This window comes from Sceloporus occidentalis, unplaced genomic scaffold (genome assembly GCF_023333645.1).
Source record: "Sceloporus occidentalis isolate IW3139 unplaced genomic scaffold, rSceOcc1.0.p SCAF_3, whole genome shotgun sequence".
In the NCBI taxonomy this organism is placed as follows: Eukaryota; Metazoa; Chordata; class Lepidosauria; order Squamata; family Phrynosomatidae; genus Sceloporus; species Sceloporus occidentalis.
In genome coordinates, this window is record NW_028316983.1 from 66,952,427 (window position 1) to 67,024,267 (window position 71,841).

Below are 71,841 nucleotides of genomic sequence, written 5' to 3' on the forward strand. Positions count from 1 at the left end.
CTTCGCATGTTGTACTCAAAAGCAATGGTTGTAAGGACTATAAAAGGAGGACATGTCTATACAAATGCATAGGAACTGGCTGGCTGAGCCTAAGGGGTTGGTGGGAATATATTGTGCATGTTGTGTGCTACAGACCGTGTGCATGTCCATTTGTGGACATGAGTGTGTGAAATTAGGCTTCACTTATGCATGTATGGCATTGCTGGCATGGTTCATGATAACGTAGCCACTGGCGGTGTTTCCAGAGTTGTGGGAGGAAGTGACAGTCAAGTTTGGATTTGCCACTAGCATGTTTTTTCTTCCTTCTCCCAAGCATATATGGGATACATACACTGATGTTCCACCAGCTTAGTGGTGACTTATATCTCCCCTGCCCTACTGCAGCATAATGTAAATATATGATGACTCTTATTTCTCTGCTACTCAGTCCATTACAAAGAGAATCATATACTGTAGTCTGTTTATAATCACATTTTATTTTCTTACCTGTAGCTCTTTGTCTGTTAGCCATGGTGATGGTTTATTATTCATAACATTATCCCTCACATTCTCACTGGTATTGGTCCATTCAATATGTCTATATGTTTGATCCCAGAAAAATATAAATAGAGTTGTTGAGGATGTTTCATTTCTATACTCAAGAGTGAGTATCTCATTAAAATAAGCTTCTTATTTTTGCTGTGTGTGAAGTCTGGTTCGTAAGTGACTAATTCATCAATTGAGAAAAATACTCAAGACAGTCTCTTCATTCAGTGCCTACCAATTTGTTGATTCTCTGTTTTAAATATCTTATTATACTTTATTTTATTTTGAAAATGCACATTTCCCAGCAGTGGCAGTCAAGGTGACTTACAATAAAAATATAGATACAATTAATTAGAAATACATAATAACAATTCATAAAATTAGTAACTAGGAGAAATAGGGAGAGGGGTGGACACAACAGGAGAGATCTCTGTAGATCTGAGCATAACCTTTCAAAAACAATGACTAACACAAATCCATGCATGCCAGTTAGGGTAAAGCAGTCCCTTTGAGTTCATTTGGTTTGTTCTCAAATCTCATGAAATTGAGATTTTAAAAAAGAAGCCAAAAGGATTGTTCTAGATGCCAGAACAATCCTGTTTGCTTGCATTAAAGTGCTTTGAAATGATTCAAATAGGAAAGTGAAGGCAGGTTAAAGAAGGAATTAGAGGACCAAGAAATGTGCACTCAAACTAATGCTAGACAACCTTATAATGTTAATTTTATTTAAAACTGTTTACAGACAGGTGGATATGGATGCTTTGGGTTCTGCTGAACCTTTTAATAACAAGAAACTGTGTAAAAATGAAACCTACTGAGAAATCACAGCAATTCACAAGGAACTTGAATGGTCCGCCAGTGCTAGTTTTGTGTAGTTAAGTATGCTTCACTTTCCTTTCTCCATTTTTGTCTTTTTAATCCCTTTCATCTAAAGATGCTAAAGTTCATAGTTACACTTCAGGAGTGGGTCAAACATGCATCTGGGTTTTCTGGCAGAAGTGAATGATTTGCTGTAGATCAACAATAGATGCCAACTGCCAATAGTTTAATAATAGCGAGCAACCAAACAATAAAAGGACTGCACTCCTTGCCCCTAAATTATAATACTGAAATGATGAATGCTTTTGGTAACAAGAAAGGGTTTGTTGTATGAACTATATCCAGTTATCCTGGGTTTAGAATTCTTTAATAAGTGTACATCTTTTGCATTAGGATGAGGTTGGTGGACCTTGGGTTTCTAGTAAAAAATAAACATCTTCAAACTAGAAATCTACTAGCTCCTGCTGATAGTGGGTAAAGTTTAGCTCAGGCCCAGGCTATCTGAGAGACCAGATCTTCCCATATGAGCCTGCCCAACTTCTTAGATCTTCGGGGGCGGCTCTTCTCTTTATCCAACCACATTCACAGGTATGTTTGGTGCCAATGTGAGAGAGGGCCTTCTCTGGGGCTGTTTCCAGATTCTGGAACTTCCTTTCTAGAGAAGTTAGGATACCTCTATCTTTGCTGTCTTTTTGACATCAGGTAAAGATCTTTTTAGTCTAGCAAGCCTCTAGGAATATCAACAAGAGAAAAGATTTCTATGGTGCTGTAATGTTCTGTCTTTCTTTTAAAATAATATTTTAAATTATGTTAATTCTGCTGTTATTTAATACTTGTTTAATTTCAACTTTTGTATGTTTTTAGCTATATGTGTTTTTATTGTAATTTTCTGTTTTTGTATGTTTTCTGGAATCCCAGACTGGAAAAAAGTTGAGATATAAATAAAGTGAGAACCAGAGAGGTGTAGTGGTTTGAGTGTTGGACCAGGCTTTGAATCCCTGCTGTCATGGAAATCCACTGGGTGACTTTGGGCAAGTCACATTCTCTGAGCCTCAGAAGAAGGCAAAGGCAAACTCTCTCTGAACAAATCTTGCCAAGAAAACCTCCTGGTTTTAGGGTCACCATAAATTGATAATAACTGGAAGGCACACAATAACAATAAATAAAGTGGCAGATAGATGGCAATACCTGTTCAGGTATTCATGTCTTGTCATCATTGTTGGGGAAAAGGTAGGCTATTAAAATAAATCCTGAATATGTAAATGAAATCTAAACAGATTGTCCCGGTAGCTAGCATACACCTCTCCACCATAATCCATGAACTTCCATGACATTGCCTTAAGTGTAAGCTGACCATATGTACCTTTTAAATCAGACAGTGTCATTTCATTCCCCCCCCCCCTGTTTCCAGACCATCTTGTCATTTTAATATAAATGTCCATTTTGTCCTGTTTTCAATAAAAGTGCTCTTATGCTGCAAAAATGGTGTGAAGATCTCTATTTGAAATTGTAGTTGTCAAAAAACAAACAAAAGACTCTAACAAAATTGTGTCATGGAGTGTGAGAAGTTTTGTGATAAGGTATTGAAAGACCAAAATTTGCTGCACAAGATTACTTCATCAGAGAAACAGTCATTGTACGATTGTGATGAAATACAGTTCCCCTCTAACTCTACCTACATTTTGTGTATGAGTTTTGTCAATGAAGAATAATTGTTAGCTCAATATGTTCATGTAATAAAACTTCTGTTGTCCTCTTACTTTTTCATTAATACAGAATATTACATAACCCTGTCCCATTTTTTTCTCAAGGAAATATGGTCAGCCTACTTAAGTGCCCCTCATTTCAGATGCTGCAAGTGTTAACAGCAGGAAAATTACCAGCAGTTTTTCTTTTTTCAAAGTGACCCAGCTATAGTTGATAGGGTCCTCATACTAAGTGTGGAAATGCACTCAACAGTTTCAATATTTTCTTCATAAAAATGCAATGTTGAACGTGGGCGTGTGGAGAAAGCCATGCCACAGTCATAGCTTGCAGAACAAGTTCCAGTCTGGCCATCCATTCCCAAATGACCATCACTTTAAGGATCACAGCCAAAGGGCAGCTAAACTCCATCTGTACTCCATTTATCAAATGGATGGTCCTTCTGATTCTGTCCTGCTGCCCTGGGGTTAGCCTGGGTGCAGATTCTACAGGCCACAGAGAGGAAACTGACTGAAGTGATCACCACTGAAAATGCTCTTGGCTCATTTTTTAAAAATTCCTTCATATGTACTTCTGTTAAGGAGTCATTCTGACAGAAACAGCACTTGAAGATGACCTCTCATGTCTGTCTTATATCTGTTTCTGTGGAAAGCTTAATTTTCTTCAGGCTCTCTTTGACAAGGATGAATTCAGGCCTGCCGTCTTGCTCCCCCTTCAGGACCATCTCTCGCTCATACTGCAAACAAAAGGAGAAAGAAGGAAATAACTTAGAGCTTTAACATTCATTGTAGCAAGAAGAGAAATTCCACGCCAATATCAGGCCACAACTTATCTCTAAAATGTGTTCCCATAACACACCTGATTGCATATAGTATATATGTATTGCATACACACACACACACACACGTGTGTATGTGTGTATGCATGTGTGTGTGTGTGTAGTATATATATAGTACATATAGTTTCCTAAAAGAAATACTTCCTAGAGGTATGAATGAATGTTTATACCATGGGTATGGTTCCAAATAGAATAGACCTGCTGAATTGAAATTCTAAGTTATTAGACACAAATAACATAAGTACCATTGATTTCAGTGAGTTTAATCTGTTTAGGACTAGTATTGTATTATCTCTCCATTTTTATTTTATTTTAAAAACAGGATTTTTATGCCAAAAAAAACCCATGTGTGTTTTTATACACAGAATAATTTCTCCACAGCAGTTTGGGATGTTTGAAAACTTGGAGAAAGTTGACTAGACTCTTCCCCATGGAGTTTCTGGACCATCAGGAAACGTTGTTGTTGTTGTTTCTTTTTGGCCCACACTACAAAACTTAGTTTATTAAAAAGGCCCAACTGACCAAAAGAGTCTACATCTCACAACAGTCTTTCTCCACAAAAATGGTGCCATGTGAACCTTTTAGTCATAGCTGTTCCATGACTGGATGCCACTAGTGGAATAGCCCTCTCTCCCTGCTATCCATCTACCTCCTTTTATTTGACCTCTAGAGAAGATCTTAAGGTTCAGGTGGGTACCTATGGGAGAAGATGGTGGTCTTTCAAGTAACTGTGTCCAAACAGTTTATGGCTTTAATAGCTTAAACCAGGGCAAAAATTGTATTGAGTCAAACTGCTCATACAGTGGAAAAGTAAGACATAAATGTTTAAAATAATTTTAAAGACCTGGTAAGAAATAGCACAGCAAGCAACTCCATGGCTATCTATGGATTCAGCCTTCACTTTCTGTAAAAAAGGAACTCAAGGAGAATTGGCACTGGAGTTAATTATGAGGTTGTTTTGCTAAGAAAGCAAATCATGGTAGAAACAACCTTCATATTTGGAAACTTGGACCTATGACACTGTGGACCTATGATGCTAGGATATGATACTGCTAAACTCTGAGATGGATGAGACAACTCGATGTTTCTGTGAGAGATCAAAAGATGGTGCAAAGGTAAGGAACAGACCTGGTCAAGTTTCTGCTGTCGTTTTCTGAGCTCTTCTTCCAGATCTGTCAAAGGTTTTTGGTTCTCTTCTTGCTGTTTCAGTTGCTTAATTCTCCGCGCTTCTAGTACTCTCTGAAGCTCAGGTTTGTGTTCTGGAAGCAATCCCCTACAGAAATAATACCACAACATATGCCAAAACACCCACAACACAACTCTTTTCTTTTTTCTTTCACCCCACAGGTCTTCTTATTTTTTCTCATCCTCCTTTTGGTTTCCTACCAGGTTGCATAAAAACCCAGGATTCTTCTAGCATAAGAATTTAAATACATTATATTTGGGCCCATCTTAGTGTTTCTCCAGATGAGGCAAAAGTGTCTGGAGTTTGCACTATTTGTTGCTGCAGTTCTTGGGTTGCTGTTTTTTTATATATATCCAAACAATGTTTCTCTTGTCCCAGATTATTTTCTAATGATTCCTGGCATCACCTGCAACATCTTCTTCCCATCCTCATGTGGGGTTATTTTTTTTTAATTTTGAGAAAAATGAAAATAACATGTTTCCTTGACCCTCCTCCTTTTATTTATATATTCTTTTGTTTATTTACAGTTATACTGATATGGTGCATCACAGAAATCCCTTTTGCACTATACCTCTTTGACAAAAAATTAAGGGGGAAAGCCAAGGGTTATTCACCACTCACAGCAACAGAGGAACACAGACACCTGGGCCTGTTGCAATTTCCATCATCTTGGAAGTTTACCTTAGCTAGCATGACATGGACCATGTCAAGACTTGGGGTTCAGCTCTGTAACTGCTTCTGTCAGCAGGGGAGTAAGTTGGTTGCAGCTGAGGAAGGTTGGCAGAAGGTGGGCCCACTGTCCTGGGAGGACCACTTTTCTTGGCAGAGGCATGAGTCTGAGGTCTGGGACATCGATCACCAGTGTCCATGTGGACATTGGTAACATATGGGAGTCCCCTCATGGGATTCAGGGGATGTGTATGGAACGGGGGTCACCCAGTTAAGGGTGGATGCCTTTCCAGCACTCCCTGGTGACAGGCGATTTTGCAGGGCTCTGCCCCTGTCTTATCATCCCAGCAGTCCAGCACCAGGCCAGAGCGGGTCTCATCAATAAACAGGCGGATTGGTCAATGCCCATGCATTTGGGGCAACCCTGTTTTCAGCTGTAATCAAAAAAGTTGTGGTCTGTCTTTTCTCCAGCCATGTTGTTGGTGTGGTTATTTGTGTACATTGCACATTACCCTTGGTGAAGCAATAATACATCACTGAAATATCCCTTTTACACCATACTTCTATGACTAAAAATAATTAAAAATCAGAGAGGAGAAAATTCACCCTGCTACCCTAGGATCACCTTGGCAAATCACTTCCCCAGATCCTTTTTTTAAAAAGAAAAACCTTGGAAGAGTGTGGCCTTGGTACAGCTTCTGGCCTCTTAGGACACATGCATCATTTAAACATCACACTTCCAAAGTGACCTGAAGCAGCTTTATTTTGGCCTGACTGTTTAGGCCCATCATCTCATTTTCATTCATTAGTGGGATCTTCTTGCATCATTGGCTTGTGGTTCCCTCTGGGAGGCTTATCATCTTTGATTTTGCATGTAGAAACTATGTGCCAGCTCCCCTAAACAATTGGTGCTCACCAAAGCACTCTCTGAATTACAGACCCACTCACCTCCTCTGAGTGAAGAGCAGCTCTCGGTGCAACTCCCGGTGGTGCCTAGACTCTCTCACTGGGTTTGGCAGCTTCTTGGGCTCAATGAGATTTCTGTGGCTCTCAGATGGCTGATAGGTGCCACGCTCAAAGCTTCTGTCTCCTTCTGTAACATAAGAATGGGCCTTCTGCAGCATAGCTCAGGAGCAGCAGCTAGAAAATTCCTTAGAATTCCTCATTCTGCTTTCTTAGGCTAAGTGCCTAGAAAGATCCTTTGCAGAGTTTCTCCATGATCTTAATTTATCCCAGTACCAAACTGTGAAGAGTTTTCTAAGTGTTTGTGGAGATGGAATGGCTTGGATAGAATTACTGCTGTGTCGATTGCTCAATGCCTGAGCTCTACTGAATGACTCAAATGAGAAAAAAGCAATTCCTAGGCAGGGAAACCCTGGATGGTTTTCTGTTTTTGAGATTTAAGACAGGATTTTCTGCGGAATTCGGCTGCCATAGTAGGTCAGTTACAGATAGCCCATCAAGAAACCTCTCTGGGTTTCTGTGTAGCACTTCCTCTGTTACTTTTATATAAATGTGCCCTCATGTGGTGAAACCAGAAATTCCATCCACTAAACATGATTAAAACCTAAATTCCCTGATAGTTACCAATGCCTCTATTTGAATTACAGAGGAGCATAAACGTTTATGAACTATGTAAATATTGTGAAACATTTTAGACTTCAATAAAAATAGAACACAAACTATTTATAGACATATTTATCTTTAGGACAACTATGTATTTATTTGTTTCATATTTTAAATTCTGCTCAGTAACTGAAGTTCTCTAGGCAGTGTGCAAATTATAATTTACTTTAATTAAGTTTCATTTATTTATTTAATTAATTTGTATGCCGCCTTTCTCCCAAAAAGTGACCCAAGGCGGTTCACAAATAAAACTCTTTTAAAACTTAGTACAATAAAACAATTAAAACATCACATAAAAACAATATAAAATTACAAACTTTAAAACCACAATAAAACCACAATACCTACTCCATACAGCAAACACCCCAGTATTTATAAACAGTAAATACAACAAAAACCCCAATAATTAAACAAGTAAATTTAAACCAAGGTAAAAACAGCAGCAGGGATAAAATTGCAGAGTTTTGAAAGTACAGTCATCCCTCCGGATTCGCTGACTTCCCATTCGCGGTTTTGAATTTCCGCAGATGGGAAGCGAGAAGACATAAAATGGTGTGCGTGCCTGTGGTGCACACGTGGCCATGCAACCATTAAAAACAATGGGGCTCCAATATTTATATATATATATCCCACTCTTTTCCCAGGACTGGGACTCAGTTTTGCTGATGGGGGGGGGGGTCCAAAACAGATCACCCGCAAATCAGAAGGGACGACTGTAGTAAAACGTCTAATACAGTGAGCCCTCTATATCCATGGGTTTTTTAAACCACGGATTCAAGCATCCACGGTTTGAAAATATTTTTAAAATATCTAAATTCCAAAAAGCAAACCTTGATTTTGCCGTTTTATACAAGGGATACCATCTTACTGTGCCACTGTATTTAATGAACTTGGATCTCCACAGATTTTGGTATCCATGGGGTCCTGGAACCAAAATCCAATGGATATCAAGGGCCCACTGTATGCCTTTTTGTTGTTGTTGTATCTTCAAGTCATTTCCAATTTATGATAGCCCTGTCATGGAATTTTCTTCACAAGATTTGTTCAGAGGAAGTTTGTCTTCTCCTTCCTCTGAGGCTGAGACTTGCCTAAGATCAGGAATTTGAGCCCTGATCTCCAAAGTCATAGTGCGACACTCAAACCACTATACCACACTGGATCTGGAGATTACCCTTAGGGTTGCCGTAAATGAGTAATGACTTTAAAATGCCGATATATATATATATATATATATATATATATATATATAACATTTAAAGTCCTGGTATAGAAAAGGTGATATGATAAAGAACCAGGCAAGTTTCTCTGGGGGCAGCATTCCACCCACAGTGTGCAACTTCATGCTTGTAGCCACTCATCTTCCCTTATTCAGTGAGGACACCTGCACAGCACAAAGGCCTCAGATGACGACTTTAGACCAGGAGTCAGACTAGTGTAAAAGCCAGATAAATGACCTGTCATAGTGAATAGACAAGAAAGAACTAGCTTCAAGTCCCTTCTCATCCAAGGGGTGACTTTCAACCATTATCCATCTCTTAGGTCCAAAACACACTGCAGAAACAATCCAGTTTGAGGCTCAGTGCTAGGGAATCCTAGGAATTGTAGTGTATTGTGGCCACCAGAGCTCTCTGATAGAGAAGGCTAAATGTCTCATAAAACTACAGTTCCCAGAATTTCCTAGCATTTTGAGCCAGGGCAGTTAAAGCGGTCTCAAACTGGATGATTTCTGCAGTGTATTTTAGAGCTTAGTCCAAAACCTGTTCAATGTAAATTAGCCTGCAGGAAAGCTGATGTAAATGTAATCAATACAATGTGTGGAAAGATAATACATTTTGCATGTATTTGTCACAGGAGACTGTCAATGTTCACTCAAGGTGAGGCAAATACCCCATGATAAATGTTTGGCATTTCTTCAGGACAGAAGATTCAGTAGTAATTAGACAGCCTTGACAGAATGGATTCAGTGCAGTATATAGATGTGCAATGCATTCTTACCTAGATTCCGGTTGCTCTTCTGAGTTCTGTATTCACCCTGAAACAAAAAGAGATGAAATTAAAGAAGAGAAGAACTTTTCAGGAAAGCAATTAATAAGTAGTACCCAAATTACATTAAGCCAGTGGCGTCCCTAGGGTTGGGTCACCCAGTGTCACCCTTCCATAGACCTCCTTCCATTTCACACCAAACAGAATCTTTAGTAATACGTTTTTGCTCTGGTGTTATTCGTAAATTGTAATTCCCATATACCACTGAATGTAATGCTAATAGTTGTGACATAAACAACTAGCAAAATTAAAATTATACTTTCAAATTACAATATCATACGCACAACCTAAATGTATTTACATATACATGGTAAAGATTTGGTTAAAAAGTGATATTTATAAAGAAAATTTAAAAAGAATAAAAAATTAAATTTCAGTTTTTAATTTTTTTAAAAAATAAAATTTTGAAATTTGAATTTTTAATTTTAAAAATTCTGGGACCTCTCCTTTCTTCTCCCACTGAGCTTCACCCCACTCCCGCCATCTCTTAAAGCATTTTAAAGGGAAGCAGATTAATGCCACAGGCCCTTTCTACCAAAGGTAGGTGTTTGAGGAGCAGTGATGCCATCCCCCCCTTAAGGTGTCACCTGGTGTGGTCCGTACTGCCTGCACTCCCCTAGTGATGCCATTGCATGAATCACCCACTTCTCCAAATGATGAAAGGTTCCAAGGTCCCTGAATGCTGGTTGGTGTTATTTTACTTGGAAGGAAGTCACAGAATGATAGTGTTGCAAAATCTGATTAAATTTACAAATACAGAGGCTGCGTGTGGGTGGAAACAGCTAAAGGCACTCTCCAGGAAGATAGGCAGTCCTCATCCCAGACATTTACTGGAACAGGTCTGCTCAAACAGGTCTTTCATATATACCGGTAATTATATTATATTAATCTACTTTAACAGCCATCACAACATCCTATGGAATCTTGAGGTTTATAGTTTAAAGAGAGGTGCTTAGAATTCTCTGCCAGAGAACTCTAGTGCCTCACCGAGTCACCAGGCTACTAGCCCCAGGTTTCTATACTAGGATGTAGCCATGGCTGTGTAGTGTAGTGTGTAGTGGGGAAAGGGCCCAAGGTTATTATATATCTATTATATCTATAGATGTTTCCCCCACTTTGTGCTCCCTTAGTCCCACTTCCATCCTCTAAGCTGCAGGAGAAAAATGAGGTTGAGTCACCCTATCCAACCATCTACTAAGCAATGGCAAGCAAGCATAAGACTGAATATTATTCTAATTTCTGTGCTTATTTGGGTCAACTGCAAGGTACCTTACTAACTGACACAGCATACCCTCTGCCCTGGTTTAGCAGGGGCAGTCCTGACTAATCCTCTGCCCTCTCACATTTGCAGCTTTTAAAATGTCCCAGTTTCTATCATCTCACTTCACCCTTTATTCTTGGCTTACTTCCATGTGTACAAGCTGAGTTCAAAGTGCAAAAGTAATTTCCTCAATTAACTTGGCAGACAGGAAGGAGGGGAGTCTCTCCTTTCCCAGTAGACTCACAAAAAAGCAAACTACTGAGGTCTTCCCTACTAACTTGTGCGTTCTTCCTCTTTAATAACTTTTGCCAGTTTGACCAAATTCTGCTCTTCCTTAGTCACATATGTTCCAGTTTTCATCTATGAAGTGTTAGAGGGTATGTAACAGACATAATGTTTGTATTGAATTTTGTCTGCTTCTTTTCATCTGCTGATTTCAAAGTAACAATAAAATAGGTAAATAGCTATATGTTTAACAGAAGCTGCACCATAAAGCCTTCACTCAACAGCTGCTGAAGGAATTGCAGAATCACAATTATACTCTTGAATGGTAACAATTAGGCCAGGAGTAGAGAACTTGTGGCCATTAAAATGTTGATGAAATACTCTTATCAGTGGTCATGCTGGTAGACGCGAATGGGAACTAATGTCCAACAGCATCTGGATGGTGTTTCTCTCACAGTCTTTTCAGTGTTGCATTAGACGTATCAAATAACAAGTCATGGAAGCTTCATGTGTCTTTAATGCATTAATTTTGCTCTCTTTTGTAAATCAGGTTTTTCCACCAGCCTGGCAGCTGATGGGAAAAGTCATAAACATTACACATAAGCTACTTCAGACGGACCCTATAACTTTCTCTTTACATTGCTTCTCCCATTTCTTCTATTTTGTCCTGATCATTTATAACAGTGGTTCCCAACCGGTGGGTCGGGACCCCTTTGGGGGTCGAATGACCCTTTCATGGGGGTCGCCTAAGACCATTTGAAAACACCTATTTAATTACAGTTATGAAGTAGAAACAAAAATAATTTCATGGGTTTGGGTCACCACAACATGAGGAACTGTATTAAAGGGTCGTGGCATTAGGAAGGTTGGGAACCACTGATTTATAAGATCATCTCAATAGTAGGAGGCTCTTCTGCATCGTTCTGGCTCTTCTGTGCAGCTTTGAAAGATTAGATTTTCCATCTCAGAGCAGATTTTCTTTTAATCCACTGCTGAGTAGCCCATCATCTGTCAAGTTGAAGTTGTGTCCCTTAACCAAAGAAAACAGTGGCAAATATTGTAATGCTACCAGTGTCAACAGGCCCACTCCGTAACCAAAGTTTTAATGGACACCAGGGCAAGACTACAGACATGTTGATGGCATTACACAGGAAGAATGGAGCTCTCACGAGGTATCCTTTTATTTTTTCTCTCTGGTCTTTCAGAAGTGCTCAACAAGGTAAGTAATTGAGTGCTCCTGTTAACCTGCCCTTCAGTGGTGTAGGCAAAACTACCATGATTGATAATAGTCATCATCATCGCAGCTCAAGGCAGTGTGCATAGCTTTCCTTATCCACATTTTATCTTCATAGCAACTCTGTGAAGAAGGGAAGGCCGAAAAAGAGTTGCCCAATGAGTTTCTCTCAGATGCCTGTCCAACACTTTAATCCTAACATCATTACACTACACTCAATCTCACAAAAGGTGGAGAACAACCTATAGCAGTAACTCCCTCCAGCGGGAGATGTGGTTGGCCTCGCTTTGCTCTCTTTCTGCCAGGAAGCAAATACCTCTTTATGTAGGCAGGCCTTTGGCTCTTAACGCATGTGGCAGAAGGGTCTTTTAATGTGGTGTGCTGTGTTTTCTCTTTTTTATTATGTTCTAAATGCATTTTAAACTATTTTAACTTTATGCTTTTAATATCATTGTTGATTTTTTCTTGTATAATACTTTCTGTGTAATAAGATTTCAGCTGTTCTTGGTTTTAATTTGTTATAGACCTCCTTGGGTCATGTGTTGGGAAAAAGCTGGATATAACGTAAATAAGATAGATAGATAGATAGATAGATAGATAGATAGATAGATAGATAGATAGTATAGCAGTAATAGATATCACCCACATGTGGTCAGCCACCCATCCAAATGCAAATCCAGACCTTTCCAACCAAGCCCCTATATTCTCTACATTGAAGCAGAGCAACTATCTTTATTTCTGCTGTATCTTTCCTTATCATGGGAGTAAACCAAGCATCGTTAACACACATCAACAACTGGCCTGGATACTTTCCTCTGTGGTCCTAAGATTTGTAGTTTGTTGTGGCATCAGAGCTGTCTGACAAAGATGACTAAATCTCTCACAAAACTACAAATACCAGAATTCCATAGCATTGAGCCATGGCAGTTCAAGCAATGTCAAAGGGCATTATTTCTGCAGTGCAGATTAGACCTTAGTTGGAGCAGATGGAAGCAGACAATGCCACCGCCTGCTCTTCAAGTGGGAGCCTGATGCACTCTGTCTAATACTAGGGCCAGCTGTGCTTATCTTGAGAAGCCTAAATTGCAGAGAACAAAAGCAAGAGACACATTCACTTATAGAGTGTATTGAGGCTGCACAATGAAGCTGCTATTCATGTGGCAACAAATGAACTTTGTAGAAACTTGATTAGACTCTCAGCCTTTCTTTGATGCCGAGTTTCAGCAATTCTCCCTGTGAAAGGCCTGAACTGCTTTCCCTTCCTCATATGATGTTGTCTTTCCCAATAAAATTGTTTCAATGTTGTACACTTATTAACACCACTTTCAGGGTCAGGAACACCACTGTGGCTGTGTCAGCATCTCTTCCACCTTTCACTCTGAGCTTTCCCCCTCCTCCTTGATTGGATTTGAAATGTTGATTAGTGTTGCTTTGCAACTAAGCAAATGAGATAGGAACTGGGGAAGGCAAAGCTTCATCCTGCTTCCTCTGCAGTGTCAACATACTCAGAGCTAAAAGTAGCCTTTTTGGCAGGCCTTCATAAACCCTTTGAGTTTTGGCTGTGCTTGGGCTGCTATTGTGAGGCTGTAGGGGAAAGGGGTTATGTTCACTAGATCAATGTAAGAGTGAAAATGTTGACCAGTCACAGAATCAGGATTACACATCATCTAAGAGTTTATCACAGCAGGGTGCTGTTTTGCGTGGGTGCAAGAACTATTTGTTTTATCCACCTGTAAAAGGGTCACTTTTGTACCATAATAGCACTGTGAGGTAGAGAGGTCACTGTTGCCAGAGGGTTAATACAGAGCTCTTAGCTGACATCATGTGGATCTGCACGGTGCATGATCAACTGTTCACCTCTTTGCACTCTTAAGAAATACTACACACATCATTTCCTAATGCGTAAGCGATGCTACAACATTTACACAGCCCAGCTATGGAGGGAGGGGAGTGAATTCCTGCTGTGGATAACCTGACATGACTGACATGTGTATCTAATCTATGCCTGCTTTCACAAAGAAGTAAGAAAGGTATGTGGTGCTAGAAAGGAGGAATTACATATCTCTTTTCACCCAGGGTCCTTCAAAATAGAGAGCTCCTACAAACAGCAACCAAAAGAATTGGTGAAGCTGTTCCTCCAGCTTTACCTTCTTGACTGATGGGAGCAGTGAGAAGAAAAGATGGAAGAATTGGCAGGTACAAAAGAAGTACAAAAGAATATTGTTTCTCCACCCTGTATTAAAAAAAATCCACAAATGAAGCAGAATGACCACATAATAAAAACCTTGTCTGAAAGAACTTGCAGACTCCATACACAGCCAACAAAGGCAGGGGACAGATTTGGCTGATCAAAGAGACCTCACATATTTCCAGAAAAGTAGCCTCTGAGATGTGAGGTGTTCCCTTAAGCTTCATCCTTTTTGACATACCATCAAGAGGAAAGCTACTCACCCGTTTTGACTGGGAGGCCCCCATGGCTCTGATCTGGAGAAAGCCTTCCTCTTCCCCTCTCTTTCTGTTTTTCTCTGCTTTCCTTTCCTTTCAAGCAGTAGAATGTTGTCTTTGAAGTATTTTACAGGGCATCCACTTTGTAAAGATAGTTTAACACTGGAGTTCTATTCCTTTTAGAGAGACACTTTTGCCACAAATGTATGTACCTCACCATGATGAATCAAGTTCCCCTATCTGTTTTTCTTTGCAGAAGAGACAGTAATGTGATTGTGGATGGACCCTGCTTCTTTTAGCAGGCTCTTCGCAAAACCTATTAAAGCACTTAGGCTAATCCCTGAGTGTGTGGTTAGATGGATGGGGGTGGGAGAAGCGAAAGACAGAGAAAGACAGGTGTCATGTGGCATGTTCCTTTAAGAACCTTGGTCTGATTAAGCAAAGGATGTCATTCCCTTAGTCTGATGCTCTGAAACATTTCTTAGCATGACACAGGGTTAGCTGACCTGTGGATTATTACACTTCAAGTAAGACTGATTTCAGATGCCATGCGAACAGGACAATCCTATACATCAATTATGTCAATGTATTGCTAGACTGGCCAAACAGCTGCTATAGTCAATATACATGCTTTCGGGAAGGGAGGAGGGAAGCACACAAAGGGGGAATGCACAAATAATGGGGAAAGAGCATCCATGGAAGTCAACCAATGGCCATAAAATCCAGCAGACTCCAGCAAAGGGAAATGAGATAGGAAGCAGGTTGATTCTACCAAACTGGCTGAAAGAATACACTATTTGCTTCCTTCCTTGTTATGTGGGCGCAGGCCCTCCCAGCCAGGTATTCTGTCAGTGAGCAGGTGAGGGAAAGTGGGCGGGGGGGGGGGGGGGGCGGAGTGGCTCTAGTTTATAAGAACAATCTGACTCTGGCCAGGATACCTGTTCAGAACACAGTCCACTTCGAGTGTATGTACCTCAACCTGAGGACCAGGGATAGTTTGGGGATTCTGATAGTCTACCGACCACCCCGTTGTCTAGCAGACTCCCTAACCGAGCTGACATAGCTGGTCTTGGAGTTGCTGTTGGAGTCCCCCAGACTTTTAGTTCTGGGAGACTTCAACATCCCCCTCGAGACCAGTTTAACAGGTGCGGCTCAGGAGTTCAAGGAAACCATGACTAACATGGGCCTATCCCAATTGGTCATTGGGCCTATGCAGGTCATACCCTCGATGCGGTCTTTAGTACCGAACAGGAATATCCGTGGGCGGAGGTTATTAAAACCACTGCCTTGTCATAGACGGATCATTTCCTGGTCAAGACGGAACTAAGAGCCTCTATCTGCCCCTCTGGGGGTGGTGGACCCATTAGAATGGTCCACCCTTGAAGGCTAATGGAACCAATTGGATTCCAAAAAGCCATGGAGGGTTTAATGGTTGGAAATGCCGGTGACCCTGTTGAAGCTCTGGTTAACACTTGGAACACCGACTTTACCAGGGCTATCGACACGACCGCTCCCAAGCGTCCTTGCCAACCCGCTCCTAACCATAAGCCGTGGTATACACCAGAGCTTCGGGAAATGAAATGGGTTGGACAGTCTGGCGAAAAACTCGACTCTTATCTGACAAGACTCGCCATAGGAACTTTCCTTGGTCCTATCGGGAGGCAATACGTGCAGCGAAGAGATGTTTCTCCTCTGCACGTATTGCGTCTGCAGAATCCTGTCCAGCAGAGCTGTTTAGGGTAGTAAGGGAACTGACGCAGGTACCCCCTGCGCAGAACCCTTTACTTAACCCAACAACGGCCTGCTGTGATGCATTTAACAACTTCTTTGCAGATAAAATCTCTGAGATAAGAGCCGACTTAGACGCCAGTATTGTAACAGAAACAACAGATGAGGTGTCCAGCGATTCCATTAATGAGATTGTACTGGATCAGCTTCAATCTGTGAGTACCGATGACGTGGACAAGCTCCTTGGTAATGTGAAGAAAACAACTTGCCCTCTCGACCCTTCCTCATCATGGCTGGCCGTCCGGGGGCGGGATGCATCGAGGAAGTTCCTTATGGATATCATCAATGCGTCCTTCAGGGAAGGACATATTCCATCTTGTTTGAAGGAAGCGGCTGTTAGGCCGCTTCTAAAAAAACCTTCCCTGGACCCCCTGGATGTGAACAACTATAGGCCAGTCTCTTTGCTACCATTCTTGAGCAAGGTAATCGAGAGGGCGGTTGCTCTTCAACTCCAAGCTGTCTTGGATGAAACCAATTATCTAGAGCCATTTCAAATTGGCTTCATGACAGGCTTTGGAATTGAGACTGCCATGGTTGCCTTGACCGATGATCTGCGTCTGAGCATCGACAGGGGCAGTGTGACCCTGTTGGTGCTTTTAGACCTCTCAGCGGCTTTTGATATGATAGATCATGGCATCCTCTTGGACCACCTGAGGGGGTTAGGTATCGGAAGCACTGCATTGCAGTGGTTCCGTTCCTTTCTCTTGGGCAGATCCCAGAGGGTGCTGCTCGGGGACAGTTGCTCCAGTTAAAGGGAGCTCACCTGTGGTGTCCCACAGGGTGGTATTCTGTCCCCGGTGTTATTTAACATCTATATGAAGCCGCTGGGCGAGATCATTCGGAGTTATGGAGCTGGGTGTTATCAGTACGCCGATGACACCCAAATCTATTTCTCCATGTCTTGTTCGTCGGCCTCGAATTCTGATGGGATCTCCTCTCTCAGTGAATGTCTTCGGGCAGTAATGGGCTGGATGAGGAAAAACAGATTGAGGCTGAATCCAGACAAAACGGAAGTGCTCACGGTAGTGGCCACAAAACCAAGAATCGGGTTGCAACCTCCAGTCCTGGACGGGGTCACACTCTCCATCAAGGACTGCGTTCGCAGTCTGGGGGTGCTCCTTGACTCGTCGCTCCTGATGTCGAACCAGGTAAATGCGACAGTCAGGAGCGCCTGTTATCAGCTTCGGCTGATATGCCAGCTGTGCCCTTTTCTGGAAGTAAGCGATCTTGAGACTGTTGTGCACGCGCTGGTAACCTCACGTCTAGACTTTTGTAATGCGCTCTACATGGGGCTACCCTCGTGCTTGGTCCGGAAATTGCAACTAGTACAGAATATGGCAGCCAGAGTAATTTCTGGAACATCCAGGAGGGACCATATTACCCCGGTTCTAAGGTCCCTCCACTGGCTGCTCATTAGCTTCCAGACCCAGTACAAGGTGTTGGTTATCACCTTTAAAGCCCTAAATGGCTTGGATCCAAACTGTCTTTGGGACTGCCTTCTCCCCTACAATCCTCCCCGCGCACTCCGCTCCTCTGGGAGAGGCCTACTTCAGCCACAAAAATCTAGGCTTTCGACTACCTCCCAGAGGGCATTTTCCATCGTCGCCCCCAGACTGTGGAACGGCCTGCCGGATGAGATCCGTCTACTTACATCCTTAGACAGCTTTAACAAGGCTGTTAAGATGGATCTCTTCCGGCAGGCCTTCCCAGAATAGAGAACCCGGCCTCCAAAAAAAAAAAAAAAAAAAAAGTCTGGGAATAAGATACTGCTGATCCCATTGACTGTTTATTGATGTGATGTTGTTGACCTTTTGGTCAGTTTTTAACTTGTATGGTTTTTGGTTTTTTTAATTCTGTATTGGATTTAATACTCTTTTAACGAGGGGAGGGTACCAAGGATTTTATATGTTCTGTATTTTAACTTTGTTAGCCGCCCCGATTGTTCTCAGAGGGGCAGGATACAAATAAATTTATTATTATTATTATTATTATTCCCTCTTCTCAGGGTGACCAGATGTCATAACCTCAGGAGGACAAGGTACTGCAAAATGGGCATTCAAAAAAAATATAGGGCATTACAAAATACTGTAAAAGCTAAAACCTCCAGTACAGCGCGCCCGCGCCATACCTGGGCGCGCCTTACGCGGCCTTGAGCATACGCGCTCAAGCCGCGGGGCGTGCGTGGGGCGGAAGGGGCGGCGCGTCCCATTCAATTGAATGGGCGCGTGCGCCCGCGCCGCCACACACGAGCCCCATTGTTTCTAATGGGGCTCGAGCATAGGCAGAATTCGCCTTACGCGGAGGGATCCGGAACGGATCCCCTGCGTATGGCGAGGACGGACTGTATAAATGTAAATCCATGCTTCTTAGTCATACTCAAAATGGAAAACATTTTGCAATTCCTCCTGGACAGAAAGTTGCAATGTAGGACATATCCTGGAAAAGGAGGATGTTTAGTCACCCTGACTCTTCTTCTTTCTCATCTTTCCTCCCTCTTTTTTTGTGCTGTAGCTTTTTAGAATGTAGGTTGCTGGATAGGGATTTTGATTATACATAAACCATTGTTGGAGCCTTTCCAAGGAGTGAAGCTAATGTCCTTCCATAAGAATCAAGGTCCATTATACTGCCACCCAAAATGAACTTCTCATGAAAAGACATTAGTTCCAACTACAATGTGTGTCTATGTGCACCTTCAGGTTGCCTGTCAATGTATTGTGACCTAATTAATTCCATAGGGTTTTCTTAGACAATGAATATGCAGAGATGGTTTGACATTATCTTCCTCTGATTGAAATATACCCTACTGTGCCTGGTAATCCTTGGTGGATCCCCCATCCAAGTACAAACCAGGCCTAACCCTGCTTAGGTTCTGAGAGTCAATTATTTAATCAATATAAGTTACATCGTGTTTAACTTGCCTAGTTCCCATTGGTTCAGGGGCAGGGTGACTAGACATCCTCCTTTTCCAGGACATGTTCTACATTTCAACCTTTTATCCTGGAATAATTCCAAAATGTCCTCCATTTTCAGCATGGCTAAGAAGCATGAACTTATATTTATATTAGTGTTTTTAGCTTGTATTTTGTAATGTCCTACATTTTTCTTGAATGACCTACATTATTATTATTATTATTATTATTATTATTATTATTTATAGCCCGCCTCTCCCCGGAGGATCGTGGCAGGTTACAATAAATATAAAACACAGTAAAATAATAACACATTTTACAGTGCCTTGGTCTCCTTTGCTGTTAAGACATCTGGTCACACTGTTGTGGGGTGGGGTGGGGTGGGGAGGTGTATTCTTTTTTGGGAAGCCAGCATGGTATAGTAGTTTCAGTATCAGGAGTGGGGAGCCCAGGGTTTGAATCCTGCTCACCCATGGAAACCCACTGGGATACCCTTATGCTCTCTCTCTCAGCCATAGAGGAAAGCAATGGCAAACCTCCTCTGATTAAGAATATAGCCAAGAAAACCCTATGATGGGATGGCCATAAGTCAGAGATGACTTGAAGGCATGTAACAACAAATCCTAGTTGAAATTAGCAATTAGATTTAGGTCTTTGTGATTCTGTAACATTATATAGTATTGAGATGCTTTTCAAAAACCCTCATATTAGAAATGTCAAAATCTAACATTTAATCTAAAATTATATTTCTAAATCTAGCACTGCTGCCTCTAGTATCCCTTCAACAAATGGAAAGCCTATGTAATTATAAATCCTTTCTCTCACTTTTTAATGCTGCAAAAACTACCCATTGCCAGTCACAGATTTTGAAGACATGTTTTGTTTAAATCCCTTGTTTTGTAAATACATAGAGATTTCTGTTTTATTTGTATACAATACTATCTTCCTTGCTATGTGATTCTTTATTGATTTTATTTTATGAGTAAGCTAGTCTGCATGCATGTAATTTCTATCCTAATTAAAGTTATGTCTCATTGTAATAGTATGCATGCATTTATTTATTTTAATTTCTCCCAGCGCAGGGCACAAAGCAGTTTACAACAAATTAAAACAAGTACAAATAATAAAAATCTAAATACACAAGTTTAAAATATTATTATTATTATTAACCTTTATTTATAAATAGTCTACGAACAGTTCTGTCAAAAGTCCCAAACAATATAAAACAGGCAACTCCCTGCCCTAATCATGAAAAGCCTCTACAGAAGGCCATTTCAGGTATTTCCTGGATTCTGTAACTATATATATATATATATATATATATATATATATATATGTATACACACCCCATATATATAAAATATGTAGTGCTATTTCTTGGAATAAAACCTTTTTAAAAAACAAACAAACATATCCTAGAGAATAAGGATTTTATTGGATGTTTCCATTCTTCTGCTTTTATATAAATCTATCCATAATACCATTTGGTGATGCAAAAATCAGATTCAGATTAGTTCCACTTGTCTGTAGCACAACATCCAGTACAAAAATTTAGTCACAAGTTCCAGTAAATTTCATCCAATTTACAAACTCCAGTTAGTATTCAAAGGATTCAGCCTTCTTTGCAAGAACCCCGTTTAAATAATGGTGTTCTGCCCAAGACAACATGTTTGGGATAAAGCTGTGAGTAAGGGGCTTTATCTTGTTTTGATTCCAGTGGTTTGCTATTTCACCCCACCTCTACCCTGGCTTTCTGCTGGAAACAGATGGCAGCTGTAGATCCCTTGCAGATTCACAAGGCTGAAGCTGGTGGCTTATTCCCAGTTCCTTATTACTGTGAAAATTTGGAACACGGCTAATTCCTTCAAATGAACCAAGACATCAGATGTCAATGTCCCTGAGCTCCTAAAATATATATTTATAGGTACTCTGTTCTTGAAAGTGACAGGTAAATGGGTGATTGCTAAAATGGCAATAACCAATAAAGAAAAAACATTCAGCACCTTAAAAGAAGTTGTGGGTCACAACAAATGATAGAGTGCCACATCCTTGGGATGCTCCTCTTTCAGCTGGAACTGACTCTGGAGACCAGGATTTGATTCCCAGGTCGGCCATGAAACCTACTGGGTGACCTTGGGCAAGTCACATTCTCTCAGCCTCAGAAGATAGCCATGGCAAAGCCCCCCTGAAGGAACTTGCCAAGGAAATCCCATGATAGGTTCACCTTATAGTTGCCTTATGTTGGAAACTACATTAAGTCCCAGTATTGGGGGAAAGTCCAGATATACAGTGGGCCCTTGGCATTTACTGGGGTTTGATTCCAGGACTACCCATGGATACCAAAATCTGTTAATGTTCAGGTACCATTAAATATGATGGCATAGTATAATGATGTGCCCTATATAAAATGACAAAATCAAAGTTTGCTTTTAGGAACGTGTGTGTGTGTGTGTATATTTTCAAGCCATAGATGGTAATGAATCTGTGGATATGGAGGACCAACTGTATAACCATTATTATTATTATTATTATTATTATTATTATTATTATTATTTAACTGGAATATATTTTAGGAAATAATAATGACTATTATTTTGGAAAATATTTTGGGAAATAAATATTTATTATTATTTCCCAAAATATTTTGCACAGTTTAAAATTTCTGCGCATGCTCCTGTTTCATGACATCATGCCAACTGTAACCTGGGCAAATTCCAAAGACATCAGTTCCAAATTGAAAACGTGAAATTAACCACAGCAGCAGCTTGTTCCATGTAGAGTACAGTGAGAAAACACTAGCAGCAGCAGCAGCAGCAGGAGGAGGAGGAGGAGGAGGAGGAGGAGGAGGGAACCTGGCCCCCCTCCCAGCACAAAACCATCCTTGTTTCGGCTTTCGGCTAGTGCTGCCTGAAAGAACTCTATGCGCTTTCCTCGGCCTAGAGAGGAGCCGCGTCTCCGTCGGCGCTCGCTTCCCGCCGCCTGGCGGTTCCGGTGCCGCGCTGGCCGTTCCAGTGGCAGGGGATGCGGTGACTGGTGAGCGGAGCTGGGCCTGGGGCGGCAGTCGTCATGGCTAACGGTGAGAGGGGCCTCTGCGGGGGCGAGCAGGAGGCAGCCTGGATGCTGCGGCCATGGGCCCTTCTCTCCCTCCTCCAACTGGGTGGGGCCCTGGGGCTAGACCTGGTCCTCCTTTTCCAGGACGCGTCCTACATTCCCCCCTCCTGTCCAGGAGGAATCCCCACATGTCCTCCATTATGAGCCTGACTAGGAAGCATGGGCTTATATTGATAGGAGTAATTGGTGGACTTATGTTGATAGGAGGATGCCTTTGCCTTTACCCAGGGTGGCCAGACCTGGTCCTCCTTTTCCAGGACCTGCCCTTACCTTTCATTGCCTTCTGTCCCAAATTGTCCTCCATTTTGAGCAGGACTCAGAAGCTTGCATTGATACGGATAGGAGTCCTTTGGGGCTTTTAGTTTGGGAGTGTCCTCTGTTTTCTTGAATGCCCTCCCATTTTGAGCATGGGTTTAACATTCCTATTAGTGGTTTGCTTTCATTTTCGTTTTTATTTGGTCGTGTCCTCCATTTTCTTGAATGCCCTACATTCTGCGGCACCTCATCCTGCTTTGAGGTTATGATAATCTGTTTGTTTTGAGCACGACTGAGAAGCATGAGTTTACATTTCTAGGGATGTGTTTTTAAGCTTTTTAATCTGGCCACACCCTCCATTTTACTTGAAGAGCCTACATTTTTTGGGGGGGTGCCTTGTCCTCCTTTGCGGTTAGGAGGACATGTGTCACTCCCCTGGCCTGTAAAATGTTTTCCAGGCAGAAGCAAAGTTGAGGGGGCCAGTGTCCCAGTCAAAGGGAGACCTTTTGAAACAGATTCGAATCCAGAACAGGATGACCAGAGGCCCTCCTTTTCCTGACCGGGAGGAATTCCAAAAGTCCATTTGGAGCATGAATAAGATGAATGAATTTACATTTCTGTTAAGTGTTTTGAGCTTTTATGTGGTCGTGTCCTACATGTTTTCTTGAATGTCTTTCATTCTTTGGTGCCTTGTCCTCCTTTCCAGTGAGGACATCTGGTCTCCCTGGTCAGGGCCTGGAGAGACCCTTCTCCCTCCCGTCCTTCTTCCCTTCCTTGCCATGAAAGATGCTCTTCAGGACCACCGTTGGAAGGTAACTCTTTCCCCGCTTCTTTCCCTGCAGTGTATTCCCTGGATGGGCTGTTGGTCTTCGGTTTGCTCTTCATTTGCACTTGCGCCTATTTCCGGAAGGTCCCACGGCTGAAAGTCTGGCTACTCTCAGAGAAGAGAGGGGTCTGGGGGGTTTTCTACAAAGGTAAGAGGCTCTCTGGGGGAAGCCTTGGCGAAGTTCCTGGGGTGGGGGAGAGAGATGGGAACGTGGTACCTTCTCAGAAAGCTATAGAAACATTTAAAGCAGCAGGCGATCAGGCTGAGAGTGCTTTCCTATGTTACAAATGGTTGAGGTAGATGAGGCACATCTGCCTCAACATAACAGTAGTATGACTGGGCTTAGAGGGCCACACCAAAAATTATCTCACGATTAAGAGCTCCTGATTCAGGAAAGATCAGTCCACCAACATTTTCTGAAATAACTATTCATGTAAACAAATGTGTAGTGAGCTGTCTAGAGTGACAACAAGTACTTGGAACAATAAGTAACCATAACACAGTCTTTCCTGTTGTGACCCTTTGGCATGTCAAAAAATTTCCAAACAGGAGGTGTGCATGACTTATGCTGACTTATCACAGAATTTTCTTGACAAATTATGTTCTGAGGAGGTTTGCCATTGCTTTTCCCCCAGGGCTAAGAAACTGTGACTTGGCCCAGGCCACCCAGTGGGTTTCCATGGCCAAGCAAGGAATCAAGCCCTGGTCTCCAGAGTTGAAGTCCAGCGCTCAGACCGCTATGCCACACTGGCTCTAACCACGGGTGCATCCACGCTGCAGAAATAATACAGTTTGACACCACTTTAACTGCTGTGGGTCAGTGCTATAGAATCCTGGGAATTGTAGTTTTGTGAGACATTTAGCCTTCTCTGCCAGAGAGCTTTGGTGCCACAACAAACTACAGTTTCCAGAATTCTATAGCATTAAGCTGTGGCAGTTAAAGTGATGTCAAATTAGGTTATTGTGGCATAGTGGTTTGAATGCTGGATTACAATTCTGGAGTCCAGGGCTTGATTCTTCGCTTGGCCGTGGAAACCCACTGGGTAGCCTGGGACAAGTCAAACTCTCTCAGCCTTGGAGGAAAGCAATAGCAAACCTCCTCAGAACATAGCCTGTCAAGAAAACCTCATGATAGATTTGCCTTATAATTTATAATTCTGCCCTAATTGTGATAATTTGGAATTGAAGCACAATGTTTAGGAGCCTGCCAATTACAAATGGTGAGATGAGAAAAGATTTTGGTACTGGATTTTGCATTCTGTCATTTAATTTTTGGTAGTGGTCATTACTCTGTAGATCTGTATCAGCTGAGTGATGTTGAACAAAAGTGTCTTTTACATTTCTCTTGTGTCTCCTGTGACCTCCTCCTCCACTTAAATTATGACCACAGAGGAAAGTGATGCTCTTTGTTAAAGGCATGAGCTACTAAAGTTTGCTAACATATGCCAAAGGAGTATCCATTGGTGACGCCTGGCAGTTGTCTTTTGATGGGGTAGAACCAAATACATGCTGGGTTTGAGATGCGTTCTACAAATACGTAAAAAGAAACAAACTGTCAAAAGCTGTTGTCTCCCCACTTCCAAGTTCAATGATTGAAGTAAAATGTCAGGTTTAAGGCTTAATTCAGACAGAATGAGCATGGCTTTTGGGCAACAATTTGTCTTAACTTACTAGAGTTTTTTTATTGAGCAATCCTGAATGAGGCTAATGGGGAATAAGAAAGGAGATTTCATACTGTCCAGAGTAAAAAGAAAAGATGGTTGATCGTATGGGGGGTCAGTTACACCAATCCTAGGATGATTGTCCTGGATTAACCCCATCTGAGGAAGCAGTGAGTCTCAAACTAGTTTCTACCCACATTGCCCACAGAACAACCTAGTTTACAGGCTTTCTGTCTGCTACTATCAGCAGCAGCATTTTGCTACCCTGACATAGTGGGACCCACTAGTAGAAATGAAAGCATCCATGTGCCATCTATCCCCTCCAACATTCAATATGGGGGGCACAGGAGTTTTTTGTCAAGTTGACTTGAACTTACAGCAACCCCATGAATAAGAGACCTCCAAGAGCTCTAGTCATCAACTGCCTTGCTCCTGTCTTACATGACTTCCTTGATTGAAGGAGGATGAGGTTGGGCTGTGCTTTTAGTGTATGTAGCAATAAAACAGAATTTGACAATTCTCAGAACCATTATAGCAAGTAACATGTATTCTGTACTGTTTTAAATGATAAATATCTTTTGGTTTTACAGCGGCAGTGATTGGTACAAGACTCCATGTAGCAGTAGCAATATCCTGCATTGTCATGGCTTTTTATGTCCTTTTCATAAAATGAATCCCAACTCATCAGATGGACAGTGCTCTTTGATGAACAATGATGCTATAGAAAGCATATCTCTTTGGCTTCAGAGGACAATATCTCTCAGAGGAGCATACTCAGACCCCTACACGGATGTCAAGAGGAAATTCTCTTATGACCAAGCTTTCTTTCAGACCAAGGGAGTGGCCTTTGTAAGAACAACCACCCTTTGTGCTTCTAGTAGAGCTTGAATGTAACCAGCAAATACTGTTTTGTGTGCAGATCATTAAAATCAGTGTTACTGTCTGCACAAAGTAAAAATCATAAGTTTGTAGAAATGGGTAAGATGAATTGTTTCTGGCAAATAGAACTGGTTAAGGCTTTTCCCATAATCTAGCAGAGCATGGAAGGGGCAAGTGTTTTCATTCCTGGTGTTCTAAAGGGAATTGCTGTAAATCTCCAAAATGGAACAGTGAACAGTGAGGGTAGGCATAGATTTGTTTTCATTTTTTTCTTTGATTAATGCACTTTTAAGATTAGAGGCTAAAGCTATCATAAAAATGAATGACTGGAAAACCATATGGAAAACTAGCTAGTAGTAAAGTATTTGCACATTTCAGAGAAGTGCTTATGTGCTCTGTATTCTTGAAAATATCTGGACCACAGAGGGGGGAAATGATCTTTGGTGATCTATTCACATCTCTCTTAAAGTAATTAACAGTCCTGCTACTTTTTACAGACATCTAAGAGTGCTGAAATATTTCATGTTCTGTCAAAGCTAGCTCACAATTGAGAATTGCCAACAACTTAAACATAGCCACAGTCTCTGGCATCAATGTTGTAGGAGAAAGCAATGAGGTCATATGCTGTTACATTAAGTTAATAGATGTTAAGATGTTTAAATCACATTTAAAAATCATAACATGTATATTTTGGAAAGTGTACAGACTTTAAAAATGAAGTTTTATCTTTATGTTCTTTATTTTTAATTATACATTTATAAGTTCTCTTTAGTTCACACTCCTCCTTTGAATGGTCCTTTCCTGTCATCTTGTGCTTAAAGTGTTGGAGGTAAACCTCCTACATTAAAGAGCATGTTTAACTTATATATTTAAAGCTTATGATGTTGAAAACACTTGATACAAACTCCAAAATGGTTTCAAGATTGGGACCTAATCTTTTTTAAAAATCCACTATTTGTATAACAACCTTTTTTCACAGATAGAAATTTATCCTATGTTTCTAGTTCAGCAAGAAATATACTGGAGTCCTAGCTTGGCCTCTGGTATTCCAGCAATATGTGTTTGAATAAATCTGCCTTATTTTTTATTTCCCAAACTTCATATTTAATAGACATTGGAATTTTTTCTTCCTTTTAAAATAATTTGTGATGTATTCTGACTGGGATCTGAAGAAATAAAAATGGGTATTGTGAACTCTAAATTCTAGGGAAGTGGGAAGGAAAAAGCCGAGTTCAGTTTCATAAAACATTCAGTTGTGGTTTGAAAGATGTTTAATTGGGCATGACTTCCTTGTACCAGCATTTAACGGAGTTTTATTTCATGGTAAGTATAATTTTGTAATTTTTAATTTTTGGCTAATCTCACTGCACATGCCCTAAAAGCATTTTTGAGATAATTTAGCAGCCAGTGGTCCCGATTTTAAAAAATCTTCACCTGTTAGAAAATATTTTGCTAAATCGACAAAAAAAGCTCATATCTAAACAGCCACAGGGATTTTAAAAAGTGAACTTTTTATTCTTATAAAGATGACCTTTCTGCTGTCTAGTTCTGTTTTGGGATTAATAGTAATTTATATATAAATTTGCAGTAATTCTGATAATTTAATACATGTTGCTGTTTGCATCTGGGGAAGTAGACCAAGTCTACGCAAGCTTATCGGTATGTTACAACATCTTTCACTCATTTAGTCACAAAGGTGCTACAAGATCCCTTTGCATACTAATATTTCAGTCTAACACGGATGTGTCTCTGTTGCTGTCTAATTCATACACATTGTGGGGATGGGAAACCATGGCCTAAATCCAACATATTGCTCGCAGAGTGAAAATCCCTGCTAGCCGGATTATACGTTTGTGCTGTCAGTTGCTTATGCAACACAAGACTATTGGCAAGCACCCTTGTGCTAATTCTGAAAATGTGAAACTGCTAGTACAGGGAGCTTTGTGTTAACGCAATATCATTGTTGGATACAGCTCAAGAGCACCAACCAGATATTTGCCCATAGGAAGTCCCATAGGAACTTTGGTTACACAAGTGTTTGTACTGTGTAGACCTTTATGTAAGGAAGTATCCAATACCCTGTACAAGTTGTTCCTTCATTTTCCCATGGTGCAAAGGTAAATGGGCAGTGCTAGCCTGTGACTAGAATGGCTGTAAAGCTACCAGCCACACTGGCCCACCCCCATTACAGCAATTGACTACATAAGTACACTGGCAGTGCTTTATGCCAGAGAGATATTACCAAATCCCAAACAGCAGGAAGGATGGGAGACAGGCAAGAGTAGCCATTCCCCAAATACAGTATTTTGAACTATGGTTCTCAACGGTTAATATGGACAACAGTAAGGAACTCGAGTTCAGATCCAAAACACCTGAAGGTCATCAGGCTGGAGAAACTTGAACTAGTTAAGCAGAAAACAAAATAATAAAAATTATGGCCACAAATGATACGCAAATTTGATCATACAGTATGCTGTCAGAAGCATTTTTATACTGTACATATGTGGTCAAATTACCAGATGGCATTACAGGTTACGACTACTTTTACATGTATATGTGGACCGTATCTGTAATGTGAGCTGCTCTGACATTCTTCAGCGGAGGCGACTGAATTCCTTTTCCGAAGTCTTTTATATATGGCACAATTTCAAAGCAGCTCATGGCACTCATCTGGAGGGGCTGTGCACACAACAGTGTGTGTTTGTGTGTATGAGGTATCTGTGTTGCTTAGTGATTCAGTTAGTCCTTTACTGAAAAACCTTTTTCAACCTAATACCGTTTAGAAATAAAAGTCTTACATCATCTTATACAGCAAGAAATTGATTATATTAAGAAGTGTTAACATAATAAAATAACATTTTGTGACATAGTCTGATCATCGGTGAAACTGAGCCTTGGAGGTATGGGGTAGTAAATATCTTCCGCCTTTTATCCCATCCTTCCCAAAAAGCTCAGGACAACTTAGGACAACTTTTTGCTGAGAGCCTGGCACAAGGTCACTTGGGAGTGTTATGGCTGAGTTAGGTCCAAAACATATTGCAGAAATAATCCAGATTGAGGCTGGATATTCTTTTGTGCTAATTGTGTGGTCTGGTGCTTTGATGATGACTCTGGAGACCAGGGTTCAGTTCCTCGCTTTTCCATGAAACCCCCTGGGAGAGTCACACATTCTCAGTCTCAAAGGAGTGCAGTGGCAAACCTCTGGAGAAAGTATGAGAAATGTTCCCATAGGGAAACAGGTTGCATCCACACTGGAGAAATAAACCAGTTTGGCCCCGCTTTAACTCTTCTCTGGCTCAAGGCTATGGAATTCTGGGAGTTGGTTGTGAGCCCAGAGCCAGTGTGAGGCAGTGGTTTGAATGTTGGATTAAGGCTGCATCCATGCTGCAGGAATAATCCAGTTTGAGACTGCTTTAACTGCCCTGTCTCAGTGCTAGGGAATCCTGGGAATTCTAGTTTATGGTGGCACCAGAGCTCCCCGACAGAGAAGGCTAAATGTTGCACAAAACTACAATTCCCAGAATTCCTTAGTATTGAGCCAGGGCAGTTGAAGCGGTCTCAAACTGGATTATTTCTGTGGAGTGTTTTAGACATTAGTCTAATGCCAGTGGCCCAAAACTGTAACCTTTTAAGAGATTTTGGACTTCAGCTCCCAGAAGCCTCAGCCATGTTGGCCAATAGTCTGGGATTCTGGGAGCTGAAGTGACAGTCCTACATTCCCTTAAAGAGCAGAGTTTGGGGACCACTGGAACCCAGTGGTTCCCAAACTTCGGTCCCTTCAGATGTTTTACACTTCAGCTCCCAGAATTCCTGACCGTTGACCAGGCTGGCTAGAGCTTCTGGGAGTTGAAGTTCAAAAAAGAAGACCCCCCCTCCCTGCATGACGTCACCTCCGGCCACCTGCCTGTATGCGATTCCCTCAGAGGCGTGGCCAGCCCCAAACATCGCGAGCAGAGGCTGCAAGAACGAGAGCATTACCCAAAATCCTGTGCGGCGGGGTATAAGGGAGCGGGAGGGGGCGTGGCTTGCCAGTATTCCAGTGGGCAGTAGCCGGGGAGGGTGCGTGTTGGTTGGTTGTGCGCGGGAGGCCGAGTGCGTGAGGGACGTTTGGGGCGTGGCTGAGGCGTGTGTGTTGAGGGAGCGTGAGAGAGTGAGTGAGTCCCCGCGCTGCGGCCCTTCCTTTTCTGATACACTTTGATCTTATTTGATCGGGCCCCGGTGGTGCCGCCGCTTTCCGGCCCCGAAATGAGAATAACCCCCTTCCTGCGAAGCCCTTCCTCGGGCGCTGTGCAGCGAAGCAGGTCAACCGAGCCGGCGGCCGTTTTAGTCGGAAATGATGAATTGATCAGATAGATGAGGCTGGAGGCTGGGGTCACCCCCTCCTCTCTGCCAATGTGTATCGAGGCGATTCTGATCCGGATTAAACGCCGCCCTCCCTCTCCGCTCTTCCCTTCAGCCGCATGGCCCTCGCTCCCGCCATGGAGGATCATTTGGGAGTGCTTACCCATTGGGAATCCTTGCCCAGAGGGAATCATCCAGGAGTACTTGCCATGGAGAATGATAGGAGAATCCCACAGAGGATCATTGGGAGTACTTGCCCATAAGAGGGTCGTTGAAAAATACTTGCCTATAGAGGATCACTGGGGAATACATGCCCATAGAAAATGATAGGAGAACACTTGCCCATAGAGAATCATTTATGGATTCCCTTTTTTGCATTGAATGTTTTAGCAGTCCAGCCTTTATATTCTCTATGGGTAAGTATTCTCCTTAATTTTAATAAATTAAAATATTTTAATTTTAATAAAGATTAGGCCCAGATCCAGCAGGGCTAGGCTGAAGAAAGAGGCTCCTCCCTCCATCACTGTCATCCTTTGGCCTGTGAGGGAGTGACCAGGCAGGCCCAGATCTGCCAGGGTTAGCCTGAAGAAGAGCCTTCCCTCCAGTCCATCTGCCTTGGTCCAGGCCTCAGAGGGAGAAAAGAACCACTGGACCTCATCCCCTTTCCCACTACCATTCCCTTTTCATTTTGTGTCATGTCTTTTAGATTGTAAGCCTGAGGGCAGGGAACCATCTAATTAAAAATAATGATTGTAAGCCGCTCTGAGAGCCATTAGGGCTGTAGAGTGGGGTATAAATACCTAATAAATAAGTATTCTCCAATGATCCTCTGTGGGCAAATATGGTTTTCCTATGGGCAAGTGCTGTCATTTATTTTAATACGTCCCTATAGAATCATAGAGTTGGAAGAGACCACAAGGACAACTAGTCTAGCCCCCTTCTGCCATGCAGGAACTCACAATCAAAGCACCCCCAACAGACAGCCATCTAACCTCTGTTTAAAGACCTCCAAGGAAGGCGACTCCACCACTCTTTGAGGGACTGTGTTCCATTGCTGATCAGGAAGTTCCTAGAACCATAGAGTTGGAAGAGACCGCAAGGGCCATCCAGTTCAACCCCCTGCCATGCAGGAACTCCCAAACAAAGCATCCCCATTGACAGATGGCCATCCAGCCTCTGCTTAAAGACCTCCTAGGAGGGAGACTCCACTACACTCCGAGGGAGTGTGTTCCACTGTCAGACAGCCCTTAATGTTGAGGGGGAATCTCTTTTCCTGTAGCTTGCATCCATTGATCTGTGTTCTAGTCTCTGGAGCAGCAGAAAACATGTTTGCTCCCTCCTCAGTATGACACTCCTTAAAATACTTAAGCAGGGCAATCATATCACCTCTTGGCTGTCTCTTCTCCAGGCTAAACATCCTCTGCTCCCGAAGTCATTCCTCATAGGGTATGGTTTCCAGACCATCCAGAATGCAGAAATAATGCCGTTTGACACAGCTGTAACAGGCATGGCTCAATGCTGTGGAATGCTGGGATTTGACAGAGAAGGCTGAGTATCTCATGAAGCTACAAATCACAGGATTCCATGGCACTGAGCCATGGCAGTTCAAGCAGTGTCAAACTGTTGCTTCTGCAGTGCAGATGCAACCTTTGTAAGTGCTAATAAGACTTGGGCTTTATATAGTGTGAAACAAAGAGTCTTTGGGTGTAATAAATGGAAGAAGTGGGCTGGTTCACAAAAGTTTATAACCTAGCATGTTATCGTATTTTGAGTTAAGCCTCAGTTAAACTTAGAACACTGAGGGTGCTTCTACACTGTAGAAATAATGCAGTTTGGCACCACTTTAACTGCCATGGCTCCACCCTACAGAATCCTGGGATTTGTACTTTTGTGAGCCCCCAGCACCAGCAGAGAAGGGTAAAGACCATGTAAAACTACAGGTCCCAGGATTCCATAGGCTGAAGCCACAACACTTAAAGTGGTACTAAACTGCATTATTTCTACATAATGTAGATGCACCCTGGGCAACCATGGAAACCCACTGACTGGGTGATGCTGGACAAGGCATGCTCTCTCAGCCCCAGCAGAAAGCAAGAGCAAACCCGCTCTGAAGAAATTCTGCCAAGAAAACCCCATGCTAGGGTTGCCATAAGCCAGAAATGACTTGACAGCATACAACGTCTATTAAAAGACTTAACAGTACAATTTGAGCCTTTTAGCATTGGGTTTTTTTCTGCTACACTTTTAACAGATTAACATGGCTACATTACGGAGCTAGTCATTGCATGCTCCTTTGTTGGGAGAGCTAATATTTAAATGTTTCAGAGCTTCATTAATTTCTTGAAGCCACTAAGAACACTGGCACCATGTGGAGAAGAAACGGTTAAGAAGTGATGTGATAGCCCTGTTTAAGTATTCGAAGGGGTGTCATATTGAGGATAGAGCAAGCTTGTTTTCTGCTACTCCAGAGAACAGGACCCGGAGCAATGGATGCAAGCTCCAGGAAAAGAGAATCCACCTCAACATTAGGAGGAACCTTCTGACAGTAACACTCTTTGACAGTGGAATACATTCTCTCGGAGGGTGGTAAAGTCTTCTTTGGAGGTCTTTAAACAGATGGCCATCTGTCGTGTCGGGGGTGCTTTGATTGTGTACTTCTGTATGGCAGGGGGTTGGATTAGATGATCCTTGAGGTATCTTCCAACTCTGATTCTATAAAGGGTGCTACACAACAATTTAAAAGGTCATCAAAACAAGGCTGCATTCTATCACCCTACTTGTTCAATCTGTATGCAGAAATTATGTAGAGCAGGTTTAGACAAGGAGAAATGAAGACTGGAGAAAGGAACATCAACAACCTAGGATATGTAGCCAATACCATACTACTAGCAGAAAGCAACAATTACTAAAAGTCAAGAAGAAAAATTAAGGCAGACTTAATGCTAAACATTAAGAAAACAAAAATAATGAATGGAAAGTTTGCATAAATTCAACCTAAATGAAGAGGAAAGTGAAATAAAGATTTTCCCTGTCTTGACTCAAACACTGATCAGAACAGAAAGAGCAGTCAAGAAATCTGAAGAAGTCTAGGACTGAGGAGGGAAGCTATAAAAGAATTAGAATCCTAAATGTGCGAAGATATATAATTGAATGCTAAAGTTAGAATTACCCAAGACATTATATTCCCTATTACCATGTAAGGATGTGAGAGCTGGACAGCAAAGAAAATGGATGAAAAGAAAACTCATTTGAGATGTGCTGGAGAAGAGTGCTGATGACACTGGACTGTCAAAAATACAAGCAAATGAGTCCTTGAACAGATAAAGCCTGAACTCTCCTTGGTGGCCAAGATGACAAAACTCAGGCTGTTGTACTTTGGCCAAATCATAAAGTATGGCTCATTAGAGACGACAACGGTGCCAGGAAAGATAGAGGGTAGTAGAAAGAGAAGAAGACCACACACTAGATGGACAGACTTGACCAGGGAGGCCATGGTTATACATTTTCAAGACCTAAGCAGAGTGATTGAGGATAGGGGATCTTTTAAGATACTTCTTTCATAGGGTAGTCATGAGTTGAAGTTGACTTTAGAGCAGCTAACAATAACACTGTTCTATGGTTATTCCTTTCATATTTATCTGGACATACTGACAGAAAGGCATTGCTAATCAGTTAGTGTAGAAGCTAAACTGAGAAATGTATCCTGCAGAGAGGGTGGAATGATTTTTCTTGGGCCTGTAACACTGATGCAATAATCTCCTATTCAGCCCACTGATCTGACCAAAACAGTGGTAATAAAATTGCGTACATCTGCCCATGTGCAGCTTGCCACTTTAAGCATACTAACTAGTTTTCCTTGGGGAAAAGCACCATGGTAGAGCTTTCAGAGCTGTTAAATCTTGTCCCAGAAAAGGAAAGCATGTTGCCTGTTTAAAATGCATCTTGTCTTTGTTAGGATGGCTTTTGTGCTTTAAAGGCTTTTTAAAAGAGGTTTATTAGAAAGTTGGTGGATTTTTGCTTTAATGCTATTGATGCATATTGTGCAAAGATTTCCATATATGGAAGTTAAAACCACAGTGATATTTTTGATCTTCAGAAGAAAAATTAAAATCAAGTGGGTAACAGTGGACGGCCAGGGGGCTGCAATATCTTCCAAGAACTTGGATGGCTGTGTCCAGTCTTTCAGAACAAAACAACCCCCCCCCCCCATGCCATACCTTCTAGCCCTAGTACATGAGAGGTAAATACGCTAGAGGGCATATGGGAGTAAAATATTTGAAAAAGGTTTACCTGAGGAGGGTGCAAAGGGCCTCCAGTCATGGTGGAGATGCCCTCCACACCTCCAGAGATCATTTGAAGGCATTTTTGACTCCTGTAGGTTTATTTAATGGCATGGTTTGCCACACCAAGTGCATTTCAAACTATTTCCAGTAGGGGGAGGTGAGCAGCTTCTCTTTACTTAAGCTAAAATAACAATAGGCTAAACTAATAACATCCAAACAATGATATCTTTATTTGGCCAACCAAAATGCACAACTACATGTTGCAAGCTTTCGAAGTCACACTGGTTTCTTCATCAGGCAAACAGGAGGGAAAAATTAAAGATGTTAATCATAGTTCTGCATTTTCTGTTTCTGGTCTTAGTTCAAATGGTGGAGAGGGCTAACTAAGACCAGAAACAGAAAACGAGGGCCTATGACTAACATCTTCAATTTCTTTCTCCTGTTTGCCTGATGAAACCAGTGTGATTTCGAAAGCTTGCAACAAGTAGTTGTGCATTTTGGTTGGCCCAATAAAGATATCACTTTTTATGTTATTGGATTTGCTATATGGCCAATACGGCTACCCCTAGATGCTTAATTTGATCATTGGAAAAGCGGTATATAAATAAAGTATTATTCTTATTATTATTAATTGGCTAAACTGTACATTCTGGCTTGTTTCAAAATTATTACATTTAGGAGTACCTCAGTTCAAAAAGCCTCTGACAAGCTCCTTTTTACAAAGAGCCCATCCATAGACTATATTTTTTACAGGAACCCAGCCATAAGCTATATTTCAGAGGAAAGGGCTGGCAAAACCACTTCTGAATATTCCTTTCCTAGGAGAAGCCTAGGAAATTAATGGGGTCCCCATAAATTGACAGGGAACTTGAAGGCACATACATACCAGCCCAGCTTCACTTTTCTTATCTTCTGTCTATTTGTAAGTTTTGTTTGTTTGTTTTTTGCAGCATTGGCAGATGTTGAAGAAGGGCTGGAGAAAGGCATACTTTCAGTGTTGTGTTACTGCTGCATGTCAGCAGTAAACAGTGCAATAATGCGTTGACTTGGGAAAGAATGAGTATTCTAGATGATCCTACTGTAGTTGTATCTGCTTATGTACAATAGACAAGGTAAATGGCTGCCTCCTGAATCACTCAGCATGTGTGAAGACCAAGGCAGAAAGAAAAGGGAAAAGCAGATTAGCCATGCTGAAAAAGCAGATGAGTTTTGCCACCAAAATGAAAATAATAAGAAAAGTTAAGGTTGTTGAAAGAAAGAAAAAATCATCCTGGGATGCATTTTGGAGGAAATTTTCAAGTGGTAAAATAATGTTCTTGCATTGCTCATAAAATGCCTTTGTTCATGTAGGTACATGTGCAACAAGATCCTATGTAAGAATTCAGCATTATGGGTAGAGTAGGAGGTCTATTAGTTTGCAAATCTCAAGGCAAATCATGATCAAACAGCCCTGGTGAAAACAAACTTTGCAAGTCAAAATTCTATACTCGCCTATTTTATTACATTTTCCACCCAGTGTAGAGCTATATTGTATTGTACTATAACTTGCTATACTGAACCCTCCCGATGATTTGCTGTGGTATAATGCTTGAGATGTTTAATTGCTCCAGGAAATGAACAGACTGCTATTCATGTTCAGGAAATGAACAGTGGCATTTTGGCTGGGATTAAATGTCCGAGGACTATGAAAAAGTCCATGGAAATAGGAAGGTTAAAGTACAGGTTTCCAGAGGTCAGAATGCTGAATGAAGAATGTAGCTGGTCTCTTGATATTGAAGGTAAAGGAAAGATAGGCTAGGGAAGGTAATAGGAAACAAGAATCGAGAAGCTGGTCAGGAGGGGATAGGATGGCCAGAAGAAGTTATACTGGAAAAGCAAAGGAAGAACACTAGCAGGGTACAGTATGGCTAGAGGAAACAATAGGTAGTGAAAACCAGTTGAAAACAGTCAGAGCTAGAAGAATGTAGACAGGAATTGGAGAGGGTTAAGGAGGTAGAGCAGGGGTAGGCAACCTATGGCCCGCGGGCCAAATCTGGCCCGGCGAGGCCTTGGGACCGGCCCCAGCCCGGTCCTGCTGCCAATTGCCGCCGGGGCGTTTGGCCTATCTGGAGGAGGTGGGCAAGTGGGGGCAAGCAACAGGCAAGGGGGAGCAAGCGGGGGAATTGTCTATAGAAGCCTCAGAAACATGCATTTATATTAACATTTTTGTAAAAATCAGCAAATTTTTTGCGTGTCCTCCATTTTTTAAAAGTGTCCTCCATTTGAAAATTTTGTCCTACATTTGTCCTGGTTTATTTATATATTTAATTTTTTTTAAAAAAATTATTTAATTATTTATTTTTTGGCTTCGGCCCCCCAGTTGTCTGAGGGACAGCAACCCGGCCCTCGGCTCAAAAAGGTTGCCTACCCCTGAGGTAGAGGAACACAGCCTTCCCCAACCTGGTGATCTCTAGACTGATGGCCAGGATGGCTGGGAATGAAAGTAGTTGTAGTCACATCTGAAGGGCACCAGGCTGAGCAACACTACTAGTTTGTTACTATCCTGAGGAGATAAGGGCTAACAAATCATGATGGCTGGGTAGGAATGCAGGAGTTGAACCAGTCAATTTTTTGCTCACAGGCTGCATCTATTGTACCAGATAGTCTGCACACAGTCATTGTGTTCATTAAAGTCTTTTGAACTGCTTTTGTCCTCTCATCTGTTACGTTTTGTTCTTGCAAACTTTATGTGTTTGTTTTGGCATTTGGCTCATCCTTGTTCCTGGTTGACTTGGGAAGGAGGCAGTGAACTGGATATAATGGTTACAGTCTTCAGAGCCTCTAAGCATTTTGTTCCTGGGAATTGCCCTGGAGTGTTTCACTTAAGGTACACTGCTCAAGGAAATAGGAATTCACAAGAATGGTCTTTGGGTTCAAAGAAACAGACAAACAGTATCTTTAAGTTTTAGGTCAAAGGAAGATGTTTGCCAAGTTATTTGTAATACAGAAAGAGTTACTGGTATTTAATATTTACAGTGATCCATAAAGTGTTTTTGTTATATAGATATGGTCAAACCTAGTGTCAGACAAAACTATGGAAAATCTTTTCTTCTGACCACATATATTTTAGTTCTCTCTTTGTTTACATGGTCTCTGAAAATACACTGCATTCTCTTCCTGAAATTTTCCTATAGTTTTGACATTAATGCAGAACAGAAAAAACAGGTTTTTCAGGATATTACAACAAATGCCCAGAAAACTGGCTAGGCATGTGGCTTTGAGGTAAGCTACAAATATGGCTTTTATTTAACAAGTTTAATGTGAATCACTTTGAGCCAGATTGGATTGGTATAAGTGAGATTAAAGTCAAATAATGTTTGATTCAGTCTAAATGGACCTCAATCCAGACTGATTGAATCCATTACTAAATCTCTGGATAATTTAGGTTTGCTGAGTTCGCGGGGTCACTCATCAGTAGGAAACAGCTTGTTTGGTTTTTTTTTTCTTTTACCACTGCAATACAGTATTGCTGTGCCCTTACTAGAATTCAGTGAAGCTGCATGGTTTAATGGTCTAAAAGCAAAGCAAAGAGTTAACCCATGTGTAGGTGATTAAAGGTTGAAAGGACCAAAAGCAGCACCATGGCCAGTCAGCTCTGTGACATCTTTAGTGATAGAAGATCCCTCCATTCTCTTTGCGGGAGTATCCACTGTTAGTGGCAGCTGTGTGTGGAGACTCTGAAAAACAACAACAAAAGCCATGGTGTCAACTTCTTCCTGAACATTCCAAATACTGGAAAATCTCCCCATGATCAGTGCATTGAGTATTGCCATATACACCACTTGAAGAGAACCCTCCTACTTTTGAAAAACATCCACTAAACATTTTCTACATGTTGAGGAGGATAACAGAAAAACTGAATTCTTAAAACATACATAAAACCTATTTTTTTCACAACAGTGAGAAATATGGTTGTGTTTAGAACAAAATTCACCCTCTGTATCCATGAATTTAAGCAACCATGGCTTGAAAATGTTCAAAAAATAATGCCATTTTATATAAGGGACACCATTTTACTATGCCATTGTATTTCATGGTTCTTGAGCATCCATGGATTTTGGTATCCATGTGGGTGTGGGTGGGTTCTGGAACAAAACTCCAGTGGTTTCCAAAGGCCCATGGTAGGTATAGAATTGTAGGTTACTCTGAGAAGAATAAAACCATAGAATCTAGGTAGATCTGGTTGAATGTTTTGTTTAATGTTTTTCACATAACCCACCCTTTAAAACTAGTTAAGAACAACTGCATTGTTTTCAAGAATTGTTCTCTATGCTGTTTCCTATGTATGAACCACACCATTCATTTCAGTAGCTCTCCAGTTAAGCAAGCTTTCTATATTGCTTTTTAAATTATTAGCCAAGAATATAATTATATTCTCTCGAAAAACAATAATAATCAAGCTGCTAATCTAAGGAAATAGAGGGTTTTATGTTCTTATTCTAGCTCCTCTTTAATAGGTATCTACTAGTTGTACTTACCAATGGCTCCCTCAATGCTGTGGATTGACTCTTTTACTGGGTTGATCCAGTGTCTCACACAGATGCCCTTGGAAGAGGGACAATGAACTGAAGGTGCACGGCGTTCCTGCTCAGGCTCTAAACCTTTCAGGATCCTGTAGTGCTCAAAAACAAGAGGAAGGATAAGCTTTAACATGTTATTAATGCCTACGCAGAGACACTGGGGCTATATTTTTCTATCTATGGCTTGAAACAGATGGGCCAAAAGTGCCACGTTCAGGCTGATCCGGGGGCGTGGTGTTCAGATGACACACGCCTCCAGATTGGACCGAAACCGTGCCACAACTGCCTAAGGCAGCCCAAACCTGGCTACAAAAGAAGCACAAAAAAACGCTCCTTGCCGGTGGTCCATTGTGTTCTAGTATGTTTGTAGACACTGAAGTGATCTACAATGCACAGATTGTGTGTCACTAAAAAGTTGGGAGAGGGCCATACACCTCTAGCAAAACAGTAGCCTGATGTAGGGAACACATCAGTAAGAAGTAGCAGGAATTATTTAATCAGTTATACCTGCATTAGTGCATTTCTGTTTGTTCATACTAAATTAAATGCACATTAAAAGTATACTATACATTCATGGGTACAAACTGGTCCACATTAACACTGTCTTCAGTTGACAGATCCTTAGGTAAACTGCACATTTAAATGAACCCACATACAGGTAGAAGTGTTTCTAGCAGTCGTTGTGCCAAGAGGAGCAAGGGGAGTTTTATTGAATCGCTTTAAGAGGCATGTCTCAATTTTTGTTCTTATTTGTTTGGCCTTGCATCCCAGTCCTGTGGTCTGGTACTCTAGTGCTAAAAGTCACATCTTGATGCTGCAGTTTGATAAGAGTAAATGCAGCAGCTGTAATGTGTGCTGCAATGCTGGCAATAGCCTCTGCCAATACAGATCTCTGGTTTTTGCTATTACTCTTTCAAGCAGATGTTTGAGCAGATAAAGTACTGATTAGTAAGCCTCATTTTCTACCAAGTAAATATTCAGTAGCCTCAGTCCCACTGTGCAACAGAAAGCTGCTTACTTCAACAGTTTGCAAACGTTAACACCAGTCTAATGTGGGATAAGGCACAATCCCAGCCAAAGTATAAGCATGCCTGTGTTAATACTGTGGATGGGCACCAGTGCAAATTTACTCTGAGGGAAAGCCTAGAAATGTGGCCCTTCTACATATGATACAAAAATAGTTTTCATAAAAATAGAAAACAGTGCTAATGGTTGCTTCAAAGCTTGTGGCCATGTGACATACTGAATCACATGCCACTATTGGCCTCGCAGGTACAACCTTTAGTTTGTTTGATTGATTAATATAAATGTTGTGAAAACCCACAGTTTGCTGAAACCTAGAAGATCAATGGATTATGCTTACCCATGGTTATCAAAGATTGTTTCTTTATGGAGAACTACTTTGTTCTTGTCTTGAAGCAGGTCTTCATGGTGATTGTACAGAGCGCTGAGATGAAAATCCAGGCTGTCTCTGGAAACCTAGACATAGGGTGGGAGGGAATCAGTATTCACATTTTTATATGCCTATGAATAAATTAATGGCTTGCTGTAAGTAAATAATAGCACCTCTAAGAATTGTCCTTTGAATGTCAACATGAAGACTAACTCTTCTCTACTGAAGGTAAGGCAAAAAGAAGTTTGGGAAAAATGATACGTTCTCAGTATGTGCTTGAGACACATTTTAAGAGGAAGAATCATAGGGTGGGAAAGGCAAATTGGAAAACAAAGCAAAGAGGGAAGGTAACAGCAGATCAGTACCTCAGGTTCTGAGTACCAGACTTCTCTTCGGATGCTTGCTAGGGTACGTGCTCCATGTAAGCGATTCCAGGGGTCTTGCTGGTGGCCAAGATGGGCAGGTACAGGATAGGGTGTTTTCTGGACCAATGAAAAGTATTAGAGCTCAAAATAGTGACTGCAGATATCTTTATTCTGAAGAAATATACTCTCCTGATTTGCAACTTATTTGTGAGCTAGGCCAGCCCTATTGCAGTGTCATTACTAAGGCCAGGGTCTGTGACATGAGGATGAAAACGTGTCAAAAGATTGCAGAAGAGTATATGGCCAAGCATGTTGTTGTTCCTGCTGCTGCTGCCTACATGCTGCCAGCTGCCAATCCTTAGCTTAAAGAAACAGCCAAGATATTTTTCTGAAGTGAACCTACATATTTCTGTTGCTGCATAGTTTTTACAGAGAAGGAATCTATAGCTGTTTTCCATCTGGATCAACTCTTCCTAAGAAAAGGCATTGCTACTAATATTAGGTGCATCATTTGTGGGGAACGTAATGAATTTAATGTTGGACTGAGACTGTGGGAAACTATGGTTCAAATCCCTGCTCAGCTATGGAAGCACACTGGGTGACCTTGGGAAAGTCACACTCTCTCAGCTGCAGAGGAAGTCAGTGGCAATCCTCTGAATAAAATCTTGCCAAGAAAACTCTGTAATAGGATCGCCATACATGGGAAACAACTTGAAGGCAGACAATAACAATAACAACAATATCACTAGACTCAAATTTCAAGCCTGTGAGGCCCCCTGAGTAAATCTTGTTTGTACTAGTGATGGTAAATACGGATTTTTCAAAGTCCTGACAGATGTCAAGAACAATCAGGCAGTTTTTTGTCCTGTAGCTTCAAGACACTTGGGATTCCCTTTTTCCTTGCAATGTTGGAAAGTTGTGCAGCTTTTTAACAAAAACTATGCACAGTTTTCCAGAAGCTACACAAGTCCTCCTGTGTATAGAAAGCTCATGCTGCCAACTTTGCTCCTTTTTATTATTGTTGTTGTTATTATTGAAGTTTATATAGCACTGTAAATTTTACACAGAGTTTTACATAATTGTCTATGAAAAATAAAACTGCCAATGGCATACAATCTAAAACCACAAGCATAAAATTTAAAACAAACAACTTATCCATTAAAATAATTCTAATTTATAAACTATAAAACAACGCACACTAGTTCATACACTTAACCTAAACGGTCTGAAATATTGGGTTGTTAATCTGAAATGCCTTCCTAAACAAAGTCATCTTTAATTCAGACTTAAAATTACCTAAGGAGGTAATGATCCGCAACTATTTAGGGAAGAGATTCCAGAAATGGGGAACCTCATTTTTTCTCCTCCCTTCTAAAAAAAAAATGAATTCTTCCCCACATTGCCTTAAGGAATCTTTTTGCCTCTAATAGCTTCCTTGGCTGCATCTCCATTGGAGAAATAATCCAGGCTGACAGCCTATATGCCAGCAAAGTATGAGCAGAACCAAGGGCTGCATCCACACGGCAGAAATAATGCAGTTTGACACTGCTTGAACTGCCTGTGGCTCAATGCTATGGAATTCTGAGAACTGTAGTTTGATGTGGCACTAGAGCTCTCTCTGACAGAGGAGGCTAAATGTCTCACAAAACTAAAAATCCAGCATTCCATAGCACTGAGCCATGGCAGTTCAAGCCATGTCAAACTGGATAATTTCTGCAGTGTGGATGCAGCCGGAATGTACTAAAACAAATGACACTACTTGCCCATAGGAGGGCCATACTTGCCCATAGAGAATCATTGGGGAATACTTGCTCCGCAGGGGATCGTTGGAGAATGCTTGCCCATAGGGAATCATTGGAGAATACTTGCTATGGGTAAGTATTTTCCAATGAATCTCTATGGTCAAGTATGATTTCTCTATATGGGCAAGTACTGTCATTTGTTTTAGTTCTTCCCGATGCAAGCCCTTGATTCCGCTCATACTTTGCTAGCATATAACTATACAATATAATATATACAATAAATCCATGTGCATATCTTTAATAGAAGAGGTGTTTTTTTTTTTTAAAACCCACACATCTCTTACCGGGAAGGTCTGGCTGTTTCCAGGGTAGGGTTTCCCATCTTCAGAGTCGGGGATTGGGAAGGGGCAGCTGGTGGTTGGCATCCTCCAGCGCCAGGGGTATCGACTAGGAGCACCGGCTGCTGCACTTGCAGCAGCAAGCAAGACCCGACTTGGGCTTCTGTCGGCGCGCGCCAGTTCTGTTGCGGGTCAGGCGACGGTTGCTAGGCGACCGCTTCTACATTATCTAAAGCGCCCCCTAATGGCTGGAAATGAAATGGTAGCGAAGGCGGCGGAGCAGGAGCAGGATTTGCAGGGAAAGGACAGATGTTGAAGCAGAACCGCAGCTGGATGGGGAACGAGGGCTGCATCCACACTGGAGTGATAACCCGGTTTAACACTGCTTTAACTCTTTCCTGGCTCAAGGCTATGGAATTCCCTAGCATTGAGCCAGGGCAGTTAAAGCGGTCTCAAACTGGATAATTTCTGCAGTTTTGGACCATTGTAGCATCTTTGAGACTAACTGACTAAGGTCCAAAACACATTGCAGAAATAATCCAGTTTGAGACTACTTTAACTGCCCTGGCTCAATGCTAGGGAATTCTGGGAACTGTAATTTTGTGAGACATTGAGCCTTCTTTGTCAGAAAGAGCTCTGGTGCCACAATCAACTACAGTTCCCTGGATTCCCTAACACTGGGCCATGGTAGTTAAAGCGGCCTCAAACTGGAATATTTCTGCAGTGTATTGGATTTTAAGTCCTTCCTCAGATGCATAGAGGAATTATAGTTCTGATCATCTAAACTAGTTTGATGTCTCAGAAAACGTGCATTGTAGTTTGTTGTGGCCCCAGAGCTCTCTGATACAAACGAGCCTAAATATCTCACAGAACTACAAATTTTCTATAATTCCATAGCACTGAAGTCATGACAGTTAAAGTGGTGCCAAACCGGATTACTTCCGCAGTGCGGATGCAGCCAAAGTCTCTTACACAGTGTTGTAATTAGGCAACTTTAAGGTTCTGGACGTACTTTCCCTCTTTAGATGAAAATATGTTTTTCTTCACTTAAAAAGTGGGGGGACCCGGACTCCCCTCAGGGCTTCACTGAGGAGAAACATGGTAAAAATGATTAAAACACCAAGAAGTCAGGGGGCTACTAATGACGGAAACTAGGAATAAACAGGAATAAATGGCCCACACTGCTGTATCTTCAACTGTAGGGACATTTCAGCAAGTGTAGAGTCACGCTCTCTCAGCCTCAGGGGAAGGCCGTGGCAAACCTCCTCTGGACAAATCTTGCCAAGAAAACCCCATGACAGGCACACCTTAGGGTCGCCTTAAGTCAGAAATATGCGCCCAAACAGTCCAAAATGAAGCTGCTTCGGGTCACTTTGGAGGTATGCTGTTTAAATGACACACACATCTTAAGAGGCCAGAAGCTGCGCCAAAGCTGCACTCTGGTCCTTAGTACTGGAGTGTGGCTTTAGTGTGGCTTCCGACCTCTTATGGCGCATGCAGCATTTAAACAGCATACCTCCAAAGTGACCTGAAGCAGCTTTATTTTGGCCTGTCTGTTTGGGCCCTAACTTGAAGGCACATGCCAACAAAGGCAGGTTGTTATGAACTAGCAGTGGCGCAGCGGTTTGGGTGTTGGACGCTGACTCTGGAGACCAGCGTTCGAATCCCAGGCCCACCATGAAAGCCCCCCACCTGGGTGACCCTGGGCAAGTCACACTCTCTCAGCCTCAGGGGGAGGCAATGGCAAACCTTCTCTGAAGAAATCTTGCCAAGAAACCCCCATGATAGGAGTTGCCATAAGTCTGAAACAACTTGAAGGCACACAGCAAGACGATAGGTTGCTGAATCAAAAGACCTAGCCGTGTTAGGTCCAAAACACACTGCAGAAATAATCCAGTTTGAGACCGCTTTAACTGCCCTGGCTTAAAGCTAGGGAATTTTGGGAACTGTGGTTTTGTGAGACATTTAGCCTTCTCTGTCACAGAGAGCTCTGGTACCACAACAAACTCCAATTCCCAGGATTCCCTAGCACTGAGCAAGGGCAGTCAAAGCTGTTTCAGACTGGATTATTTCCACAGTGTGTTTTGGACCTTAGTCTGGAATTGAATATTGACGTTTTAATTTGTTGCCTGCTTATTTTATCGACTCCTATCATCTATTATTATGTATAATTTTATATGCGTTTTGTTATTATTTTGTCGAATGTATGGCATTCGAAATATTTCTATTTGATTTATTGTGTGTACAGCGCTGTATAAAGTATAATGATAATGATAATAATAATAATAATAATACCAGTACGCAAAGGGATCTTGCAGCACTTTTGAGACTCACTGAAAGAAAGAGGCTGGCAGCATGAGCTTCCCTATGACTTGAACCTACTCCCTCAGCTGCACCGCAGAATGGAGGGCCTTCCCGGAAAATGGGGGACATGACCAAAGACGAGCTCAAAACACTCATATTAAAAAATGCAGATGTCCAAATGCACCTGAGGATGTAGACTGAAGTCTAGGAAAGCTCATGCTGCCAACTTCATTCTTTTAGTGAGTCTCAAAGGTGCTACACAAGAGCTCTCTAAACATGTAAATCTGTGTTTCTTAGATCTAAAACACACTTCAGAAATAATCCAATTTGAGGCCGCTGGCTTAATACTAGGGAATTCTGGGAACTGTAGTTTCGTGAGACGTTTAACCTTCTCTCTGTCAGAGAGCTCTGGTGCCCACAACAAACTACAGTTCCCAGCATTCCCTAGGCCTGAGCCAGGGCAGTTAAACGAGAATTGTCGTGTTTTGGCCCTTAAGTTAGTTTTGCTGCTGTGCTCCAAAATGGGAGGACGTTTATGGACATGAGGAGGCAATGGAAGGTGTTGTGGCGGTGGTGGTGCTGGAAGGAAAGGAGGACGCGTCTGTTGGCGCTCACACTAAGGAAGAAACATGATGGGGCTTTTTCATTTTCCCCCTCAGCTTAATCAAACCGCCAACATAATAATATTCTTCCCTGCGCGCGCGCGCACAATAATGGAACGCTGCCTTTCGAAAAAAAGGGGAGGGAGGGCGCGCGAAAACCCGAACGGCTCTTATATTTAAGAGGGGGCGCGGGCGGGCGGACGGGCGCGTGGCAGAACGTTCGGGCGCATCTTTGAACGCAGAGTGGCTCAGGTGCTCTCCAGTCCCAACCAAGGCCGCAGTAGCAGCAGTAGCAGCGACGGCCAGCTGCGGTTGCTAAGCAACGGGTGTGTGGGCGGTGCGAGGCGGAGAGGGGGCGTGGCCGTCCGAGGCGAGGCTGAATCAGCAGCAGCAGCAGCAGCAAGCATCTCATTTGAGAGAGTGAGGCGACGACGGCGGTCGCACACCTGCCTCTCTCTGGCTGCCCTTGTCTCTTTCTATTTCTTTCCCTTCCTCAGCAACGCCATGGCTGGTGGGCTCCATCCTCCTCCCGCGGATGCTGTGGGGAGCTGCTGGTCCTCCCTCTCCATCTCTTCGCCTCTTTGGACCGGGAGAAGGTACCTCTCTCTGGTTCTGGTGCTGCTTTGGGCCGGTGCTGTCACTCGAGGGGAGAACCTGCACGCCTGCAAAGAGGTACTGGAAGGGGAAAGGCTTCTGGGGATGCATCCACACTGGAGAGAAAACCCAGTTTGGCAGCGCTTTAACTCTATTTGGCTCAAGGCTATGGAATTCTGGGAGTTGGAGTTTGTTCTGGGCCCAGTGAGGAGCTCTGGGCCCACAACAAACTCCAACTCCTAGAATTCCATAGCCTTGAGCCAGACAAAGAGTAAGTGCTGCCAAACCGGGTTATGTCTCCAATGTGGATGCACTGCACCACATGCATGCGTGTGTTGGGTCCCTTCAAGTTCGTTTCTGACTTACCATGGTGACCCTGTCTTGGCAAGATTGGGTCAGAGTGGGTTTGGCTGAGAGGTGTGTCAGGTTATATGTACTGTGTGACCCTTGGGGTCCTACTTTGGGGACCCTACCAAGAGTCACACAGTGTGTGTGTGTGTGTGTGTGTGTGTGTATACCGCACTCTCTTCCATGCCACCATTCTCCGAAGATGCCAGCCACAGCTGCTGGTGAAACATCATGAATAAACTCTTCTAGAACATAGACACATAGCCCCCCAAAACCACAAAAAACTATAAATGCCGGCCATGAAAGCTTTCGACTTCACATTGTTCAGAGGAAGTTTGCCATGGCCGTCCTCTGAGGCTGAGAGAGTGTGACTTGCCCAAGGCTTCCCAGTGGGTTTTATGGCTGAGGTGGAAATTGTACCCTGTAGTTGAGTCGTAGTCAAACACTGAAAGCACTATGCCATGCTGTTTAGGAGGCAGGCATTAAAAAGCCAGGTCCCCCGGATGCTGAGAGGTTGTTATTATTGTTGTTGTTATTCTTCTATTTATTTATATCCCACCAGGTGTAGGGACTCAAGGCAGATAACAACATTTTAAAACATTCAAAGTTAAAACAGCATGAAACATTAAAGATACAAAGTTTAAAAAAAAACAATTTAACAATTCAAACAATTCAAACATTACATTATTGACATCTAAAATTCTGGCATGATAAATCCATCCATCCTAGAATGACTGTATTTGTTCTGCCACACATCTTTGTGCTACAATAAAGGGTTTTTAAGGAACCGTCCCTGTTTTGGTGGGTCTGTGTATCTAGCCTGAGCAGGTGTCCTGGTTCTGAACTCCCCTTCAAACCTCTCCATCGCTTGCCTTGGCTTTAACCCTGTGGCTAATGGAAAGTGCATAGACAGAGAGGCTGTTTCTTAACTGCTTAACCTCCTGACAGGTAATGTTTGCTTTCCTTCACCCCACCCCTATTAACACTTGCCTGAAATTTATCTTGGGAAACGTTACTATGTGCGCTGCAGCTCCTTCTTGATAACGTGGCAGTTTGTGAGTCAGGTGCCAGCATTATGTCAACAAAAAAGAGTGGTCTTTATTTCTCCTGAGCAGGACTGTTTTTCTTTCCTTTTCTCCTTTCATTGCCCCCTCCAAACAAGTGGAAACTGTTAAGAACAATAGAAATGATGTAAACAAAAATCAAAGGCAGTGAAACAAAAAGGAAAATACCTTTAAAGAGTTGCCAGGTGGAAGGGAGTCTGTATGGCTCATTGGACAGACCATTGTTATATCCCACAGGTTGAATTGGGTGAAGCAGTTCACACTTCTTGCTCATGTGTGACTTTTGTTGTTTAAAAACAAATTCTGGAAATGACAGGTTAACACGTAGCTATAAATACTTCTATTTACCTTTTGCAATTTGGTTTCCTTCCATCTCATTGCGCTGAAAACTGCACCTGCAAAAAGCTGGTACAATGACCAGAAAGCACTTTCATTCTGTTTGAGGGTCCATGGCTTCTTGGGTCAAATGTAGCATAGGATATGGGGGGTGTACTTTACTCACTCAGTATCCCATACCTGCAGTGCCATCTCTACTGGGAACAGGAAAGCTGTGCTAGATGAAGACAAAGGTTCACCTAAGTCCAGTCTCACACAGCGAAGAACCACTAGATGTCTCTCAAAAACGCAAGAACAAACTCTCCCTCATTCTCGTTCCCTGGCTCTTTCTGGATTTAGACATTTGAAGTAGTTGTTATTGCAGTGTATTGTATGGGGGTGAGCACTAAGCTATTTTTAATGTATTTATGTGAATGTAAAGTCTAAGATCTGTGTGTAGGTGTGGCACTGTGCCTGTGCAGGAATTTTAAGTTTTTCAGAAAAAAATGCTTTTAATTCTCCGATTCGCCTCTAGCTTGTAGTATTGAATAGTGCCAATAGGGAGCTGAATGGAACTGTTCCTATGGTCAAAAGATAAAAGAACAGGAGGGTGAGTCACAATAAGACAGGAGCACAGCTTGGCAATGGGGAAGAGGGGCCTTATATGCAGCCAGTGCACTTCTTCTTTTCCCTTTGCTCACCCAGTAGAAACAAAGCAGCTGAGGAGTGGGAAGAGATTGCATAGGGGCACAAAACAGCAGCAAGGGCACAAGAATGGGTATGGCTGGCATAGGAAGAATGAGGAGCCACTTTGAAAGGTTTTGTTGGCTGCGTCATGCTTAAAGACCAGAGATTTTCCCTTATGCAGTCAAAAGGAGTAGCCTAGTTGTACTGATTTTATCACGAGAGTCAAGGGATGCAATGTAAGCAGTAAGTTGACAATACAGATGTGGAATCACTGCAGTCTGTCAGCCCAGTAACACTCTGCTGGAACAGCAGTTTGAGGGCACTTGAATGTTTCTCCATTTGCTTAGGCTGGGACATAACACACTTACACTCAGACACTAAGTATGTTTACAGAGAAACAAGTTCTTTGGGTATCACGATCAACAGCCACGTTGAATGTTCTCACCACCACTTAAGATAGTCCAAAGAGTTGTTTTAGTAAAAAGATGCTTACAGAGTAAGGCTGGCCTCCCTGGAAAAAAAACTTCAATTGAAATCTGAGTGATTTATTATCCAGTAAATCTGTTCAGGTTTCAGGCTGTGAAGGGTGAACATGTCTAAAAAATACCATGTGGCACATTCCTACTGGAAGGAGTCCCATGGATGTTAGCAGAACTTTCTTCAAAGAAGGTATGCTCCACATCACAACGAAATTGTTTGGGACCAGTTTGGCAATAGCGTTATGAACTAGGGCTGTCAGCTTTAAACATTTGCTGTTCAACCAATTAATCCTTTATGAGACTGAAATTAAAAAGATACATTAAATAAAGAGGAATAATCTACATGAACAGTTCAGTAAGAGCTATATGGTTTGTGATCTACACAACCAAAATGCAGTTCACCACCATTATTGGGAACTACCAGGTACTTGAAAATCTTCAGTTTTGAAATAAAGCAGCTTTTTAAGTCTCCCATGCCATCTGCCATCCCCTACTCTCAGCAAACTTGGGTATCAGGAAATGAAACTGGGGCGGGATACAGACGGGCAGGGGAAGACGTCTTGGAGGTGTATTCTGCTGAATACGGAGCCTCCAGACCGCCCGCCCCGGGGGCGTGGCTCAGGAGATGGGGCTTCCACATGGGGGGCAGTGAAGACGCCTCACCTGGGTCTGTTTCGGACCTGCAGTTTCCAAACCGCCGCCTCGGAGGACGCTGCAAAGAGAGAGGCAGCTTCCTCACGGGCGGCCAAAAACGGGGCTTTTTTTTTTCCTTTGCCAGCTGGCAGATGCGCAGCTGCGCAGCTGCAGCGCTAAGCAGCGGTGGCAGAAAGCCTATGGGCACATTTAAAGTGCCCAAGCCCCTTTAAAACTTTTCCCCCCGCTCTACCCAAGAACAATGGTGGTCTCCTGCCAGCTGGTGATCAGCTGGTGTTGGCATCCTTGTCCGCTTGCACTTTGCCAGTGTCACCAGCATCATAGATGCCTCCTCTCCTTTGGTCCCCGCGCTCTTGCTGAATCTGCAATGCACAGCTACAGCTGCCTCCGCTGCCACCGCTGTCCCCCTGCCATCCCCCATTACCTCCCTTGTATATATGTAAATATTTACAGTTTTAGCGTTTTTTATTGTTAGGTGAAAATGGCACAGGAATGTGTGTAGGGGTTCACTTTAAAGTCCAAACTTTCCAAGCAGCGCATGCGTACATGTTGCTCTAGGGTTAGGGTTAGGGTTAGGGTTAGGGTTACGAGTCTTAAAATGCGCTGCAGCTGTGCTGCAGCTTCCACACTTGCATGGCAGCTGATGCTGCAATTAAAGCCTGACTGCAAACTGCGCATGTTCCAGGACCCCAACTCATTATGCGATGCAGCAGACACGGAGCTTTTAAATGGGCAACTTAAATTAGCGGCGTAGCAATTCTGGCGTACCGGTGCAGCAGCTTACAGACGGAGCTGCGCAGCTGCGCATCAAACGGAAAAGAAGCAGAGAAAAGCAGCACCTTTTTAATGCCGCTTCTTCCCGCTTGGGGCGTGCGGGGGGCGTGTTCATGGCGGCATTCAGGTAAGGCCCGTCTGAAGGCTCTACCTTCATGACGTCATGAATACACCCCTTTTTGCCCGTCTGTATCCCGCCTAACAGTTTCACTGTTCCAAACTTTATTAAAACCCATAATTTATTGTTCCATGCATATTTAATTTAAATGTATCTTAAACCTCAAACTGAAAAAGGATTACTGGTTTAATTTGTTTAGTGTGCTGTGAAGTAATGAAGAGAAGTATAATAAACATTGACTTTTCAGATTATCAGTAAATTTTTAATTTTGCCTGCTGGTATACTGCCAACTGGAGAAGGAGCAAGATGTGATTTGTGATAGGCTTTCTATTACGTTGCTTCAATTTTTTAGGAAAATTTTCCTCAGGACAGAACATTTCCTTATTATATTTATTATTGGTTTGATTTCTATATTAACATCCCATCATCTATTTAGTTAAAATCATAATATAAAGGGGAAAAAAGCATGAAATAAATATTAAAGAATAAATATTAATTCATATTTCAAATAGGAGAATTCCTACTTATACTTCAAATGATTAAAAGATTTGTAAAAGGTAAATGTGCGTATTCGCACCTGTCGACTTATGGCAACTCTTTGAATTCCATACAGTTTTTTAGGCAAGGAGTACTCAGAGGTGTTGTTGGTTTTTTTGCCAGTGCTTCCTCTGAAATATAGGGATTGCCATTGAAATGGAACAGATTGTGCCTGACTCAGCCACTCCACTTATTCTTTCCACTTTAGGTAAATTGAGAGTTAAGTGGGAGTTCTATGGTGGCTGGGTGTGGTTTGAAACATCCTCCTCCTTTTCCTCTTAAGCATCTGTGGTGATAGAAAATAAAATTTTACGTGATTTTTAAAAATAAATTGTGCCAAATTATATTTCAAAGTTTGCTTAAAATTTACCCAGTAGCATCGCTATGGGAAGGTTTGTTAAAGCAAACATTCTCAGGCATATTCCAATTCCTTTCCCTAAATGGTCACTATTCAAATTTTTCTTATTAAAAGGATTGTGGGAAAGAGATAAGCGCCTAGCCCATTCACCTTTTGGAGAAACAAATATTAGGTTCTGTGCAGCTGACATTTTCAAAAGATTAAGGGAGCCAGGGAACTATTCCTCCAGCTCTTTACCCCTTGTTATTGTGTGCCCTCAAGTCATTTCTGACATAGTGACGCTAAGGCAAACCTGTCATGGGTTTTTTTTGGCAGAATTTGTAAAGAGGGGGGTTGCTTTTGCCTTCCTCTGAGGCTGAGTATGTGTGACTTTCTCAAGGTCACCCAATTGCTTTCCATGGCTGAGCAAGGATTCAAACTGTGATTCCCCCAAAGTCTTAGTCTAACATCAAAACCCTTGTTTTCCCACAAACTGTGCATCTAATATATATGGCAGTGCCTTTTCTTAAGAAGAATTAACACAGATGAATAACAGCTACAGATTCCTTCTCTGTATAGACTATTCAGCCCCAGAAATATGTAGGTGCATATCAAAAAAAATATTTTGACTGTTTCTTTAAGGTAAGAACTGGCAGCTGGCAACCTATAGGCAGCATCAGCATGCTTGGCCCATATACTCTTCTGCAACCTCTTGACACTTTTTCAGCCCCATCATTGCCCAGGGTCACCCAGTGGGTTTCCATGGCTGAGTAAGGATTCGAACCCTTTTCTCCCAGTGTCCAACACTCAAACTGTTACACCATGCTGGCTCCCAACTTTACCCCTAAGTATGTGATTATTTGAGGTTTTGGGAAGGCTTTAAAGAATAGTTTAACAAGGGAAGAAAGAGATGGTACATTATATATAGCTACATGCAAATGCACACCAAAATGCAAGTAATCTGTTTGAAATATCTTTAAATAAGCTTATTTCAAACATGTTATGTTACCTGTATTTAAGTGTATAATAATACGTATGCTTCTCCTGTTTAAACAGCATTAAACATACGTCATGGGTTTGTTATCCTGACATTTTTGTATTTATTGGTCAGAAGACTGAAAACTAGCATCACCTTTTCTTTTTATCTAACCAGTCAGGCAGAATATGACCTGCATGCTATTATAAAAATAAGTTGTTAGAGGCTTGTCTTTTTCTTTAAATATGAAATATAAATATGAAAATTATATTTAAATGGAATGGGTTTGGAATATCTCTGACATTTCTATGAGTTGGGAATGAGTTGGGTGAGTTGGGAATTACCACTGAAAAGTTATACTTTACAGTTTCATTTCAATCATCATGCATAAACCCATGTTCTACCTCAAGATAGTTAATAAGTGAGTTTTCATAAAAGCCAAGTATTGTTCTTTTAAACCCAGCCCACCAGATAATGGCCATTCCTTGAAAATTAGGCACTCCTACTTCGCTGGCCTGTCAGCAAGATCTTTAAAACGTTCAGAGAACATGTTCAAACTTCTCCATACTTTCCTGCTTCCTCAGTAGGAGCAAGAAGAGGATAGCTTTATTTACATTCTGATTAAAGCTCTTGCCTCCCAAAATGTCATTCTGGTTTTCAGGCAAGAGTAATTAAGGTGAGTTGATGTTGCTGCGTCTTACTTTTGGCACATGGCAAACCCGGTGATTAATAGTGAATAAAAACATCACTTGCTCAAGTCTGTCCCTCCAACCCACCGATACTCAGAAACACTCCTGCAAAGACAATTATTTGTAAATCAGTGCACTAATACATTCGTTATTGTAGCTGAATGATAGAATACAGTCAGTCCTCTTATCCACAGATTCAACCATCCATAGTTTGAAAATATTTAAAAATATATAAATTCAAAAAAGCAAATCTTGATTTTGCCATTTTATACAAGGGATACTGTTTTACTATGCCATTGTATTTAATGGGACTTGAGTGTCCACAGATTTTGGTATCCATGGTAGGTCCTGGAACCAAACCCCAACAGATACCAAGGTCACCAGTCAAAGAGAAGGTGACATGAGATTGAGGTTTTCTTCCTTGTTTTCTTTCTTCTCACAGGAAAGGGCAGCAAAGTGACTGAACTACTTGTGCCACATCTGAGAGGTGGAGCTTTGTAGTGTGGAAGGGAACACTTGGAGAGATCCAAGTGCAGAATTTGGGCTAGTGAGCTGAAAGCCAGATGTTCTCACACTTGATATATGTGATGTGAATCTCACTTCCTGCTTTTTCACACACAGAGTTTAAACTCCTTAACGCTGCATTCATCTTGACTCTCAAGGCAAAACCAGCGTTACCCTTGTTTGTTTGTTGTATGTTTTTTCTTGTACTGGAGTAGGTTTATATTTCCTTGCTACCATTTAAGATTATTGCTGCATACATTCATAGCTTGAATGCCACATATCTGCACTGGAGAATTAAACTGAGCAGGTGTTTAATGCAGAGAGGAGGGGGGAAAGGGTCAAGATCCATGTAATATCTGCCCTGTTGTTACTGTATTTCTTCTGTGTATAGGAAGAGCATAAACCATGGGCAAAGGGAAGATAAACCTTGGAGTTAATTTCCATCATTCTGAGGTAGAAAGGCTCTTTGATGATTCAAGAGTTTGCTTTTTCATTATTTTGCTTTGCTTCTGATATTAGGAGGAGCTTTTTAAGTTATTTTTAAGAAGTGTTTGGTTACTTCCAATGTTTAACCAATTATACTAGTTGTTTATTAAAAATTACCCCTTTACTTTTCTACTTCATAAAAATAAATAAGATAATTACCTTCTTGGTTACTTAAAATGCACACATCAGTGCTACAACATGCTTGCTTATGGTACAAAATACACTATTCTTTCATCTTTGTTGCTCTCACGTCAATGAAACAAAATGGAGCACGAGGCCCAATCCAGCCCAGCCCTTGAACAATGTTGTGCTCTTCTTCTATCATTTAGTGAAGTCATCATCTATTACTATAAAAGTAATTGTAATAACTATACCACGAAAGGAGTGAACTTAGCCCTTGGTAAGTTTCAAGTATAATGAAACTTAGGCTGCATCTACACTGCAGAATTAAACCTACTATCAGAATTGTAAGCAATTAGTTTATTGAAATTATAAGGCAGGTATAACTAAGGCTGCATATGCACTGCACAGATAATGCAGTCTGACACTGTTTTAATTGTCATGGCTCAATGCAATAGAATTTTGGGATTTGTAGTTTGTGAGCTATTTGGCCTTCTCTGTCAGAGCTCTGGTGCCCAGCAAACTACAAATCCCAGAATTCCATAGCATTAAGCCTTGGCCATTAAAGCAGTGTCAGACTGCATAAATTCTGCAGTGCAGATGCAGCCTTAGTTATATCTGCTTTTTACTTTAATTACAATTAATTGCAATATACTAATTACCTACATAGCTCTGATTGTAGGTCGTGTGATAGTAGCTACCTTCCCTTTTGAAAACTCTCACAGATATTTGAAACATCTATGTGGCTGTCATATTATTGGGAGATATATGATATCGTACATCAATGAGTTTTCCCATTTTCTTTCAGTCTTTCATCTTTTATAATCAAAATAGGGATGTTCAGTGTTTTTAGTTGTTGCGTTTCCTGACTTATTGAGGGAGTTATTTTTTGGAACATAGAAAAGTGGAACAGATGGGTACCATCTTTTTGGTGTTATAAGATGTCTTTTCCCCTAAGAGCCCCATAGCTTTCAATGGTTTTGGAAAGAGTGGGGGAAAAACAAGGCAGTCAGTTTTCATGGACTGAGTGGTGGACAGGACTAGAAGAACTCAGGTAGATGTTTCACTTCAGTCCAGTTTCTGGCTACACTCCCAGATCAGTCTGCACTGGAGCTTTGCACCCACCCACATTAATTTTAGCATACATTGAGTGAATAGTTCTTTATCTGATGCTCAGATCTTTTGATCATGGCACAGGTATAGTTTTCTTGTAATTAAGCATTTTTAGTGAGTTGAGGTTAACAAACTTTGTAAGTCCACATCACCAGACTAATTTGTTCATCCTTTTGTACTAATGGTACAAATCCTTTTTTGTCTAAGCATCTTGAGGGTTTTCCCTCTGTGATACGATCACCATAAATCAGAAATGACTTGAAGGCACACATCAACAAAAATACTAGTTTACCCAGTGGTTACTCACCTACAGAATCCTGTTCTGTTCATTGCTTACTAGCTATCTTTTTTCTCCATTGGTCGATTTGGATGCGTAAAATTTTCCAAAGGTAAACCAACATTTTACCTCTGTCAAATAGAATCATAGAGTTGGAAAAGACCACAAGGGCCATCCAGTCCAACCCCCTGCCATGCAGGAAATCCAAATCAAAGCATCCCCGACAGATGGCCATCAAGCCTCTGTTTAAAGACCTCCAAGGAGGGAGATTCCACTACACTCCACTACACAATAATTTGCTGCTGGATTAGAATAACTCAAATTAGCTGCTTTTTAACTTGGAAACATGCATTTTTTCTGTATATGTTTATACTGTCACCGTTTTCTACTGCTCTGGAGATTGCATGCCAATCTCTTTGGTACTCTCTCACAATGCACATAAGCCTCAGTTACCCTTGGGCGAGCATGCCTGACTGGATTTTTCACCAAACACATGAATGAAAAAATAATTGGGGTTCCCCAGGACCTCCAAGAGAATTTAATGTATGTCTTGTAGCCTATATTAAATAAGACCATAGCATACATCCTTGAAATATAGTAAAAATCTGTTTATCTGTTTTCATGGCATAAGACAGAATTTTATTTATTCATAGTAAAAGTTTCCAACAATTTTGAACTCGGTGAGTTGAAAACTTTCAAATTATATGCAACACTATTCTGTGAGCATGAAAAAAATTGTGTGTCTTTTGTCTTTATCCCACATTGGAATGTATGCCAGAAAAAAAACCTCACTATGGCGGTATCCAGACTGGCGCAAAGTGCTGGCCTGGATACGTGCTAGGGTTGCCTCGGGGTGCCCTTTACAGACGCCCCGCAACCCTAGCACATACCTGTGGCGTTGTAATGGCGGCACCCTGTCTACATGGGTGCCACCATTACGACATCATGGCCGACGTTACGGCCATGCCGCCTCCAAACGGAGCGGCGCGGGCATGATGCACACGTGCTACTGCCGGGTGCTTGTGGCGCCCTTTCAGCTGCGCCGGTAGAAGCTCCTTTCTCTGCCTCCCCACCACTGTTGGGGTGTCCTTGGGGCATGATGCCCCAAGGACACCCCTTTTGAGGCCGCGGGGAAGCGGCGTTTGGCCGCTTCCCCGAGGCCAGGAAAAGCGGCAGATTGGGGCCTCCGGGGTGCCGCTGTGGCAGCTCAGGCCCCGATCCATTGGGAAAGGGGCGGTCTGTATCCCGCCTATGTTTTCTTTAATTGCTGAATCATGAGACAAGGTGTTAGAAGGTTCTCTCAGTTGTTTGGAGCAGTGTATAGTAAGGTAAAAATAAAGATTTCCCCTTGACATGAATGTCTAGTCATAACCAACTGTAGAGGGTGCTGCTTATCCTGTGATTAAGCTGAAGAGCCAGTGTTGTCCAAGGACTGCTCTGGTGGTCATGTGGCTGCACAGAATGCTATTGCTTTCCCACCAAAGTGGTACCTATTTATCTACTTGTATTTGCATGCTTTCAAACTGCTAGGTTGGTAGAAGCTGGGACTAGTGATGGGAGCGCTCTCCGTCATGTGACACTTGGGCCTCAAGCTTCCAACCTTACAATAGAATTGGCACCTTAGCTACTAATCCACTGCATCTATAGTAGAGATAAGAAAAAAAACAAGGTAGAAAATCTCACCACTAGTACGGTAAGTTGGTAATTGTATTATGCTGTTATGATGTATGATTGACTGGAACAAATTTCTGTATCTCAGCTGTTATCCAGTTTATCTTAAATAAGTTTCAATCCATAATATTTAATGTGAGGCTGATCATGTTCATATTATGTAACCAATTCGCCATGTATAATGTATAGTATGCATTTAAACTTATACAGATTTCTTGCAAAGAGAAGTAAAACTGATTTCTGTACTTTGCAATATCCTGGTTACATCACAGTCTATCAGATTTCTTCCAGTTCTTATCTTCCATTTCCTTCCTTCCATACATTTCTGTACACATCATCAAAATTATTGAGATGGGTGAAATAACACACATTGTACATTTTTCAAATGCAATCAAAAGAAGCAGCAGAACAAATGAAATATTAAATTTATAAAATGAATACCAGGATAAAGAGAAGTGGGTTTCTTTCTGCTGGTTCCTACTAATATTCAGTTTGCTCTTCCATTCTAAATTATAAATGGGGTTGCAATTATCAGATTATCAGTAGAACTGTACTGTATGTGTATTTCCACCCTGCTTTATTCCATCCACTTCATAGTTGCCATAGATGGAACCATCTGAAGTTCAGCACACATTTATTATACATATTACAATGGGTGTAATTTTGTATTAATGTTTCTGACTTTAATAATCTGTAACACTCTTCCAACGAGATTTTTTAAATGAAAGAAACAGGTTGATAAGCCCAGAAAACTGATGTTAACTGATCTAAAAACAAACAAACAAAAAAACAGGTGGTAACAGATATTTCACAAAAAATGAAAAATTAGTACTCCATGATACAAAAACACTTTTAAAAAATTCTGGACAGCTCCACTTTAGTGGTGACCAGAAAGTTCTTTTTAAAATTACAGTGAACAGAATAGCATTATAGTGATATAACTCTTTTAATTTAAAAAAAAACTAACAAAAAAAAAGCAAATTAATGATAATTAAAATATAAATTTAAAAACAAAACAAGGGATAAAATGGTTCCTATTTTATAATTAATGTGTTGTCAGTTGCAGTTGGTTTGCTATTCCAGTATATCACATCACTATATAGAAGTTCTACTCTTAAAGAAAATACCTGCAAGACAAAATACAGCAGAGTAGCACTAAAGGCATACAGATATGTATGCTTTCAGTGGTACTCTGCTGTATTTCATCTTACAGGTATTTTCTTTAATAGTGCAGCTTCTAGATAGTGATATACTGGAATATATCATTTCTACTTTAAAGAACAAATCAGTTTGTTGATGGTGTCATTTGGATGCGATTTAAAACCCATGATTGGATGATGAGGATTCCCTGTTCTTTTTTAAAAAAATAAATGAAGTAAGCAGTCCCACACTTAAGGACCAATGGAAAAGCAATGTGACAAGAACTGATGGTGGAAGCATAACCTCCAACTGAAATTAAGTGTCCCAGTTTAAAAGGCTGCTTGATTAAAAAGTTGAGTGACAAATTTTGTGCACATACAGCAAAACTGGAAAAACCAGTGGTTTGGATTGGTAATTGACAGGGGGAACTATAGGCTGAGTCAGAAAAGCCACACTTAGTACATAAATGGTTGCCAAGGGGTTTACATATTAGTAAAGATATCTGAGAGTGTGTTCGCAGAAGCAACTATACTAGATACCTGGACAGATACTTTGTGAGGGGTTCAATAGATCCTGATCTTTACATGAGAAATATTGCCCCACCACCAAATTACATAAGAGAGAGAGGGCACTGGCCAGTTAACACCACATACTCTGCCTGAAAAAGAAGCAGGATGTGGGGTTGGGATGGTAGGCTAACTTCCAGTACACGATTCCAATGCTTTGCAGGCCAGATGGTTCCAAATGCCTAAAGGAGTATATAGTGAGTACAGATAAGAGCTCCTTGTTCTTGCTCTACAGGTTTTTACAACCTGTTCCTGGCAGATAAAGATACTGAGGTAGGTTATAAGATTAGCCAGTTCCTTAACTATCAATTAACTGAAGCGGTATTATGTATTTAACAAGATCTACTCTTTGTGCAGAAAAAGAAGAAAAAACTCTGAATAAATTGGAAGAACTGGGTCTCCACCCCCCAAAGTAATGTAATTCATTTGTGATACATTTATTCCCCATAGCAGCTAAGTGACTTATTTTTGCATTATGAACTCACTCTCTGAGTTAAAGGATCCCTTAACTGATTGAAGATGTGGGGAAGGCATGTGTTGGGAACATAGAAGTAACCTTCTACAAAAGTCAAACCATTGGCTTGTCTAACTCAGTGTTGTCTTCACCATCCTTCCTCAACATATCTTCCAGGTGCCCTAAGACCATTACTTCTCCTCCTCTGATCAGCAGAGCTGATTTTGGCTTGGGTGAAGGCAGTCTGCATCTGGATGATACAAATTTGTGGGCAGCTGGTCTATGCTGACAAATAGCAACCCCTGGAGTTTCTGACAGGAGTCTTTGTTTTTCTCTCCTACATGGAGGTGGCCACATATACTTGAGACTTCATGTATGTGAAGTATGTACTCTACATCTGTAGCCCTGTTCAAGTATTTCTTACCTAGATTGAATCTGCACATAAAAGTGGAGATTCTTCTTCTTCTCTCGCCATTTTACTCATGTAAAATTATGAGGAGAGATTCTTGTTCACATGGAGACTTTCTACATGAGCAAAGACATTGGAAGATCAGAGTTGTGGCTCATATGGAGAGTCTCCACTTGAACAAAAACCCCTTCTCATTAGACTTGTAGCTATCCACATGAGGAAGTGTATGATGATGGTGACAGTGTGTGTATGTGTGTGCACTCACATGGATCGAGGACAAGGATTAGGTGTTTCTCTGCTCTTTTGTTGATTCAAATCAGAGTATGTAATGGCTCAATAGAACTTGTTCTACTGCCTTTCCCCTCTGTGCTAGACCAACTGTGGTGATTGTTCTTTAAATTTCAGACAGCATCTATTTTATGCAGGAAGAGAATGTCTTGTTTCTTTAATAAACTTTTATGTACCTCACATAGGCCTCTTGTTTTATTTTCAATTTAATAATTATTTTATTTCCTTGATTGGAAAGATAGTTTATAAGTAGAATGATTCTCCCCCTCTGCTTTCCTGATTCATTACACATAGGTAGGTTATCCTGACATGTGCCAAATAAAGAATAGCTCAGACAGGTGCCATCAGTAAATGTCAGTCTTTTGTCAGTGAAATAAAAGAGAATGGATCTGAACAGCAAGCTCATGTCCAAGATTCTCATGAATATTACAGAAGGTCTAGCTCAGTTAAAGAGGGAATTTCCTTAATTGCCTGGAAAAGTGTCAGTGAATTCTTTATCTTACAAACACTTGCATGGTTTGTGTGCATTCACAAAGGAATGGTAGGCAGGCACAATAATCATTAATTTAAATGAAATACTATGATAGCGGTGTGGTCTCAGAATCCAGAAAAGCACTTTTTTGGACTGCAACTTCCAGAGCCCCCAGCAAGTATGGCCATCTTCCATGCTGGCTAGAGTATTGTGGGTATTGTAGTCCCCAAAATTAAATTTTCTGAGATCTGTCTGGTTGTCAAAAAAAAAATTGGTCTACCACAAGTGAGTCAGGTGCTTGTACACACTGGTTGATTGCTATGAATTGGTATGTGGGAGTTTCTGTCTGTGGTTTTAGGTCAGGATTGGATAACTGTGGTGTTTCAGATGTCTGTATCTGACTACAATGCCAGCCAGCATTAACGATAGGAATTAATGGAAGCTTCAGTCCAAAGAAATCTGGTTTGTGTCTGTCCAACAAATTGTAAAAAAAATGGAAACCACTGTGAGACCTAGGGTTTTTTTGGGGGGGAGGGGGACAAGTGAGATATAAATAAATATAAAACAAAAAATAATAATGACAAAACAATATAAGTAGTAGTAGTTGTAATTGTATGGAATAAAGAGACTTCCCTCCTATGTTCTGCCAGATAAAAATGGGTCCTATTATACTTTAACTTTTCACCTTCTACCAGGAGAGCAAAACGGAATAGGCGGTATAAACAAATTTTCAAAAGGCTTGAAGGTTGGCGCAAGCCTCAAAAGAAAGCCGAAATTCTTGGTGTTAAAAATCTGTTGAAATTCTGCAGTTGAAAAAAGCACATGTTGTGTAATTGGGTGTTTTAAGTGTCAACCTCTCTATGAGATTTGAGAATACTTAAACATGGGCATTTCCCCCATGTCACCTCATCCAATATCACCTTGGGAACCCCCTTTACATCTATAGTACATGTGGACATTGCAGCCCCCCAAGATAGTATATGAATAAAAACATTTTGTTTATTTAGTGTGCATATTTTAACAATTTATAAGGAAATAACATTGTTCAAATTAGAACATTTTTATTAAAGGAAATTCAATATTTAACTCAGCACATATAATAATAACATGTGTACATTTACACATTAAAAAGTTTGGGGTGGGAGGAGGAGGGGGGATCAGGGCCTTCAAGTCTTGTGCCCCACAGGAGCCCTGCCCCACTGTTTGAGAACTACAGCTTTATGATAGGAATCAAACATTTTGTTTCAGGATGCTGGGTCTTGTTAAATATAGGGCTGAAAAATAAACCCATGATGATGATGATTGATGATTGATGATGATGATGACGACAGCTTGACACTCTACAGCAGGGGTAGGCAACATTTTTGAGCTGGGGGCCGGGTTGCTGTCCCTCAGACAACTGGGGGGCCGAAGCCAAAAAATAAATAATTAAATAATTTTAAATATATATATAAATAAATAAACTGGGCCAAATGTAGGACAAAATTTTCAAATGGAGGACATTTTTTTTAAAAAATGGAGTACACATGAATAAATTTGCTGATTTTTTAAAAAAATGTTAATATAAATGCATGTTTCTGAGGCTTCTATAGACAATTGCCCCCCTTGCCCCCGCTTGCCCACCGCTTCCCCCCTTACCTGCCTCCTCCTGATAGGCCAAAGGCGGCAATCGGTGGCAGGACCGGGCTGGGGCTGGTCCCAAAGCCTCGCCGGGCCGCATCCAGCCCGCGGGCCGCAGGTTGCCTACCCCTGCTCTACAGGCAAATAGATCCAGAGGATATGCTTGAACAACTGCTACAATTTAGGTACATTGGTACAGAGAGTAAAGGTAATAAAATGCTATATCTGTATGGCAAAGTGAACATGCAGTGATGCATGGGAGCTGTCCTTCAGCAAAGGCTTCTTGGACGGCATATGGTACTTGGAAAGCAAGTGTGTAATGACTGAGAGTTGCCTAAAGCACTTTGGTCCCTTCTCCTAACATGATATTTAACAGTTTTCTGACTTATGGCAATGCTATCATGGGGTTGTCTTGGCAAGATTTGTTCAGAGGAGGTTTGCCATTGCCTTCCCCTCCATGTGATGTACCCACAGTCACCTAGTGGGTTTCATGGGCAGGTGGTGAATTGAACCCTGTTCTCCAGAGTCGCAGCCCAACATTCAAACCACTACATCACATTGGCTCTCCTTGTCAGTATTACCTGAAGTCATTTGCTTAAGTAACATGATGAGACCTTGATTTTTCAAATGGGGAAATTGCAGCCTTTCTAAACTTCAGTTTCAATTGTACAAGCTGTGTGATTGTGTGTGTATGTCATGGACGAGATTCTGTAGTATCATAGTATTAATGGGGCAAAGGATAACTTGGTTGTGTAATTTGCACAGGCTGAGCATAAGCATAGTTTTGCTTTCCTGTTTTATGCTTTTGACCAGTAATGAGAGATTTGTGCTAATGTCATACTCATGAAACAGGAAGCTGTGCCACATGTCTTATATGGAGGCAAAACCTCCCCTCCCCTCCCATTTTATTTTATTTTATTTTAATTTGATTTGTTTTCTGTGAAAAGCAGGCAGAGATGTGGCAAAAGGCAAATGGAAAGCTGTAGTACTTACTCATGATTAGGTTTACATATAAGTAAATGTCATTGCCTTCAGCTTTATGTGGCATTATTGCAGAATAATTATTTAGATCCAAAGGTCCATGCAATTAATTCCACTTGCTCGAGGAATCTTGGCACTTGTGTTTTATATTTATTTGTGGGTTTGTTTGTTTTTTGTTTTCTTCCTAAAAATAGGACTCAAGGTAGCTAACAAATACAATTAAGCAACTAAGAATAAATCAGTTAAAAGGCAACACCTCCCTGGGTTAAAGGAACAACTGAGTTTAACTACCAGAGGCTTTCCTGAATAATGGTCTGATTTTTGCCCACAGGAGGAGAGATAGTCCAGTCTCTCTTGGGCACTGAAAAATCCCTTCTGTCCCCCATCAAATGTTCCTTTGAGGTTCTCCTGATTCCTCTGGGATCAGGAGAAAGGACTCTTCCTAAAATATGGTTGGCTGGTGTGGGAAAGAACTGTATTTTAGATATCTCAGATCTGGGTTCTTTAGGAATCTTCTCCTGATTCTGCAAGCCTATTTTTATCCAAACAAATAGGGAGTTTCAAATGCTGTTTACGATATAGACCAAAGTTTTTAAAGCTGTGCATACTCAGGAAATTGAGCCAGTGATAAGAATGAACTAATTTCTGGTAAAAGGGGGTAACTTAAAGTTTCTCTTCATAGTCTCTGTGACTCACACAAATTGGTTTTTTTCTGCACCAACATTTTTTCTGCACCATTTCACAGATGACCATTTGAAGAACATAGTTACATGTAAGTGACCTGTTCTTATTTTTTAACTTAACAGATTGATTTAAAAATTAATCATTTACTTTATTACAGTTATGTTATGAAGATATTAATTAGTTATATGAAAGAAAATGCTTAAGGGCCAACAAATTTCACATTTCCCAACTGGTTTTCTAAGCAAAGCCTAGGGTTTTGTTTTTGTTTTTCACAAACTGTCTCCTCTTCTGTTTTAGTTCCTCAATTGAGGAATTAGTCTTTCGGACACAACAATCAAGCTACTCATAAGGGTTATAGCAGTCTAGATTCATTTTCTTCCATTTTATGTTTGTTTATTAGAATATGTTTTATATTAATTAAGTGTAGTATAGTATGATACATTAATTCAAACAAGTGGCTGGAATTTAATCCAAATTTAATCTAACAAATGGGAAAGGCAGCTTGGAAGGCTAGGTGTTCTTCATGTGTATGTAGCCTCCTGTTTTGTACACTGGGCGTCAAATAGAAGTGTCTCAACTGTCCCAGAAAGTGGAATTTAGAACTCTTAACCTTGTAATTTGTGCTATGATTCATGTGGGAATCAGTAAGCTAAAAAATAAGCAGGGGGAGAATCAAAAGATGGGACCATAAGGCATGCATGAGGGGAAGTCAAGAGAGGTTTTATTGGAGTGGATGAAAAATGGGATTTTCAAAAATCCATGTAGTTGTTTCTTTCCCAAACTCAAAACAGGGGCCAGATGGAGGGGGATAAAAAAACAACAACAAAGGCAGCTTTCATCTTCATTCTGTAATGGTGGTGTTAACTTAAACTTAAATAACCAAATATTATAGCTGCCCCCCCTTCTACCCTGAATGCAACTGAATCTGATTTTTTAACTTATTAATGATTAACTATTATGTATGATGTATTAACTCTTTACTAACCTCCATATTTCTTCCCTACTTTGCTTCAGCTAAAGTAGCACTTCAAATCAGTGCCATGTTGGTTTGAAAAGATGGCAGATCTTAAGGGTGCCAGGTTGGGAAAGATTGATCTAATCCATGAACAACTCAGTTGGAAAGTTAGTAGCATTTTAATATGGTATTGATTTTCTACATGCAAGTGCGATAGTGGAATTGCCTGTGATATAGGCTGTCATCGAGATAGATATAGGGATTAAGACAGATTTTTCCAGCCAGTCCCAGTTTGATCTGCTCCACATATCTGAGCCAGATGGGAGTTTTAGTCCAATAATATGGAGGACAGCAGACTGAGAAAGAAGGATGTTTCCCAGGAAAAAATAAATTGCTATTGAGATCATATTTAAATACAGTCCCAAGAGAACAGGATTATCTGTATTAGGCCTAAATTGTATTAATCCTGATTAAAGTAAATCCATTGAATAATAGGATTTACCTATGTGTAGACTCACCATTCAACCATTGACTGAGTGGGTCTACTCTACTTTGTACTAACCAGCCTTAGTTTTTTTTTAAAATTATAATTGTAAGAACTGGGATCACAGTACATTGTGAGGTGAACTTTCCTCCTTCCACAATCCAGGCAAAAGTTGCCCCACAGCTTCTATTAACTTCATGAAGGATGCTTCTAATGGCAGTTTCTCTCCTAGAAGTTGGAAGAGTTAGATTTTTTTGGACTATAGTTCCCTGAATTTCCTCATGGCCAGTGATCATTTCAACTGAGAGGTTCTGGGAGTTGTAGTCCAAAAAATAATTTTTCCAAATTGTTCTCTGTCCAAATGGAGGTTGAAAGGTATCGCAGGACTGTGGTTTGGAAAGGCTTAACTTGTCTGGCAGTTCCCAGAATTGATACCCCTTACCAGCTATAGTTTAAATTTTAATTAAATGTAGAAACAGATATATGAAGTGTAGTTAGTATATTATCAAATTTAGCTCCCAGTGCTGTATTTGATGACCATAATTTCAAGCTCTAGCTTCACAAAACTGTAGTAACTTTTGGAGTCTTTTGATCTTTTTTACCTGTATAAATATTTGCATTCCATAGAGGAAAGCAGAGGTGGCTGCTTTTTAAAGTACAGAATTGAGAGCATTTTCTTGCTTATTAAAATGCATTTTCTTTCACGTCTGATTATTCTTCTGTGATCAACTGGCAGATACTGTTTTAGAAACAGATGAGTGGCTGCACCTTTCTGTAACAATTGAAGTTCTGGATGTGCTGAGAAAGATCAAGGGGTTTCAAAAATCTTCCCTATCAAACAGACTTAATACACTCCCGCCTTGCCTTTTGCCTTCCTGGATATTCAACTGCTGTGAAACTTCAAAGGTTTCTTTTTCAATTGCTATTTTGAACCAGCTAATATTATACATCAGTTATCATCAGCCTAGGAACAAAACCGCTTCTATGTATTGGTAATGACTAGGCTGATATAACTGGTGTTTTGTGTGAGCCCTTTGTCTTTCTTAAAGATAATGCTGTAACCCCCAAATGTCCTTACTTATCAGAAAAAAGTAAGCCCCAAAACTATTTCTAAAACAAAGCCAAAGAACAAAAAATGTAATCTTTGCAATAATAACAGTTGCAACTATTGTTATTAAGTATTACTAAATGTTGCTTTGAACTTTTAGGTCTACTCTCCTTAGCTTCAGTCTCTCTCTTCTAGTTCCGATATTTGTATGAGGGAGTAAATTAAAGTGAACCAGTGTGGTGTAGTGGTTTGAATGCTGGACTACAACTCTGGAGAACAGGGTTCGAATCCCACCTTGGCCATAAAATCCACTGGGTGACCTTCGGCAAGTCACATGCTCTCAGCTTCAAGCGAAGGGAATGGCAAACCTCCTCTTAACAAATCTTAATGAGTCACCATAAGTTGGAAAGACTTGAAGGCACAAAATAACAACAACAAATAAGCTATTAATAATTCACTTTTGATAACAATTTCCTCAGTTGTCATCATCAATCAATTCTGCACTTCAGCTGCTTTTTAATGGCTTGCGAAAGCTGTGGGAGAGATGTTCGAAGACTACTCTAGAATCAACTGTTTGGAAACTACTTTAACATTCCCTCTTTAAAGACAAAAGTCACATGCTCTCAGCCTCAGGGAAAGGCAATAGCATACCTCTTCTGATGAAACATTAACAAGAAATTACTTGATAGGTTCACCTTTGGGTTGCCATAAGTCAGAAATGACTTGAAGGCACGCAGCAACAACATTCCTATTCTGAGATCCAGACTAACAGACCTGCCCCAGCAGACTTTAAAAGCCAAGAAGAACAATGGCCCAGTGGTGTCATTAGGGTTGTGTGGACTGCACCAGGTGACACCCTAAGGGGGGATGACACCACTATTGCTCAAACACCTGTATTTTGGCAGAAACATTGTGCCATTGGCCTGTATATCTTTAAAATGCTTTAAGAGATGGTGGGAGTAAGGTGAAGCTCAGTGGGAGAAGAAAAGAAGGGCCCAGAATTTTTTAAAATTAAAATTTCAAATTTCAAAATTTTAAATTATTTTTTAAATTTTTTTGATTAAAAAAACATTATTTTAAAAATCCATAAAAACATTACATTTTAACCAAATCTTCACTATATATGTAAATACATGTTTATGATATTGTAATTTGAAGGGATAAATTTAATTTTGCTAATTATTTATGTCACAACTATTACTGTTGCATTCAGTGGTATATGGGAATTAGGATTTATGAGTAACATTAGTGCAAAAAAGCATTACTAAGGATTCTGTATGGTGTGAAATAGGAGGAGGTCAATGGGTGTGTGTGAGACATGAGTTTCTGCACTGGGTGACACCAACCCTAGAGATGCCGCTGGGAAGACCTCAATCTTCTGAAAGGTTTCAGAATAGAAACAAATGGTGTTCTATGTCTGTCTCCAATTCTGTTAAAAATGTGATATCTAAGGTGCGGAACAGACCGTCCAAAAAGGTCTCCTGGCGCCCAGCTTTGGTCTGCAGGGAAGCCGCAGCCTCCAGACCGCGGCACTTCCCAGTGGTCAAAAAGAACCTGCAAATGCGGGTTCTTCTTGTGGCACCATTATGACGCCGCACTGCGCCAATGGTGCATTCGCGACGTCACAAAGGTGCTGCAACATGCGGACGCTAGGCGTCCATCACGTAATGATGGTGGCACCCATCTGTACAGGGCGCCGCCATTTTGATGCCCTTGTCATGTGCAAGGGGCGAGGAGCGTCTAGAAACGCCGCCCCTCGCACATGACGAGGGCACCCTATCGCGTCTGTCTGGACCGGGCCTAAGTTGACATGGATGTAAGTGAATTTTAACTCAAAGTGCAGTGCCATTGAGCCTTCAAAGCTTCTCCTCTGTAGGCTCCAAGATGTACTTTAAGCAGGTCTCTCACCCCTTGGAACAGAAATAGCTTTGCTGGTGGGCATTATCATCACAGAGTAGGATGAACAATGATTTTTCCTTAAGTTCACTTATATTAACTATGAGTTTTCTGTAGTCATTGACCCAGCCATTTAGTGGCTTTGAGCCAGGTCACCATGCTCTTTTGTGTGTTGGGGAAAATGTTAACCTTTATTTCAACTCTGTATTTTTCCCCTCCCTGGTATTGAATAGTTAAGATTGATCTTATAACCTTTCTTGGTTCTTTTATAGAATCTCAAGAGTCCAAGAGTTTTTAAGGCTGTATATTGATTATGCAGGAAACATCCATGGGCTTTCAGTTTTATGCAAACAGGCCATTATAGATAGTTAAGCTGAACATGTGAATTGCAGGTAGAAATGGGTGTGCCAGTGTGGAGGGGTCCATTCTTCAGTGATCACAATGAATGCAGTTTGAAGGGGAGGTGGTTGTAGTTTTATGCCAAACAGCAAGAACAACAACAACCAAAAAGGCTATTTTTCCAAAATAGTGTTGTATTTATGTGTCTGTCCTGTATATCTTTCTCTAGACATGACACTTTTTCTCAGATAACTGTTGTTAAAATAAGTGAATTTAGAAATGAGATGCAGAAATTTCTCATTTAAAATTAACACTTTTTTTTTATTTTTCTTCTAAAGTGGGGACTGGTGCTCAGTTAGTGGCTTTGTAACTGACTTATGTATTTCGCTGAACGTTTAGGCTGGAGGTTCCAGCTGGCTGTGTTTGCCTTCAGTGTTAATATAACATGTGCATAAACATCCTTCTCAGAGCTCTGCTTGGAGGGTGTCAGTTTTCAAGGTGATTAGCTACAGGGAACACCTTGCCCATGCAACAGCTGTTCTTCCATATGGAGTGCAGAACATAGTGCAAAATAAAGTTAAAACAAGTCAAAGGGCCTGTGAAAAGCAAAGCTGGTGGCTTCATTTGATAGCCTTATATACAAAACCGGGTTATAAGAATATCTGCCTGTTTACAGAAATTCTGTATGTTGTTGCAATTACTTTGCGGCCTGAACATCTGTGAATAAAAAAACTGCACTTAGTACAAACTCGGGAGGATAAAATATAGATACAGTATGATCTCATTTTCTACAAATTTTCCACAACATGATGCTAGGGATGTTGTTGAAGTGAATTCAGATAAAAGAGTGAATGGCTATATTTCACTTACAACTTTCTTATATTTCCTGGCAGCACTAGGTTTTTTAAAATTTCTGAAACAGCTGTAGAATGTTTTGCCTCTGAACTGGATAATATCTTTATGGATAGATTTTAAGTAGACTCACAGTCATATTTCATGAAGAGAACCTATTCAAAGAACATATTGTACTATACTGAGACCCTTAATACATTTCTTCAATATGTAGACAATAAACACAAGATTTATATTTGAAATTAGCTGTAGTAAATCTAGTCTGAGTTTTTCATATGTTCAGGTAACTGTAAAGTTTGGGTCTTTCACCACACATGTATGATGTAAGGAAGATAGATGCCAACTCATTAAAAATGTATACTTACCACCCTAAATGTACTAAGTACAGTTTGTCTTGCACACTGTTATAAGGGCCATAAATCAACTGTAGTAGTTTATGGAATTGTCATAAACAGGCAAATTGGTGTCTTCAGTTTCATAGGAGAAGATATCAAATTAAAATTTGATCCCTTCCCACCACCATTTCCTTATCCTTTTGTTTCATGTCTTTTTAGATTGTAAGCCTGAGGGGAGGGAACTGTCTAATTAAAAAAAAAGTAAGCTGCTCTGAGAGCCTTTGTGGCTGAAGAGCGGGATATAAATACTCTAAATAAAATTTAAAAAATTTAAAAATTCTAGAGAGGCCAAGTATAAAACCTTCACTAGAGATAGATGGGACTTGCTGTCACTTGAAGTCCAACAGCTAACAGAAAAGACAATGGTTCTTTTTATATATGATAGTTCAGCAAGCTAGATACCTGATGTAAAGAATGCATATTAGCAGCAGCTCAAAGAAGTCAGGATGGTTCTCTGTAGGCATACAAACACAAACAGGACCTTATAAATTTTTGTTCACAATTCATATAGACCAAAATTATTAGCTGTAGATAGAACCTTACTGGTTGAAAAAGGAGATACATTTCCTCATGGATGGTGCAGTGCAGATAACAATTTCCTTGCTTGTAAAAGTTTTATGAATCTACTGAATAATGCACAATGCATATACATATACTTTTCCAGGTGTGGTAAAATGGGTTTTGTGTGGCTTTTCATGTTCTTGTATCAAAGTATATATGAGCATTGCAACAAGAGCTGCTAAGAACATGATCTGAGCATATAATAGGGTGAGCAAGGTGTGTGTGGCCTGTGGTCCACATGCATCACCAAGCCCCTTTTTGCATCCCCCAGAATGCTGGTTGTCCCCAGAATTATGGTTTCTTTAAAAAATAACACATTATAGTTTGTCACCAAAATCTGGAAGCAAACTACTAAATGCAATGTAAACAACAAGAAAAAGAAGCAAACACAGTATAGTCAATGTGACAGTCAATATCATAATCCATTTAGTTTCTTTCAGTTCAATATTGATAATACCTAATTATTTAAATTATATAATTTGAATGAAAGTCAAGTTAAGTAATTTCAGGCTCATTTATGTATAAATATAGATGCAGCCAGTATGAATATTAATATTTAACAAATGTTTAATTCCAGACAATTTTTAATCTATGGAGATGATCAAACAGGGGATGAAACGTCTTCATCTCATTCTTTTTCCATACCCATAGTGTGATCGTAAGAAGATTTTCATACGACGTCACGCTTATCCAGACATTATCCCATCTGGAAAGTGTGATTGACTGCAATCGCATGAAAGACTTTCAAACAGTGTCGTGCAGATCCCGTCATTGAAGTGGCATTGCCCAGTATTTTGCATTAATGGGAGTTCACATTAATGCAGTGCTGCTTCAATGACGGGACAATAGTGCTGCGATTGAAAGCCTTTTGCAGGATCGTAGTGAAATATGGGATAAGGACGGGGGAGCGACCCCGTCCTCATCCTATCCCTGTGTGATAATCTCCTATGTTATATAGATTATATAAATATATAGCGCTGATTTTTAAAATATGTTTTATCTATTTATTTATTTTTTAAAATA

At 41.0% G+C, this 71,841-nt stretch overlaps 3 protein-coding genes, 1 non-coding gene and 1 pseudogene across 6 annotated transcripts in view; 3 read left to right on the forward strand and 2 right to left on the reverse strand.

Moving 5' to 3' along the window:
* Positions 1-733: 733 nt before the first annotated feature.
* LOC149316109 (protein FAM107B-like) lies at positions 734-14,713 on the reverse strand (annotated as a pseudogene). Its single transcript, XR_016280695.1, has 5 exons — positions 14,582-14,713; positions 9,363-9,399; positions 6,690-6,834; positions 5,015-5,159; positions 734-3,784 (listed from the first exon to the last, which is right to left on the reverse strand). The product of XR_016280695.1 is annotated as a protein FAM107B-like (transcript).
* Positions 14,714-22,169: 7,456 nt separating this feature from the next.
* TMEM167B (transmembrane protein 167B) lies at positions 22,170-27,105 on the forward strand. Of its 2 annotated transcripts, none has more exons than XM_089514834.1 (3): positions 22,170-22,348; positions 23,481-23,612; positions 25,716-27,105. In XM_089514834.1, exons 1-3 carry the CDS (start codon positions 22,339-22,341, stop codon positions 25,796-25,798), a joined length of 225 nt encoding a protein of 74 aa, XP_089370960.1. In that variant the 5' UTR covers positions 22,170-22,338; the 3' UTR covers positions 25,799-27,105. The 2 variants fall into 2 exon arrangements, with proteins under 2 accessions (XP_089370960.1, XP_089370959.1); XM_089514833.1 differs by lacking the exon at positions 22,170-22,348 and adding an exon at positions 23,019-23,257.
* A 2,946-nt stretch (positions 27,106-30,051) lies between these two features.
* LOC149316111 (small Cajal body-specific RNA 2) lies at positions 30,052-30,423 on the forward strand. Its single transcript, XR_016280784.1, has one exon.
* A 7,144-nt stretch (positions 30,424-37,567) lies between these two features.
* Positions 37,568-45,434, reverse strand: CFAP276 (cilia and flagella associated protein 276). Its single transcript, XM_089518618.1, has 6 exons — positions 45,360-45,434; positions 43,032-43,273; positions 40,946-41,062; positions 40,551-40,666; positions 39,146-39,279; positions 37,568-38,344 (listed from the first exon to the last, which is right to left on the reverse strand). The coding sequence occupies exons 2-6, from the start codon at positions 43,110-43,112 to the stop codon at positions 38,274-38,276; spliced, it is 519 nt and encodes a 172-aa protein (XP_089374744.1). The 5' UTR covers positions 43,113-43,273; positions 45,360-45,434; the 3' UTR covers positions 37,568-38,273.
* A 944-nt stretch (positions 45,435-46,378) lies between these two features.
* Positions 46,379-71,841, forward strand: part of ELAPOR1 (endosome-lysosome associated apoptosis and autophagy regulator 1) — a 92,000-nt gene continuing 66,537 nt past the window's right edge. Inside the window, exon 1 of the mRNA XM_089514835.1 lies at positions 46,379-46,603. Coding sequence (XP_089370961.1) covers positions 46,436-46,603 — 168 coding nt within the window. The 5' untranslated portion in view covers positions 46,379-46,435. The remainder of the gene's footprint in view (positions 46,604-71,841) is intronic.

Bases quoted from the DNA above. Each gene is read 5' to 3' on its own strand.
- TMEM167B (XM_089514833.1), top strand. The intron at 23,613-25,715 runs GTAAGAGGCTCT...TTGGTTTTACAG, and splicing joins CTGGGGGGTTTTCTACAAAG to CGGCAGTGATTGGTACAAGA.
- CFAP276 (XM_089518618.1), bottom strand. From the start codon at position 43,112: ATGCCAACCACCAGCTGCCCCTTCCCAATCCCCGACTCTGAAGATGGG. The intron at 39,280-40,550 runs GTAAGCATAATC...TGAGCACTACAG, and splicing joins ACAATCTTTGATAACCATGG to GATCCTGAAAGGTTTAGAGC. The intron at 38,345-39,145 runs GTAAGTACAACT...GTTGTTTTTCAG, and splicing joins CAGCATTGAGGGAGCCATTG to AGTCTCCACACACAGCTGCC.